The sequence below is a fragment of the Thalia democratica genome, chromosome 4 (assembly GCF_965202585.1).
Source record: "Thalia democratica chromosome 4, ktThaDemo2.hap1.1, whole genome shotgun sequence".
Classification (NCBI taxonomy): domain Eukaryota; kingdom Metazoa; phylum Chordata; class Thaliacea; order Salpida; family Salpidae; genus Thalia; species Thalia democratica.
Genome location: NC_139168.1, coordinates 43,738,442 through 43,810,530, shown reverse-complemented (window position 1 = coordinate 43,810,530; position 72,089 = coordinate 43,738,442). Strand labels below are relative to the sequence as shown.

General features: G+C 25.0%; 2 protein-coding genes across 2 annotated transcripts; one reads left to right on the top strand and one right to left on the bottom strand.

Moving 5' to 3' along the window:
* Window positions 1-4,374: 4,374 nt before the first annotated feature.
* Window positions 4,375-16,866, bottom strand: LOC145835047 (glutamate decarboxylase 1-like). Its single transcript, XM_082942582.1, has 14 exons — window positions 16,767-16,866; window positions 12,212-12,364; window positions 11,844-11,933; window positions 11,329-11,419; window positions 10,161-10,267; window positions 9,108-9,229; window positions 8,691-8,770; window positions 8,464-8,635; window positions 7,760-7,903; window positions 6,619-6,768; window positions 6,217-6,266; window positions 5,907-5,967; window positions 5,345-5,434; window positions 4,375-4,819 (listed from the first exon to the last, which is right to left on the bottom strand). Exons 1-14 carry the CDS (start codon window positions 16,840-16,842, stop codon window positions 4,616-4,618), a joined length of 1,590 nt encoding a protein of 529 aa, XP_082798708.1. The 5' UTR covers window positions 16,843-16,866; the 3' UTR covers window positions 4,375-4,615.
* Window positions 16,867-41,269: 24,403 nt separating this feature from the next.
* Window positions 41,270-66,124, top strand: LOC145834906 (general transcription and DNA repair factor IIH helicase subunit XPD-like). The gene is made up of 16 exons (XM_082942434.1): window positions 41,270-41,333; window positions 41,746-41,923; window positions 42,220-42,371; window positions 42,930-43,062; window positions 44,578-44,694; window positions 44,938-45,061; window positions 45,366-45,462; window positions 46,560-46,693; window positions 51,729-51,897; window positions 52,388-52,576; window positions 56,289-56,616; window positions 58,169-58,291; window positions 62,645-62,717; window positions 65,375-65,589; window positions 65,740-65,883; window positions 65,955-66,124. Exons 1-16 carry the CDS (start codon window positions 41,329-41,331, stop codon window positions 66,045-66,047), a joined length of 2,274 nt encoding a protein of 757 aa, XP_082798560.1. The 5' UTR covers window positions 41,270-41,328; the 3' UTR covers window positions 66,048-66,124.
* Window positions 66,125-72,089: the final 5,965 nt, after the last annotated feature.

Below are 72,089 nucleotides of genomic sequence, written 5' to 3'. Positions count from 1 at the left end.
TAAATGTATTTCTCCATACTTCTCCATTGAAAGTAAACATTAACATTTTTCTTTCTTTCATACGGGGAACTCCTAAAAACATAACAAACCTAACTTAATAGATTCTTTTAAACTTTAGTACAATATTCACATACATACTAAGTTGAAGCTGGATAGAAACTCTTACATATCAAATAAAAACACCAACAACTTTTCAAGATATTACGACCGTTTTAAAGAATCTTACATTATGGTGTTCTTAAAATTTAGAACTTGGATGGCTTGAACCTTTTTTTTCTATTACAAAAACAATTTTTAAAAATTTGTATACGGACGTAAATTGTCTTTGCTTTGCAGATATCAAAAACAACAAGTTTTTGTCGCAATACTACGGCCATTTTAAAGACTGTACTGTACCTTTTAAAAGCCTGAGATAGTTTTCTTAAAGCGTTTAAATAGGATAGCTTAAGACTTTTAATTATAATTAAAAAGTAGTAAAAATTAAAATAGCAAAAAAAAATTAATATACGGACGTAAATTTTTTACTATTTTACAAGTTTCCAAGACAACAATAGTTTGTCGCAACACTACGGCCGTTTTAGTGACTGGAATCTTACGAAAGTTCGTCATGACTCATGATGTTTTGAAACCGCAAAAATACGACAGTTTAAACTTTTAATATTATTATTTTTTATTAACAAATAAATAATAAATAAGCAATAAGATAATCAAAAAAAAGCAATTCATGGACTTAAAGTGCTTCTTATTCGTAACACTACGGCCATTTCAATGAATCTTACCAAAAAAAAATTTGTCAGAATTTTCTTAATACGTAGAAGTAGGACAGCTTGAAGTTTTTAATAATGTTTTTTTTTAAACTGTTACAAAAAAAACTAATATACGGACGTAAACTGTCTCTATATTGGAGCTATCCGAAAGAACAAGAAAGTCTTTGAGCTCAAAAAGTTTCTTATAGAAGGCGCAAACAAAAATAAAAACTGGCTCATCAAAAATTTATCTTTTCTTTATTTTTTAAACAGTTTTCTTTAAAATTTTTCAATTAGTTTCTTACTAATACATGAATCTTTTGTATATTTTTATCCTTTAAAAAATATTATATTTTACGAAATAGTGCCTATTTGTTGTGTTTTTATCTAAAACTTGTTGTAATTTTATTTTCCATTCTTCTGAGTTTTTATAACTATGTAAGAATATTTCCTGAAAATCTAAAATTTCTTATTAAAAGTGAAGGAAAAGATAGATTATTAGCATTTGTTTTAACTTCCAAGAAAATAGACGATAAAAAGTTTGCGGTTTATAATTTTCTTTCATCTTTTTACAACAATTACTGTATCTTTAAAGCTGAAAATAGTTTTTATAGTTAAAGATGGATTGTAATTCATTATTAAATTTTTAGTTTATAGTAGTCTGTGTAAATTTTTGTAAAAATATGTTAAGTCTATTTAAATTAATTTTTAATATTAATTTTTAATTTTTAATAGAACGACAGTTAAAATTTCTTATAGTTGCATGAGAAATGTTAAAACTTTAATACAATCGCACAACAAAACAGTAATTTCAAACTTTAAAAATAGACATATCAAAGCTAATACAAATAATAATTCTAGTAATAAAGTTAGTAATAACGTAGATATGTACAATATTTCTAATTATACTAATCTTATTAATAATAACAGTAATAATAAAAATAACAATCTTAATAACAGTAATAATAACAGTAATAATAATGATAATCCTAATAGTAAAAATTTTAATTATGGCAACAAAAATGTAAAACATATTAAAACTTTAAACATTAAAGATATAAGCTGTAATGATAACTTTAATATTAATGATAATGAAAATATCCATATCAATAGTACTAGTAATAGTGTAGATTATAATAATCAACGTATAACTAGAAGTATTTCTAAAATGATAAAAGAAAACTTAGAACAAGTAAGTGATAATAGCGCTAAAAGTATAAGCAAAATGCATAACAATAAAACTATAAATAAATATTCAAAACCAACTAACCCTAATAGTAATAAGTTAAGTAGTATGCCTAAAACATGTAATTGCCGTAAATTAAACAAAGATAACTGCTCATTAAAAGGTAATTGTTTAATTAAAAATGTAATTTATAAAGTTAAAGTTGAAAGTAAGGGCCCAGATAAAATTTATATCGGAAGTACAGCAGGTAGTTTCAAAGATAGATATGCAACCATAAACATACTTTTAAAAATATAAATAAAAAACAAAGCACGCGTTTATCGGATTATGTCTGGAGTTTTTTTCACAGGTACGGTAAAAGGCCAAACATGGAGTGGAGTATTGTTTCAAAGATCAAACATGCATCCAACGGAGTAAGTAGAATTTGCCCAACTTGCAATACAGAAAGAGCAGTAATTGCAGCAGAAGATAAAGACCTACTTCTGAATAAGCGGCAAGATTTATCGAATATTTGTCCCCACAACCGACGATTCTACTTTAAATAACTCTGTCTACTTATGTACTAATTTATTTCACAACTCTCACATTACACTTACATACACTTGCAAGCTTAATACTTTATGTTTTTAAGCTGTATAAATTATTGACCAATTTGTTAAATTTATTATGACGTAATATTTCTGCACAACTCAATTTAATTTTCATTTTAAAAACTTGCCTATTCCTAGAGCTTTTTGAGGTTAGTGCCTACTTTTATAAAATTTGAATTTTTTGTAGACAATTTTATAATTTTATGTTTTTATCCCAAACTTTGTTTTTAAACCATAAAGTTCATTTATAGTTACTACCTACATAAACACTATACATAATTTTACATGCTTTTTCTGCTTTTTTTCTAATGTGTGTTAATATTTTATAGACTCCGTAGATCTGTTCTTAAATTTATTTGAGAGCAGTGAAACGCCGTTAGTTGAAATAAAGTTTTAGCACAAGAACATCTGTGGTATTTATTCCGATAAGCTTAGCTTATCAGGATCTCCAGGATTTAACGCCTTTTAACGTTACATCTTATATATATATATATATTTATTTAAAAGCCCTTCAAGTGGGCTCAGTTGAAAGTGTTTATGTTTAAACATTAACCTTATTTTATATATATATATAAACGTAATATATATATATATTTTAGTTTTTTCCAATAAAAAAGCTATTCTTTTATATTAATTGGATCTGGTTTTTTTTGATTTAACATTTGGCAGTATCCAGCTGGACTCGGATCCTGGACTCAATAAGTAACTACTTTAAAGCCTGTATTGTTTTATGGACATTTATTTCAAATAAAATTAGTTGTTGGGTTATGATTCGAATCGGAATTAATCAGTAAAAATTTTATTTGAGTATAATTGATATGGATAGGAACATATTAGGTGGTAACTGTTAGGATAGAAAAAATCAGGATTATGTTGTAGAATTTTTCAAAGTGTCCACCTAAGCACAAAAGGTGTTCATATAAATTAATCTTATGTCAAAAAATTAAAAAAATTTTATGTTCCAACTTAATATTGTTTTATGGTTAATGCTGTTGTTTGACCTTTTTACCAAGTTCTTAAACAACTTTTACTAATAAGTATACAAAAATAATAAAAAAAAGTAGTTTTTGTATCAAAACTGTATTTACAGAATGATCTAGTTCACAATTTTTTTCTTTTATTGTCTACTGTGCACTGCAGTGTGCTGTGCAAAAGTCTAAAAAATGATCGTAATAACATAAAGATTATTAAAAAAATTGTTGAAATCAATAAACGTTTTTATAAGTGCTAAAAATATAAGAATATGTTTTGGCGAATGTAAGAAATTGCAAACATTTAGTAGAACAAACTAGTAGTGAATAAAAATTTACTTTTTTGATCTTTATATAAAATAACTAGGAAAAGAAAACTTTTAAAAGAATAAAGTTGATTTAAGATTGCTTATTCATTATAAATCTATAATAACTTCTATACAGTAAACTATTGACAACATTTTGTTAAAGTTAGAAAAAACAATAAACTGTTTGCCTTTTTTATAACTTATTTACTATTTACTAAAAACAAAAGTTTGCATAGTTGTTCGAGTTTTTTAAATGTTTAAATAAAAACTCAATAACGTGCCAAGTTCCAATAAAAGTGGAAGTTACAAAATAAAGCATTTAATGGACTATATAAACCTCTACACAGTTTATAAACTTAGGTGAGTTTAAATAGGTATATTAAATTTAACTTGATAAAGGTGTGTTTATCAATTAAAATCCGTTAAATGACTCCTTAAAGTTTCTTTATGATTTAAAATCAGATTACACAAAAGTTGCTATGAGCTTTTGAATGATTGAAGTAGTGTTTCAAGTAAGTAATTTTTATTACTTTATTAATAATTGAAAAAAAAACGTAGTTAACAAACTAAGTTACTGACTTTATTATGCGATAAAATGTATATGGTTGTTAAAATACAAACAGACAATTTAAAATATAAAAAAATTAAAGCTAAGTTATATGGTTTTAACACATTTAAAACACTGACTAATTATCGTAGTTCAACATTTAAGATCAAGTTAAAGAAGAGCTATCAAATATTATTTTAAATTCTTTCTATTAGTATATAACTAATAAATGTTCTTCCTAGAATTCTCGTAACTAAAAGTATCAGTCTATGTCGAAATCAGTAAACTGGACTTTATAGTTAATGACTCCCCTACTTCTTTTACAGAATTTATAACATAGTCAAGGTCTTGGTAATCTGCTGCTTGATTGCTTATAACCATACGGAAAAAGTTAGGGTGCTTGTCGTATGAAATATACGTAATAAGCACGTCTCCTCTTTTCATCAACTCGTTTTTGATAGCTGGTGCAACCTTAAAATTAAAGTTGTATGTGTTAGTCAAAAAAAATGTAGAAATTTTAGACACAAGAACTATCAGTTTAAAATTCTTCCATAAAAAAGCAAAGCAGCTTGAGCTTAAAGAGTATTTAAGTTAATTTAGAAGTATTCAGTAAAATTTAATTAACTCCTTGGGAGCTTCTAAACACTTTAATATTTATGTTAACATAATTGTAAGTAATTTAAGTGTGTTTTTAAACTAATACTTTAAAGTCTTTTCTAAGGTTATAGTTTTACAAAAGTCAAATTATTGCTGTATATTTGATTAGAAATTTTTATTTAAAGATGTATGAACGTTTGCACTATTCGTAAATATTGTTATTATGTATAGTTTTAGAAAAAACGTTTTAGAAAGAAGCTTTTTGATATCTTCCGTTAAAAATACTTGATCTTAAAAACAAAATAGATTAGATTTTCTTAATTAAGCTTCATATGAAATTATACTATTAAGTTTGTTTTTAAAATTAAATACGTATTTATTAACAAATGCCTTTTTTACTTTGTTTAGCAAACTCATTTTTTCTTGTGAACTTTTCAAACATCGCATCCAAGTTGGGATGTACCAAAAACATATTTGAGTACACAATGGCTGTTTTTATTTATTATTAGAAAAATTTAAACAATAGCAAACAATAAATTATAATTTTTAACTTATTTTGATATTTAACGTTTTGGTAAATGTAACAATTTCAAAAAATCATTGTTTAAGTTTTACTTAAAATTATTTTGCATTAAGACGAAGCTACACTGTTGGTAAATTCTTAACTTTTTATTAACTTAGATTTACTTGTATTTGAAAATAATACTTTTTGTACAAAGTGAATATCTACTTCAGAATATCTTTTTGAATATCTACTTCAGAACATATGTGGAATAGTTTCAAATGTTCTTCAATATTTTTAAAAAAATCGCTATTTATACTTAGTTTCTTAAAGTTTTATTTTGTAAACAACATTGGTTCGATGAAAACGCTACTTGGCTTTTAAAAAAACTATAATGCATAACCTTATACTTAAAGTTATATATATTCCTTTTTTAATATTAACAACATTTAAAACAACCTCTTCGTAAACAATTTTGAAACCATCATTTTCCATCGTTTTTAGTTTTTTGTAAAAATATCTAAAAAAGAATATTTGTTTAGGTTTTTTTTTTCATACAAAGTTTTTTAATAAAAAAATGATTTAAATTTTTTTTTAATAATAAAAATTGTAATGATAACCTTTAAGCTAAGTCATAACTCTTCGAGTAATAGTAAAATACTTTCAAATAGAAAAAATACCTGAACCAGCTAAGTAAATTAAAATATGGTAAATATTAAATACTTTTATACTAGTTATATATTTTTATAAAATCTCTGAAAATCAATACTTTGATAGCTCCATTAGTTTGTCCATTTGCATCTCGTAACCTCTATCACCCTGTTTAAATTAATTAAATTAGATTATAAAAACTTGAATAAAACTCCTGATTTAGTAATTGTTAAAAAAAACATCACATAAAAAATAATAGAAATTACAGAAAAATAAAGTTTTCTTAAGTAGTTTACAAAAGTTCTTATAATACGGTCATTTAATTTGTATCTGATTAGAAGTGCGTAGTCAGGTAATTAAAACAAACATATTTTAATTTAGAGTAACTCTGTGTAACTTTGTTTTGTAAAAAAATGTTATACGAGAACTTTTCAATTGAAAAAAAATTAAATATGAATTCATTTCGTTGTAATTTACAACTAAACTATTTACTATTTTAACTGCAGCTATAATCACTAACTTTTGCTTTCCAAGACAACCATAGCTTAAAGGCATCTACATGACGACCACACTGAATACTCTTATCTCCAACGTCAAATGAAGAATCATAACATTTGTCTGGCTGAAACACGTAGTTTGCTGACATTTTGTTGCATTCGTATAATAAACCCTAAGTAAACGTTGAAAAATATGAGTGTTTTTTGTTTATAACTCTTTTTTGAATGAAAATATTTTATGAAAAACTAATTATACTGATAAGAATTGTAAAATTAACCGTTACTTACGATTATATCTTCCACGCTAGGTTTTTTATTTTTTCAAGTACCAATATTTATGTTTATTTTATTGTTTTGTAATTAAAAAAAAACTGAGGGAATAAATAAAATGAATAAATTAGGCTAGCTAAAACATTAAGCTAAGGTTTTATTGTTATTTAAACACACGTAAGGTTTACTTTTTATGGTCAACTCACCCTTGATGACTAACTTACCAATAATTTAAAGTGTTTGAGCTTATTATATGAATATGTTTAAAAATTATTATAACGTTGTGGTATTTCTTTCGAGTTCATTCTATCTCGTCATTTTTATTCTGCTATATCATTTTCAAGTGGGCAATACAAAAGTTTAAAACTTTAAATTTCGTTAAAAACCAAAAAAATTTTTGAAATAGCTTAGTTTATTTCGTTTTATTAGATTTTTTATCGTTATCAGTAAAAACACAAAGTTAAGGTTACATTACATTGCAAAGCAAAAGTCTGCGATTTATATCTAACTAAATATATGTTTCTTTTAAACAACTAAAAAAAATGTTGTATCATTTACTATTAACTCTTAACTTAAAAATTACTTATTATTATTGCTTATTTTATCAGATTTTTTTTTTAATATTGTTTATATATTGATTACTAGAACTTTTTTTAAACAACTGCATACCGCGATGTAATTTTTTCTATGCAGTAAAAAAATAAATTATATAAAACTAGTGTTGTTAACTTCATTAACTTAAAAGAACTTTATTTTGTTTTAGATCGTATTTTGCAATGTGTGTAGAATTTACTGTTTTGAAGCTAACCTTCGATTGTTATAGATACTTAATTAATAAAGTATTAGCACAGTTTAATTTTCTAATCGACAGAAAATTAAAAATTCTTAGCATACTTTTTCTTTGGTAAGAATAACTGAGCACTGTAAAACGACTCCCATTAGTTTGTGAGGGTTCCACGTAACTGAGTCAGCAAGTTCAATGCTATGTAAAAGATGGCGATGTTTAGCAGAAAAGATGAGTCCTCCACCCCAGGCCGCCTGTAAGAATTTATAGTGATATTTTTAGCTATTTAGAAAACTATTTTTTAACATAATTAAAAAGCTTTCATACTGTTTCACAAAACTTTATTTGACATTAACCAATGGAAATAGAATGTATTTGACGTTTAAGTGTACAAATTCATTTAAAATTACAAAATAAACAAAAAATAGTACAAAGGGTTAAAATTATTTGAAACTAAATAGTTTGAAAACAAAAACTACACTTTTAAAATAAAAACTGAAGCCTATAAAAGTTGTTTTACTTTTTTAAAAACTATAAACATAATAGAACAACAGTTATATTAACTTTAATTTCAATGTTTTTTAGATTTATATAAACTTTTTTTTCGTTAATAAAAGATTTGATTACAGTTCTTAAATAAAAAAATTTTAAGACAAAATATTAAGTTTTGAAGCCTACCTTTTTTAATAAAAAATAAAAAGTAAATGTCATTGATAATCGTACTAGAAAGCTTTCAAACTATTTTTTTCATTGTAAATGACAGTTTGTATCAAAAAAATATTTTCAACAACTATGTATTAGAAAACTAAAGTACATCGACATGAAGCCAAATTCCATTTTCATCACAAATCTTTCTAATCTCCTTAATCGGATCAAAAGCACCTACTACCGTCGTTCCGGCTGTAGCAGTCACCATAAACGGAGTTGAACCAAACTTAATTGCGGTTTTAATTTTTTCTTTGAGATCTGACACGTCCATTTGACATCTGTATGATTTTACAAATGAATAAATTTTTTTGTACTTCATTAATAATAACAAACTTTTCGTCTACGTCTACATCAATTGCATTTTCCAAACCAATTCCAAGAATCGATGCTGCTTTTTTGGACGAGTAATGAGCCTAAAATTTATACTTAAAAATTAAAATCACAGTACTAAATCAAATAACTTTTCTACCAAAGAGGTCATTAGAAAGTTTAATTATTGATCAACTATTTTTATTTGATTAAAAATTTTAGCTATTTTTATCTAAAATTTATTTTTAGTTTTTTTTAATAGATTTAGTCCAAAAATACTTTTCTTTTTCTTTGTTTTACTAGTTATCGAATAAATGCTACACTTTTAGTCGAAAAATCGTATACATTTTTTATTACAGTTTGCAATTCATCTAAGACTTTTTTAAGAAGTAAAAAAAAACTTATTGTAATTATTTTATAAAATTTTTTATTAAAGCTAACGTGGCGAGATTGAAAACAGACCAATTTTTTTCCACAATACAAAATTCCTTTACTTTTGCAATTTTTACCACAAACTTTTTGACGAGCAAGCATCATAGCGTAAATGTTAGACATACTACCTCCTAGAATTAAATTTCAATGAAAATCTACAAAAATAGTCAAGTACTTAATTTATATTTTAAGCAAAGTTATTTTAACAAATATTTCTAAACTCTACGAAATAAAAAAGTTTTAATTGTCAAAAAAAAAACTACAAGAATAAAAAATATTAATCTACATGTTAAAAAAATTTTTAGATATTTTGTTTTTAAGTGTCACTGTTTTAGATCAATATTTATACTAAAGTTTGTCTATTTAATTATTTTTGTAGTTTCCAAAACTTCTAGTATTATTTTATAAATCTATCTTTTCATCTGTTACATTAGATTTTTTTGATTAAGATCATTTAAATTATTTTCGGCAATCGTTTGCAACTTTTTTTGAAAAACGTAAAAACTTATCTTTATTAAATAAGTTTCAGAGTAATTATTTAAGAATAAGTGACTATAATTTATAGCTTTGATAAAAAAAAGGAATTAAGATTAAAAAGAAGACTTTTGTTTCTTTATATTATTTAGTAGCGTTTACATTAGCCTTTATAAATTTTCAAACTTTTAAAAACTGCCAAAAATGTAGTTTTATGTTTAAAAACTGATTTGAGTTTTAGACAATTAATTACTTCTTTTTAACAAAAGAATAATACTCATAAATTGTCGGTATAAAAACAAAATATTAAGTTAAATTACTAAATTTACCAATTTAAAAACAAATATAAATTCTACAGAAGTTTTTATAACATAAACAAGACTTATGAAAAATAGTGCATACTTTGATTTTAACGAAAGTTTTCAAAAATACTACTGTAATATTTTTTAGCTCTTCTTAAAACGATGACAATATTTTTCATAATTTTAATACCATTTTTAAAACTATCCCGGCATTTCTTAAGCTTTAACGATATAGAAACAAGATATAAGAAGATCTATAAACAAGAAAAACCATAATTGTCACAACCTGGAGCAAAAATACCGTCTCCGCCTTCCCATCCGATCATGCTTCTCATTTTCTTCAATACTGTTGTTTCCATCAACGCAAATATTGGCGCAAATTCATAGTTTATCCTTTCATTTTTTTGGAAAATGTTATTAGTAACTAGAATATTTGTTTTTAATCATTTAACTCCGTTTAACAATCTTATAAGCTTATTTGTGTCTCGTTTTTCTTAGTATGTGCTTTTGAATTTATTTTGTAAATATAAAACTGCATAATTATAATTAGCTTATAAACCTGAACTTAATGTTTACCATTTTGAACAATGTACCAACGTTTTAGATTCAAAAAATTATGTAGGTTTATTTTATTTTAATACTAAATGCAGCTAAATTTTATTAAAAATTCAAATTTTTCCATTTAAAATGAATGATTTACAAAAAAGATAAAAATAAGTCTAAAAACTACTCTTAAACACGCCTGTAACCTTTTCTTTTTTTTTACTCTTCATCATTGACTCCAGAATATCTAGTGTAAGTTTTAAATTATGGCCTCGTGGCCTCCCTATGGCCCACTACTACTCATGTCCCTTCTTTGGCCCCTTTCCAACCCCCTGAATATCTGAAATGACATATGGCCCACTTTGGGAAACCCTTGTTGGTCTAAACAAAGTATTTCAGCATTATTGTAAAGGCTTTTGATTTTCGTACTTTTAAAAATTGAAAAAGTTTATATCTCATAAAAGATTTAGATTTGTTTATTTTTTTCATTTATAAACGCTTGACAAAAGTAGTGTATGAAGAAAGCGATCTTGTTTTTGAACCCTTAAATGAATTTGTTTGCAAACGGAGAAAGACTTCTAAAAGAATTAGAATTCTAGATACTTTGTTGTTTACTCAGAATCTTTTTTATAATGGTATGGATAAATAAACTGTTTTAAAGAAACTGTTATATCCGAAAACTTTTTGTAACAGTATTTTAAACCCTTCTTAAGAAGGGTTTTTATTTAAGTATGGTTTTGTTTTTTGATAATGTAACTTTTTGTATTAGTTTTCTTAGTTATATGTAAATATGACAACAAAAAATCATGCTCTTAATTATAAATAAATAATATTAAACTTTTACCAAATTAATATTAGTTTATTTGATTTTTTAAACACGTTTTTACAGAAAAACGTTGTTGTACGCTTACATATTATTGTTCGCTGTAGTTGACAACCATTCTCCTGCCATAGATACAATGTCTAGCCCACTACTTAATGTGTTGAAATGCCTTGGGTGTCCTGTTGGTGTAAAAAAAAATTCTATAGTTTTAAGTTTTGTGAGACAAGCTTCTTAATGCTATAGGAAGTTTATAAAAAAATGTATGTAAACTAAAAATAGTTCACTTTTAGTATTAAAAGATGCTTAAAAATCTATATTCATGTTTATAAAAAATATCGTATACTAAATCTTTAGATTTATTATATTTATTGAAAAAAAAATCGCTTAGAAAATTTAAATGTTATGTGGTTGATATAAGTGGATAAGTTTTCAATCGTGTTTTATTTTTAATTAACAACAACATTTTGAGGATGAAAAAAGAGATTCATAAAACCTGCAGATTGATAGCTAAAGTATCTACTACAAATCAATGTTTAAAATAATATAAGGTATATAGTTCGGATAGGTTTTTTTTTAATCTACAAAAGTTTTTATTTTAGCTACCTGTTTTTGTTACGAAGTTTAAGGTATTTTTGCAATCTTTCAAAATTTGATGAAGTGGTACAGCATCCCCAGTAAGGTTGATCAAAAAATCTGAAAATTTTTAGTTCATAGGTAAATATTTATGTTTTTGATATACTACTGTTTCTTAAAAAAATTGTAGGACTTTTATCAGAACTTTTTTTAAAGTAAAATTTCTACTATCTCTTAAAACTTCTACAAATATTTAATAAACTCAACATATAAATTTAAAATATCTTAATTGTTTTCTGTAAAATTTTGAGGAACTTTAATTTATGCTTTGTTGAAAAGTTTTCTTTTATTTAAGTCCTTTTTTGTTCGAAACACATTAAAAAAAACCAATTCAATACCTTTATTTTCCAGTAAATCAGTAGGGATTTTAAAATCAATGACCTTCTCATTTCTATCCAATTGCAGTTTTATATGATCGAAAAGTATTTCTAATAACTTTTGTAAAAAGTCTTTAGTTACTTTTCCTTCATCTGTAGCTAAAGGTAACAAATCTGTAAAAACATTTATACATGGTTTAACTACAAAATTAAAAAAACAAACAGTTTAACTCAAGAAAACTAGTAATTCTTTTTGATAGTTGCTTTTTCGTTTTACAATATACAATTTATAATTTCGCATAAAATTGTTCTTTTTTGTATAAAAAGCGCATAAAACTTTGGGTGAACCGGCAAACAAAGTTTTTCACTTAAACTACTGGAATTCTTTCAGGGTGTCTTAATCAATACTATATCTCCGGCATGTTTTTTTTAACGATTAAAATTAAAATACGCATGTTACAACCCGATAAAAAATACCAACAATGTTTAAATACTTAAAAAAAAATTTCAAACCAAGATAAAACAAAAGCTAAACTAAAAGTTTTTAAGCCGTGAAACGTTATGTTTAAAAATTGTTGAATTTCAGAAGATTATTATATATAGTTTTGTTTTGGTACTGGTTTGAACTAAAAAAGTTAAAATAAAAGTCACTCATTTCTATTATCTTAAATATTTTTGTTTTAAAAGTTTTGTTTTACAAACAACTTCTAATCAGCTAAGTGTAATTCAACTCTAATTTAAACATTTTAAATATATTTTTATGCTTTATGACTTAACAATTTTTAGCCAGGTATTTCAAAATTAATGTTTATAATTAAATTACCCGATATTAGTATCAGTTTTTAGCAAGTTTATTCTGATGAAGAGGTAAACGAAATTAATTAATAAACTTTTTTGAAAATGAGTGACTTATGTTTAAATTTTGTAATTATCGTGTATATTCTGAAATCTTCAATATTTATGACGCAATAACCAAAAGTACTTTTAACTAAGAATTTACCTTTTTGTTTTGTTAGAATTTTAGCATGCACGTTTAGTACAGTAACCTGCCGTTTAGGTACGCACTTAGTATACAGCGCAAAAGTTCGTACCCAACCGGCGGTGAGTGCCAAAAAAAATGTCTTTATTTACGTACGTAAAGTAACTACAATTATTTTCGATCGTGAAAACGTTATTTTGAAAGATTATACAATTATAATTTGTTTATAATGCTTCTAACACAGTAACCTCTCGCTTATTTACGCACATTGTGTCCACAGAAAAAATGCGTAAAAATACGAGAGGTACCAAATATACTTACCAAAATGACTGTTTTTTGATATTGCTTCTAGTTAAAAGCAGACTTGGGACTTTCCCACTTTTAACAATTTGTTTACTTTATTTATAAAAATGAAAACAAAAGATAAAACTATACATAAATTAAAAAAAAAAAAATTAAATTTGTATAAATAATGTTACTTGAATATTTTTTTACTAATTTTAATAATAAGTAGATTTTATCTTTATTTTTATGTGACTTATTTGATAGTTAACATTTGTATTATTTTTTACTTAGCAAATTAACGTCAAAGAAAATTAGTGATATGTTTATTAAAAAAACAATTGAGATTTGTGTTAATTGTAAGCTCTATATTTATTAAGTATCACTGCTACTTTTTGCTAGAAAGTATCATTAGATTTCTTTTTTAGGTGTTTATATATATTTAGGGCAAGAGTGCTGTATTATTTATTTGTGTTTTTAACTCTCATTATTTCATTATACTTTCATTATTTAACACAGTCATATTTCTTTCAGAACTTTAATTTAGTCTCTTATTGTTAACAAAATTTCTGATATAATGAGGTATAACTAAAAGTTTATCAATTAGTCAAGGAACATAAGTTTACGAAGTCTAAAGATATAAAAAGGTGAGTTAGCATTTAAAAACATATTTTAAATTGAAAATACACAATAAACCTAATTTGTGCAATATTAAAAAAAAAATTTTTTGAACTTTTTAGAATTCAAAAATGCGTAACAAAACGAGAGTGCGTAACGTCATGAGTGCGTAAAGATGCGAGAGGTTACTGTATATCTAAACGAAACTAGTTTAACAAAAGTTTAACAATTACTCAATTTAATTAAAACTATTTTTATTAAAAAAAAATCATAAAAATAATCTAGTTATAGGTCATATAAACGTCATAATTTTTTTATTTGAATACTTTTATTGAAGCTAAAAATTTAAAAAAAATTAGCTCTACCTAGTAGCTTTTAAGTATATACAGTGGTTTTTAAACTTAATCATCGTCTGGTAAACAAAATTCAAACACAAAAAAGCGTTTACTTAAAATATTAAAAATTAAAATTGTAATATTAAAATACTACAATAGGTATTTTAGTGTTTTATAAAAACATTGATTGAGTTTTGTTTTTTAATAATATAGGTTACACAAAATAATTTCAATTTAATCATTTATAACTAAAGCAGGGGTACAATTAAATGCTTTCGAAAATTGTTTAAAAATATAAAGTTGCAAATTTTTATAAATCTACACAACAGTACACACAAAAATATCCGTCAAGATAAAACGAATGTAATTTACTTAAAATGTTGTCTAATACGCTTAGTTTAAAATTTTTTATTTAAAAATGCTAGGGTTAAAAAGTTGTGGTATGATATTAAATAACAGTATACAATCTTTTTCAAAACGCTCAAATTATAAGTAATCACATTAGTTTTTCAAGATTTTGAAAGCAATCGAATTCTAAAAAGACCCAACTGCTGTGCATATGTTGAACAACTAATCTTAAGCTTTTGATATACACGTCTTATATTAATGGTCTGGGACAAGACATTAAAGTGTGTTTGTGTAGTTTGGCTTGATAACCAATCTTTTTTTGTACACCAAGTCCTAAGCCTTAGACCAAACTTTTTGAGCGCTTTTTTTGTCGTTTGATAGTTGAGTTAATTCTTATAGTTTTAAGAAACAGTTTAGTCTAAACTAGAAACATTTGTTTTTAACTCTATTTTTATGCGCATCAAGTATATGAAAATAAGCACCTGACCTATTTTTGTTAAGTACTCTTTTATTATAGATTTTTTATTTTGATCCATATAAACTAAATTAGATATTAATTATTCTTCTGTTAAAGCCATTTAGAAACATTTATACATTTTTAAAACTCTTATAATTACAAAATTTAAAGAAAACAAATATTAAAGCTCTAAAATTATTTTGTATAAATGATAATAAGTAAAAAAATAATAAATTAAAAAAAGTAGCAATTATATTTTACCGAAGTAATTAAGAAGAACAAAACAACATTGCATTTTATATTTTTTGTAAATGCATCTTAATCTATTTTATTTCTAGTAGAAGTATTTAGAGCTGTGTGTTTTATACATGACATAAGTTGCTATAAAACAATCAAATAAAAGTTTCAAAAAAAATATAACTGCTTACTTTAAAAATGAAATATTCAAAGTATAAAAGTAACAAGGATAATAATAAGCCAGTATATCTTAACAAAGAACTTAACTGTACAGTTTTTTTTTTAACTTTTACAAGTTTTATTAATAAATCAGTGTTTCTGTATTTAGTAGATTAAACAAAAGAAATTTTGAAAATTCTGTGCAGAGACTTTGAAAAGTAGTACAGTTTTTGAGTACTTTGAAAATATTTGTTTCCAGAATATTTTTTATGTTATTTTTAACAAGTTATAACGTATAAATTGTTATAACAATCAAAAAAAAATCATATAATAAATAAGTTTCCACAAAATTTTGATAAAAACCGATCTACTGTACTAGATTTTATATAATTTGGAAACATTTAGAGAAACAAATTCTGGAAGATTTGTTATAAATAAGTAAAAAATTTTAAGTTTTGTTATTTTATATTATTTCTTAAATTTTTGTAAAAATACTTATCTGATGTAGTTTGTAAGTGTTTTGTTAACTATTTCGTAAGCGTAACATAGTGCTTGCTTTTAAAAATTTGTTAACCTTATCAAAAATGCATGCTTAAAATAAAATTAGAAGCAGGTTATTGGTGAATTGATTCAATTCTTTAACTATATTCTTTAGGTTCATGTCACTTTATCTAAAATCCCTTGATAGTTTTGTACTCTGTAGATTAACCTTTTTTATAACAAAGGCTCTTACAATCAGTTACAAAATATATTTTTTATCTAATGACTTCTATCAAACTATATAAATTTATTTTAGTCACACTGTTTCGTTCGAAAAAGCTCTTTAGACTAATATAAAATTGTATCAAATGTAATAGCTATATTTAATTAAGAATTAATTTAATCTGAGATTTTGATTTTTAGCAAAACGGCGTAATTTAAGCAATGTTTAAAAGAAGTCGCTGCATTGTCATATCTACATATCTGATCAAGGATTGGTAACTTTGCCACATCTACCTTTGTTAAAGTAAAATTGTTTTATACGAAAATTGTTTGTGACAACAACAATTCTTAGTATAATGTAAAAAACTATAATATAACAATCTAAATTTAATGCTATAAGTTTTAAAGTTGATGTTTAAAAAAAGGAATAAAGCTTTTAAAATTTATTGTATGACGAACCCTTAATTGTTTTTTCTTCTGCACCCTGTATATTGATACTTCCATTCAAAATTTCTCCGTTTCTTTCGGAGTTCATTACTTTTTTTCTTATCAATTGAAACTGCTTATGTTAAAAGTACTACGTTATTATAATGTTGACACACCATAAACTTAAATAGATTTACTTTTATAAAGTTTTATGATATTAATTAAAGTTTTGTTACTTTTATTTATTAATTAAGTTTTAGTTCAAGCTATTCAAATACTTTCTATAAAGATGACGTAAAATTTTATTCCAGAAATAAATATCAAACATAATTTTTAAATTTTACACAAACATACTTCAACCTTTTTCGTTAATGCGTATTAAGTTAGGATGATACATTTAATATCATACACTAATTTACATTTAATAGAAGTCAAAATAAGTATTAATTTCAATCATGCTTAAAAAACTTTAAAAAAATTCCAATAGCTACAAACTGAAGAAAATTGTTGAAAAATATCTAAATAAAAGTAGAAAAACGTTGTTTGATTTGCATACGTACAGACTAAACAATAAAGTTTTTATCAGTTAATATTTATTTTTAAAATCTTTTTCGTTTTGATGCGATTGACTGAACAACAACAAACGCTCAGCTTGTGAAGCCGAATATACTTTGTTTTTGATGTTAGTGTTGAAAACTATTATATTATGTAAAAAGTGTTTAAACTATGTGTTTTTTCTCTAAATATTATAAGTACGTTACTAAACAAAAGTAAGGTTCTGGCAGAACTGCATATCATAAATTAACTTAAACCGTTGCTTTAACTTTTATTGTTTAAACAAACACTATTTGAGGATACTTTTTATTTTTTTACCCGAAAAAAAATATTTGAAAAATAGTTAAGAAATAACTATCTACAACAAAACTTACACAATAATTGATATGTAAGTAAATAAAATTATTTCAAATAGTTAATGTTGCGCAACTACATCTCAACTTCCTCTTAAATTTTCGCAACCCTGTGGCATTTATATAAGTTTTAATTTTTATAGTAGTAATTAAATTTACGTAAAAAAAACAATAAAATAATTTATTTAATAAGTGTTGGCCTATCTATACATATGAAGAATGGACTTTAAAATGTCTCGATATTGAAAAGATCAACATAAAAAAATTAAATCACAGCAGGCACCTAAACCGACTTTCGTTGGCAGCTCAGAACACTAGACCCAAATATAAAAATAAAAACAAAATAGTTGTTTAAGGTCAGTTTAAAATTGAACTGTCAGATAGCCTTAAACTAAACAGACAGGAGTTTCAAAATAATTAAAATTTTCAAACTAGATTTGTAATTATCGCACTTTAAGTAATAACATTCATATTTTTATTTGTATTGGTTTTCTTAACACAACTTAAGAAAATTTTGTTATTGGATAGTTAATATTGAAATAGAGCCTAGACTTTGTTAAATGAATTTTGTTTCACTTAGATATTTTCACTCTGAATTAGAAATAAAGTCCTAAATATTTATATTATAATATAAGTTTTTAAAAACAATTTGTTCTCTATCTTAATTATAAAAGTTTTTATTAGTAACATTTTTTAACGATTTGACTCTAAAATATTAATAATTTGTAAAAATAGAATGCAGTTACTAAAAAAAGCTAAACTTGAACCGACCATATACAAAATCAGTAATACCTACTGACCTTATTACTTTCATCATTAAAAAAGAAGCAAATTAACTGAATAATTAATTGCAAGCGGAAATTTAATTTTTTAATGAATTTCAAACCAACTGTTACATTTATTTGGACAGAACTGGATTTCAAAATGTAAAACCTATTTTGTTTTGATACAAAAGTTTTAGAATTTAAGTATAATTGAGGCCAGTTTTTATTTGAAAGTTCAAAAATTACTCAAAAATTTTGCACAGTTTTGCCTTGAAATTAAGAACTGATAAAACTACACTAAAATACCTATGTATAACGCTTTTACTTTTTATTTTCATGGCTAATAGTTACTAAAAGTAGAGAAAGTTTTTTATATAATAAATTTTTGGAATCTTTATACTTTTAATTTGAAGCTCATGTGTACTTTTACGACAATTTAAAGACACAATAAAAATAAAATAACTCATTACACCATCATAAATCTCAACTACGGATCGAATCAAGCTCGAAGACAAAAATATTTTTCAAACGGAGTATATTTTTTATAACCAAATGAAATTGAGCTTTTTAAGCAAAGCAGTTTTAAGTGCTATCATAGATATAATGTTATCAATGTTTAAGTGCTATCATAATGTAAGTTGAGCTTATTATACTAAATATTTTAAAGTGCTACCATAGTACGAATTTTAGTACATAACATTGCTTATAAATGTTTAATTTAAAAGAAAATTCAACTAATATCGTATAATGTTTATTATTTATTTTGTTTGCAAAAAAATGTTCTGTTAATCTGGCCCACTAACAGTAAAGTTTGCCCACCCTAAATGTAGGCTATTATTATTTATTTCTTAAGCTAACAGTTTTATTAAAAACAAACAGGGTCTTTTATTCAACACAAATATATTTCAACAAATTTTCATCAGTGTGATACAATCGTAACAAAATTAAGAAAGTTTTAAACTTATATAGTTTTATAATTGCATCAGAAACTAGCTATTTAAGCAAAATACAAAACCAAAAATTATTAAAATTCTATATAAACATAATTAAATATAACATGAGAACACTCTGAATTTTAGTACTCTCATGTTTTATTTAATTATGCTCATTTATAGTTTTCATTACTTTTTTGTTTTGTGTTTTTGAAATATATTTGTGTTGAATAAAATACCTTTATTTTTAATCAAGTACAATAGCAGACTAATGTTCAAAATTTTATCAAACACATTATTTATACAAAACTTTGAAAATAATTTATTGGTGTAAAAATAGCAGAACGTACAATTTTAACTTTCGAAGTATCACTAAAACAATTCTTAAATTACATCCGTTTAAACTTTATATCAAATATGCTGTTTAGTTAATACATTTAATTAATAATTTAGTTATCTAACTGTAAGATATACGTATTTAGTTTTTACAACTTTCCTTGTAAATAACTTAATTTTTGCAAATATGGTCATACATGTGAGAAAGTATAATTTGTAGTTTTGAGTTTTTCAGCTAAAACATTTTAAAGCTACTTACAACTATGTAACTTTGGTCTCAATCTCAAATAAGTTCATGCATTTACTTTTTTAAAAGGTAAGCTATTGATAATTTAATTCAAAAATTACAAATATTATTATAAAAAACTCAAAGTTTGTAAAAAGAAATTAAATAATATGAATAATTTTTGGACAATTTAGTGATATTTATTTGTATTTTTTAGATTTATCTTGAGGTTTTGTATTTTTCATTCTTTTGGCGTTATAATTCTTAAAAAAAAATATTATAAGTACTGATGTTATTCTTGGGATTTAACCTCTTCAAAATGACTTTAAACGTGGTTTTGTGTATATATACAAAATTTTATTAGTCTATGTCTGATATCTTATATTAATACTTATAGTAAAACAATTGTTTTCGATAATTTAAAGTTTTTCAGGAAGTTTTCTAAAGCTCACATAAAATATTGTTTGTATTAAAATTTAAAAAGAAAATATAGTTTATAATATGTTAAACAATATACAAAACTGCTCACTTTTTAGTTATAGTATTCAAATTAGTTTGTATGTTTTAAGGCTAATAATTATTTAAAGTCGTTGAAAACTTCATGAAAAAATAAGAAATAGTTAAATAGGTATTTACTAAAAAACTTATACAAAAAATCTATCTAAAATCTGAAAGGAAAATAAAATCTCTTTATTAGCGCTAGTTGTTGATATTTATCAATAATTTAGGACAATTTTTTAACGAAATAAGAAAAAGTTTTCAACAGATTATACTCTGAAAAATACCAAAGTAAGATATGTTAGCTAGTAGATATACTTAAACAGTCTATATACATTTTGTTAACTAATAAGTTAAAACTTTATATAGTATAGTTTTTTTTCATTGGCTATCTTACTTTCTGTAAATTCAAAGCATCGAAGTTATAAACAGTGGGTATTTTTTTACAAAACGTAACGAGTTTTACCATACTAATTTTTTTTTATTATAGCTAGTAACTTTATGTATTTAATAGGCTTGTTATAAACAAACTTAGCGTTAAGCTACTAAATTTAATGAAGCATCAAAAATATATTTTAGTATACAGTTTGATGCAAAATTTATTAAATAGATATTTATAGTTATTGCCTTGTTGCAATACCTTTTACATATTGACTTTTTACTCAACCCTGTTTAAAAATATAAAAATGTTTCTGTTACCAACATAACTCATATAAACAAAGCTTACTAATAATCTGCATAAGCCTTAACTTACACTGAAGATTTAAAACTAAATAAGCTGAAGTAATAAAGTAAAAAATTCCGGAGATAAAATTTTTTACTTAAGCATACATATATTAGCATGTTTTATAGTATTGTAAAAATAAAATTGTAAGTTTTTTCATAAAAAATTAAATGCAAAACAAATTATAGTTTTAATTTTGTAAAAAATTGTTTTTTTTTTAAAGAAACTTAATTTTTCTTGACGATAATTAATCAAATACAATTTACATTGTAAAACTTATTCGTATTACTCGAAAAACATGTATCATAGAACACTTGATCTTTTAATTTTTCAAACTATATTCTTTAAAAAAATTGTATGGTGTGTCAGCTGTTTAAACACATTCAATTTTAAATTAAATCTAATTTATTTTTAATAATTTTTTTATCAACTTTAAATAAATTGTTTTTTTCAGTTTTTACTTTTCCAACAAAACTTATCAAGAAAAACATTTAAGCTTATTTAAAATACGTTATATATCATCACGATAATCATGATTCCTGTGCTCTTCCTAAACCGTTATAACTAAATATAAAAGTTTAACTATAAAAAAATATTCTGAAAAATTAAAGTGTGTCTATAAAACAAAAACTTATATTTAGTAAAAACATTTGTAGACTTTCAGTTTGGAAATATTTTTGCCTAGCATTTTTAAAACTGTACAGGAGTTCTACTGATGAAACTAAAAGGGGTTTTAATGACAGCTGAAAACAACGTGGTTTCAAAAATCAATGATTGCTTCTTATTTAACTAAGTTAAAGATAACTCGTGCTTTTTTTATTATATTCATTTCTTTTTTGAGAGTATTGACAACGAAATGTTTGTTGTGTGGACTTCACACACTTAAAATAATTCGAACTTAAACTGAATAAATTAAACAGTTGTCTCTCCAAACGTTTGTTTTAATTTAACTATATTAGTTGAGGTAACCTTAATTTTTATACTTTACCCAATTCATATGATATTGTTAAGGCTAATGCGTTTATATAACGGTTTAAATATACTCTCTCATAAAAATTTTCAATGCAATTTCAATACAATTTCTTTCAATGCAAAGACATAAATTTAGTTACATAAATGCGCAGTGATTTGTCATAGTTGATTTAGTAATTTTGTAATACTGACATGTAAGAAAATAATCATAAAAATTTTAATATTAGTCGTTAAATAGAAAGTTATATACTAGTTCTTAAAAAATTAACTTTTTTTTATTACTTTTAATTAAAAAACAAATTCTAATTAACAAAAAGATTTTTATAGTTTGAATAGTTTTAATTATATGATAACAAATACTATTCAATAAACAAGATTAAAATTTAATTTGATAGTGTTTGCTTAAGGAATTATATACTTAATTAACTTATTGATATAAGATGCTTGTTTTTTTTTGTAGTGTGTTTTCATTTACGAAAAAATACAAAAGGCAAAAAATACATTTAGCTGTTAGAAATCTATTTTTAAATAGCTGTAGCTTAAGCTTTTAAATTTTACATGAGTGACCTCAAATTCCGCTATGTTAACTTAACTGGAATTTTATAAATAAACAAATGTTAAACTTAGTTAAGTTTCGTTTGGTTTTTTTTTTAATAAAAGTTGAAGTTAAAATCGACTTAACTAGTTTTTAGTTGAGTAAAAACACTTAAACAACATAAACACTTAAGAGCTAAAAGTAATTTTACATTTAAAAAAACTTATAAACACTTTATATAACATTATATATATAATTTATATAATATTATAAGTCATTCGATCTAATTTTACAAAAAAAGTTTATCGAAATTACTTAACATTTTTAGAACAAAAAACTAAATTTAATACCAACTTGAGTTTAAAACTTTGTGTAAACTTATAACTTTTTTTGTAGAATATTTCTTTTTTAATAGTAATACATTAGTAAAGTAACTAGCTTAAATTAACAATTTTAATATATATTATGTTCAAAATAAACATAATTCTTAATTTTATAATGCTGATTCAAAAACAGCTTTTTTAATGTACTTTCTTTTATAAAATTATACAAACTTTTTATAAGTCGTAAGTTTGTGTACTAACGCAATTTAAATAGTTTAAAATTTTTCTAAATTAAACTCATGAAAACAAAGTAAACAATTTTATCACGTGGTAAAAAAAAAGAATCTGTGTACTTAAAAAAATTTCTTTCTTTTTACTACTTGAGCAGTCAACTTAAATTTTTATTGAGGCTATAAGTAGATGAACTTTACTTTTATTAAGATTCTTAAATTACTTAAAAACAAATGTTTGACCTCTACGTTACCTCTACCAGATCCTAGGACCGGATATTTAGAACGTTTTTTGTCGTTCAATAAACTATAATAATAATAATAGTAATAATAATAATAATAATAATAATAATAATAACAATAATAATAATAATAATAATAATAACAATAATAATAATAATAATAATAATAATAATAATAATAATAATAATAATAATAATAATAATAATAATAATAATAATAATAATAATAATAATAATAATAATAATAATAATAATAATAATAATAATAATAATAATAATAATAATAATAATAATAATAATAATAATAATAATAATAATAATAATAATAATAATAATAATAATAATAATAATAATAATAATAATAATAATAATAATAATAATAATAATAATAATAATAATAATAATAATAATAATAATAATAGTAATAATAATAATAATAATAACAATAACAATAACAATAACAATAACAATAACAACAACAATAACAATAACAATAACAATAACAATAACAATAATAATAACAATAACAATAACAATAACAATAATAATAATAATAATAATAATAATAATAATAATAACAATAATAATAATAATAATAATAATAACAATAACAATAACAATAACAATAACAATAATAATAATAATAATAATAATAATAATAATAATAATAATAAAAATAATAATAATAATAATAATAATAATAATAATAATAATAATAATAATAATAATAATAATAATAATAATAATAATAATAATAATAATAATAATAATAATAATAATAATAATAATAATAATAATAATAATAATGATGTTAATAATGATAATAATAATATAAAATAAAGAATTTTATTTTAAATAAACTTTGAAGCCAAAATTTGCAGTAAAATTGAAAACTTAAAATTTGGAGCTAAATTTAGCTTTGCAAAAACATTGCAACTGACAAAAATAACTCATCCAAATGTATATGAACTATCTTAAAGGTTTTTTATATAATAAAACCTTTAAAACGCTCAAAAGTTGGTCTAAGGACCTTGTGTACAAAGGAAGCTTTCGATTATCGAATCGTATACCACATCCTTATAAAGTTTCCTACAAGCTATTAGATTTAATTTTTTATTATTTTAAATATTTAAATCTTTAGTAATAACACACTCAGTTAAACGAAATGAAAGAAAAAAAAGTAGACGAAAATTAACTGAATTTTGTGTATAAAAAAGTACTTAAAATCTTGTTTATCAAGATAAGAACTGCAAAATATATATAACTTTAAATAAATTTTTAAAAGGAGATAAAAAACAATAATAACAAACGTTAGAATACTTTAATTATAGGTTACAACCTCTTAAAATAAAATAAAGTGTAATACGCTGAAACATTTTTACGAAAGTTTTTTATAAGTATTTTGTGCTAAAAAGGAAACTTTTATTTTATTTAATAGTTTTACTTGAACAGTAAAAAATAGTTTTAGATTTAAATAGTTAAATAAACTATTGCAAATTTTTTTAAAGAATTTTAAATAAGTGATTTTTACAATAACTAAACTTTACTTTTATAAATGAAAACATGAAGATAAGTACTGTAAAATTTATGCTTTCAATAAATAAAAATAATAATAATTTTAACAATAATGATATTAACAACAATAAGTTTCCTTTTATTTTGAAATATACGTTTTTTTTTTGTTTTAAATTCTTTTCTAAGTCTAAAACTGTAATAATAGAAAGCAAACAACTTTGCAAACATAAAAAAGAAGATTTTTTTCTTTGATTTCTTCAAAAAATAAGATATTTATCAACTTAAGTTTGCTTGAAACAGTTATCTCAGCTTAATATTTAATTACTTTATTTTTCTGCTAGAGTATAAACATCTATAACTATTTTTTTACATTTGCATGCTAAAAAAAAAGTTTGTTAGTATTCTGAACTTAATTCAAAGTAGTAATCTTAAAGAATAATTTCAAAATTAACTAGATAGAAAATGCTAAAACCTAGACTAAACCAATGTTATCGTAACCAATCAAATCAACTTTCGAACAAAAAAAACAAAAGTATAAAAAAAAAAAAAAAATTTTGATATTAAATGACAAATACTACTAACTCCTTAAACAAAAGTAAATAGACTGGTAGGAATGATCACTAATGACCTTATAAATCACTATTCAAAAGATAACTTTTAAGTTCATCCTGGCCTTTTTCAAAATGACATATTTTTTAAACATAATGGTAGCTTAATCCATAACTTACTTCCTTGGTAGGATAACGATTTATGACCTAATTTTCTGTTGAATCTAGGTAGCAAAAAAATTGTATCTGAATACCTCGTATGATAATTATGGACATTTTTTAAACTTTTATAGTAATTTTTAAGTTATCTGGTAGCAAGTTATTGTTAAACTTGAACATAAACAGACCTAATTCATATAGATACAGACTTTCAATATCTAATATTTTTTCTGAGTTTTTAATTATCTTACACTATCATCATATCTCTTATAATGTATGCATCTAAGTACTCTGTTTATGAGAACATTGATATCATTTATACATTTCTTATTTGCTCTTCCCTAGCACAACAAGCTATACCTAACATTGCTCATAAGCAAAGAATTAAAAATAGAATATAATGCTTTTTCATTTAAGAAGTGTCTGCTTTTATATAATACACCCACTGTGTTTTATAATTTGTTGTTAAAGTTTCTATGTGTTCTGTCCTTTTTAAATTTTTGTCTAAAATAATTCCCAATTATTTATAGCTATCTGTGTTTGTTATAACTGTTTTTTTCTATTTTAACATTACGATCTATAGTTTTCCAAAAACTATTTTGACTGATGTTATAGACATGACCAGGAACATGTTTTGACTTGTTTCCTGTTTCCTGTGAACCCCCTGAAAAAAAGAAAGAAGAAAAAAATATTCTTAGAATATCACTAAAAACGTTAGTTATTGACTTTGTTTTGGTTATTTGATAAACTTTGAATAATGAATGTTGAGTTTATAACACTGAAAGATTATAAGTTTCCTTTACAAAAAATGATCGTTCTTGCCTAGCTGAAAGAGATTTCAAATAAAATTTTAATTGTGACGTAATAATAGGTAAAAGTCTTAAAGTAGCATTTTTTCAGGGAAACTTTTTTCTATGATGCTCTTAGTTCCCATTATAAATTGTTACTTAGTGTAGTTAACTTTTGATTAAGTATTGTTTTTCAACTAGTAAGTACAATTTCACTTAAAAAATGTTCAATATAATCACTAAAGTTTTATTTTACTTAATTGATTGTATATAATAATGTTGAGTGAAGCTTTTATACCTTAAAAAGTTCAATTTAGAGAGTCTTAAAAATCATTTTTAGACCAATACACCCACCTGGCAATTTATTCTTTTATCATTTAATGGTATTTTAATATTTTTATTTAAGTAATTTTATTTTTGTATATCTGTTGGACACAAAGTTGATTCTTGATTTTTTGAAGTTATCAAATCAGAAAGATTTCAAAACCATTATTAGAATCACTGCACCATCAAGCAAAAATTTAATTATAATTTAAAGATATTTTAATTTAATTTTATAAGTCTAAACATTTTTGAAGTGAAATTTCAACTTTTATAGATTAAATTACTTAAAAAAAATATTTTTATTACAAATAAATATATAAATGTATATCGCTTAAATAAAGAAAAACTTATAAGAACTTCTTCTGTACTAACATCTAAATCAAAATTTGTAAGTTCATAACTTTTTTCTAGTTCTTGAAGTTAAAATTAATCTAAGTTTAATACAGTAAAACAAAGAAAACTAATAATTTTTTCTTTTAATACTTATATATATATTTTTTCTAAGCAGAAAAAAGCATTTTAAACACAGAATTTTTCGGCTAAATATTGCGTACTTAACTGGCAGTGCATACACAAGAAATACGTACTTAAGCGGCAAATTAAGAACAATAAAATTGTTAACCCCCTTTGAAAAAAGTTTAGACACGCCCCTGGAAGTGACCTAAATTACTTAAATTAAATTAAAGACTTAAACTAAAAACTTGAATAACGACTTAAAGATAAGCTATTATTCCACAGGATAGGGCTCTACTGAAAACGAGCAAAAACATAAATATAATTTTATTTTTTAACACTGTGTTTCATGCACTTAAGAAAATATCACATTTAACAAACTCACTTGACTTTTAAGGTCAAATTACTTTTAATTAAGACTCTTTATTTACCTAAAATCTAACATCTAACCTCTATCTTAATTTGCATAAAAGAAAGTTGATTATTTTAAATATTTTTTAAAGCGTTCTATACTTTGAATTTATAGCTAAATTAACTTAGATTTAAATTTGAGGTTCTAAATTGAACAAAACTAGTTCTCAACATATTTGGAAATACGGAGACAAATTAACTTATCAAAAACAATGCAACTAACATAAGTATCTTGTCAAAATGTAGTTAGTTTGAAAACTTTTATGAACTGTTTTAATGTTTTTCATAAGTTTATACTTATATAAATTCATGTAATTTTTCTCTTTGTTTACACTTATTATAGATAAATATTAAATTATTTGTTTAAAATTATTACTTTAATAACAGTTTACATATATTATAAAATATTTATAATATAAAAAAACAACTAATTTTCGAATCGTTTACTTAGTTTCAATGTTTAGCACATATCTTCAGAACGAAATAAAGTACAAAGCAAAATTTTTTAAACAATCACACAAAAAAACATATCGTGACGTTTCAAGAAAATTGAATAATTTTAGTTAGCCTTTTTTAAAAACAAATTGTGTACAAGTCAACTTAATTTTTGTTTTGTTTGTTCTTGTTTTTGGTTTTCTTTTATTGTTAATTTTGTTATTAATTAGTGGTTTTTGTTCTTTTAAAATACATATTTTGATGGAGGCAGGGTTGTTGACTTATATTAAAAAATATATATACTATAAACTTACAAAATCAGATATACTTCCAAAAATACATACTTTAAAATCAGATTTTAAAGTTCAACTGAACTACATCTGAAGTTTAAAGAATATTTAAACACATGACAAATCGACAAAAAAATAACTTATTTTAACACAAAATTTTGTATTTCTTAACAATCGAATTAACTTACATACTTAATATTTATTTTTCTTATCTAAAAAGTTCCTGCAAAAATATGTATAACTCTAAAATTTTATTAATCGTCTAAGAGTTATCACTAATAGTTTTGGCGTGAGGATGTAACAAAAATTTAAGTATGTTATATTAAAAGAAAATTAGATTTTTATAAATCCAGTAGAGAAAATGACACACAAGCTAGGTTTTTGAATAAATAGTCTTGTATATCTAATATCAGGGATATTATGTCATTAATTATCCAAAAAACTTAAAGTTTTTAAAAGTTATGCTAATATAACATTACAAACAGTCACTTGTTAAGTTATTTCACCAACTATAGTATTTTAATTAGTTATAATTTCGAAATTTGAAGCACTCTTCTATTTTTGCCTTTTCTGGTTTGTTATAGATGTTTTCCGCTAAATTTTGTACTGCTTAATGGATTTATTCGGTCTTACTAGATCTAATCAAAGCTTTTTTTGTGTGTGCTTTTATTGTCAGACTGTAAAATCAGGTATCAATAACAGGGGTGTGTCTAGACATTTTTCAAAGAGGGTTCACAATTTTTTTTTATTCTTAATTTGCCGTTTAAGTACGCATTTCTTAGGTATGCACTTCCAGTTAAACACGCAATATTTAGCCGAAAAACTCTGTGCATAAAATGCTTTTTCTGCTTAGAAACATAAAAAAACATATAAGTAGTAGAGAAATATTATATTTTTTCATATATTATATTGTATAAAATTTAGATAAATTAAAACTAAAAGAACCAGAACAAAGTCATGAATTTACAAATTGTATATCAAAATTCAAATCCGTTATTTAAAACAAATATATTACATACAGTTTATTTAATTCACGAAAATAACGAAAATTGTATTATGACTAATATAAGTAATTAAAGACTAAACTTGCAGGTGGTCTTAGTATATTATAATTATTGGCTTAAACTTTGCAAAAAAAACTTAATAAATCTGTTGTATAATAAAAAACTCAATAAACCTTTAAAAGTTGTCGAAAATAAAACTGCAAGTCAGTTAAATAAAATAAATGAGAACATAATTTTTACGAGCATTATCATTAGTTTTCATATTTAGTTTGGAACAGAATTAATAAAAAACACAGCTAGAATAAATGTTTACTGCATGGCAAAGCTATTGCAATAAAAAAGATATTTTAAGGTATAATAAGCTTTTAAAATGTTTTAACCATAATAAAAAGGTGTTTCACAATTTATTATTGAAAAGTATTTGAAAAAAAAGAAAATAATTAAAATTAATGAAAACTTCACAAATATTTACTTTTCCTAAGAGTGCCAACGCAGCTAAGCTCCCAATGGGCTTATCTGTACATTCATTTCTTTTTGTTGCATCAGTTAAGTTGGAAAGAGTGTCAAATCTAATTTGCATAAAAAATTATTTTGTAATTGTAAAATGAGTATATTCTTTAATTTACACAGAGAAACATAAATAAACGTATTCTTTAAAATATCTTACTTTTTTCTGTGAATAATTATTTTTATAAACTACAAAATTTTTAATTTACTGTATTATCTGTATAAATATGAAAACCTTAAACAAAAAGTCTTACAATTAAACTTATTATATTAACCTAATTGTTTTCATACAGTAAATTGCATGTTTCAAAATTAAAATAAAATACCTACTTAAATAGTTAAAACCTCAGCAATAAAACCAACTGACCCATTTTTTTGACCAAATACTATGACCTTTAAAAAGAAGACATGGGAAGCAAAAAAGTATTTTTTTTCTGATAGGGCAAGCTGTCAACCAGCTTTTTCTGTCATACCAACTGTTGTTGAATTTTCTTACCTTGAGTTTATCTGTTTTTCTTACTAGATTAAATTATTCAACTTTATTTTTATATTTTATATTCAAAAAAAATTTGTTCCTGATTTAACTGACTATTCCATTCTAAAATTGTTACATTAGCAGTAGATAGATTCTACCTAACTGTGCAAACTATATATAAAAGTTACTTATATCAGAGTTTATTCATTTATAGGTGGAGTTCTTACAATATAGTTTTTTTCTATTTTCAAACTTTTTACATTTATACATGTATTAAAAATAAATATTTTTTTTCTAAGTAATTTAATTTATAAAATTTTAAATTGCACTAAAAAAAAGTTTAGACTTATACAATTAAAATTAAAATATCTTAAATTATAATTAAATGTTTGCCTGGTGGTGCAGGAATTCTAATGATAGTTTTGAAATCTCTCTGAGTTAAAAATTTCAAAAAATCAAGAATCAACTTTGAGGCCAACAGATATACAAAAACAAAAAAACTTAAATAAAGATATTAAATGATAAAAGATTAAATTTCCAAGTAGTGTAGTGGTCTAAAATATTTTTATACTCTATGAATTGAACTTTTTAAGGTTTAAACCCAGTTGGTTTGGTTGACACAAACAAAAAAAATGTTTAAGTACAAAAGCTTCACACAACATTGTTATATACAATCAACTAAGTAAAATAAAACTTTAGTGATTATATTGGACTTTTTTGAAGTAAAATTTTACTTACTAGTTGAAAAACAATACTTAATCAAAAGTTAACTACACTAAGTAAGAATTTATGATGGGAACTAAGAGCACCTTAGTAAAAAGTTCCCCAGAAAAAAAAAAGCTACTTTAAGACTTTTACTTACAATTACGTCACAATTAAAATTTTATTTGAAATCTTTTCCAGCTGGGCAAAAAAGAGCATTTATTCTTACGGAAACTTATAATCTTTCACTGTTCTAAACTCAACATTCATTATTCAAAGTTTATCAAATAACCAAAACAAAGTCAATAAACAACGTTTTTAGTGATATTCTAAAAATTTTACTTTCTTTTATTTTTTTCAGGGGGTTCACAGGAAACAGGAAACCAGTCAAAACACGCCCCTAATCAACGATATTAAGTGTTCTGTATACGACTAGGTGTTTTTTAAATAATAAATCAATATTTTATTCTGTGATTTACTCTTTATAATTTCCACTAGACACGGTTTGGTATGTCAGCGTAAAATGAATAAAACTTAAACTTATGAAGTCAATATGTTTTTTAAATAAGGCAGTAAAATATACTTAATAACAAAGTTACAATGTAAAAATGCAAGTAGAAAAAACATAACAACATAATATTAAATGTTGTAAGTATGTTTAAATTTGAGTTTAGTTGTGTATGTTTAAACTTCAAAATAATTTTTCTCTAGTTAAATTTTTGTGTTTTTTAATAAAACGTTGTATTAATTATGATTATGTGTGCCTTATGATGACGATACTAGGTAGCAAAATATAACATGGACTGTTGATACTGGTCGTGAAATTTAGTATAATGACAACTAAGACTATGAGAAAACATTTTGACTTTGCCTACGACAAACAAAATCACCAAAAGTTGATGACTAATAGAATAAAAACAATATTTTACAATAATTCCTCATTAAAACTGAAAATGTTTAAAAATACATTCAGTTCTGATGATTCAGTTGCGTAAAATAACATGACTGACTGGGTTGCCAAACGTTTTTAACAAATTTTCTTCAGTTTTAAAATTTCCTCTAGGTTTTTAAAAGTACACATTTTGGGTTTATTTTTAGTTTAAAATTAATTTAAGGTAAAAACTGTGTTAAATACTTAACAACATTGAAAAAATATCTTAAAGCTTCTTTGAAAGTTTTTTTCTTTAAATTGATAGTGACTTAACACTTTACCTCAACTATAGTTTTTTTGTTTAAAATCTAAATTTTCCTACTTAATTTCTATAAGTTGTTTAAAGTTCCTAGACTTTTTTGGCTAAAAAGTCAAATTTTTGAATTGGTCTTGAATATTTTTTTTAGTCCTTGTAACTTCAAGAATCTTACTAAAATAGAGTTATATCAAAATATTTAATGATCGCTTTAAATTTATTTTTTTTGTAAGGATATTTGTACGGATTTTCATCAAACTACCTATCGTTTTAGTCTTAGTCTCCTTTAAATTAAAACCTATATGGTGATTAGACTTTTTTAGAGGGATTTCTTACTAAAATAAAATTTAAAATTTGCTTGTGGATTAACTAGAACTAGACATGTCTATAATTTTAGATTAAAGTCTTTTCAGCCTCAAAAATATTTTTAAAAAGTTTTTAAATCGTGATCATTGCATTGAAACACTGTGTAGAATAAAAACTCACAGTTCGAAAATGTCTAATTAATTTAAAACTTTTATAAGTATATTTTTTTAAATGTGTCTTGAGTACTAGTCTTTTAACTTTTTGTTGTAATGCGCATATCATACAAAATAACTAAAGTGCAGTGTTAGAACCAATTCAAAAACAGATAAATCGTTATATTAAGTCGTTTTATTCAGCTTTGTTATCAAAACTTTTTACTTTATAAAAAATGTTGTAAAAGTTTATTAAGCTTAGGTATAAACAACTAATATTTAGGAGCTATACTATCAATGGAGAAAAAAGAACTGAAAAATGCTTGTATTCACTTTAATGTTATTGTATATGTCAGCAACTCAAAAAATCAAAAATACAATTTTTAATCAGTTAAGAATCTTCACACATAATACATTTAAACTATTTTGGTGGCTCAATATTTAATCTAACACATTTCATGTGAAATCATTTTCTTCATTTTGTAACTTCACACAGAATATAAAAATGTTTCAAGTTTAAATAGTGTAACAATTAGCTTATTTAATTATTTTGAATAACTAACCCATGAAAGATGTTTCTTTTTTGTAGTTCGTATGTTTTCTTCTCAACATGAAAAACAGTAATCCAAGGGTGAACCGTCATTTGGTTGACCTAAGTTTTACATGTATTTGGTTATTATTTGATAACACTTAACATGTTTAAAAAGATTTTCTGATAATGAAACCGTATTTCAACCTCCTAATAAAAGAATTTTATTTGCAAATGATTTTTTTTGATATTCAGTGCTTCTTTTACTTGATAAATTCAGAATTATCTCATCATCATTTAAATTTTCTACAAGCTTTTATGCAAACTGAAATAGAAAATTGTAATTCAAATTTTGTAATTTTATTCCAATCACTTCATACATAACCAAATATTCATAGTTTTTTTTTGACTTTGTTGCAAATATCGTGGTTAATTTTTTTATATTGTAAATTTACAGAAACTTTCAGTTCTTTAATTCTTTCCTTAACGTCCTCGTTGAGCTTTTCTTGCTACGCGTAGTAGATTGTGATGCTTTTGATTTTGTTTACAAACTAAAAAAAGAAAAATAAGTCGTATGAAATCAATTCTACAATAAATGTCAACTAACTTTGGTTGCACCGGGCCATTAAAGTCTACCCGCAGTCTGTTTTTAGTTTTAGTCAGTAATAAACTGCGCTTTCATTTGAAAAAATGCAAGCTAGAGAAAGGTGCTCAAAATTCAAATGATAAAAATATTCTAAAAATTAGCTACACACAAGAGTTTCAGCACTTTTGTTAAGTTTATACTAATTTTAGTAATTTTTATGGTAATGTTTATTGTGAATGTGACTTTTATAATGCTGTAAGTTACTTGTAAGTGTTATACTGTGAAGTATTAATATAAGTAAATAACTAAAGTATGGTTATTTCATTTTTTTATTTCAAATATATACCTTATTATAATACTTTAATAATTAAAAAATTAGTTATATAAGTTTTTTATCAACATTATTTGAAAATCAATATTATTCTTTGAATAGATATTGACTTTAACTATGATAACTTTAGAAGTAGAACTTAATTTATAATAGATGTATTTTTTAAACTTCTTACTTCCGTTGCAGCGCCTGAACAAAAAGATGCAAAATTTTCATTTTGATAAGTTTTTTGCTGTTTTTACATACAAATTTAATAATGCTGATCCAGACATTATGTCAAAGTCATTAAAACAGCAAACACTTGCCGCTATAAAAAAATATTTTTATAAAATTTGCACAAGAAAAGTTATATTAAACTGTTTTTTGTTTAAATTGAATAAGAATTGCCAACGTGGTTGATTTTCTAAGAAACGTGTCCACTTTAACAAAGAAAAACAGGTGAAAAATAGCTTGAATTTCAGTTAAAAAAAAAACTGTCGGGTTTTATTTTTGATAAAATTGGAAAATCTCGGCTATACAAAGCACAAGGAATCGTCTAAGATGTTTTTTGTTTAAATTTAGTAAGAACTGCGAACGTGATTATTCTTCAAATTTCTAGACTAAAAGTTTTAAAACCATGCTTTATAGGGTATTTTTTTCACTTTTGAGCTTGACTGATTTTTAAAATTATTCAAAGTTTAAAAACCATGCTTTTTATGGTTGTTTTTTCACTTTAGAGGCTAAGACTGCAGTGTTCAGGGGGTATCATTTTGTCTTCAACACCCTCATCAGCCTCTTTTTTGTTGTCTTCAGATATCAGTGAAACAATCGTTGGGTAGGAGTCAAATATGCACAAAGACACTTATGCACAAAAAATTTTTTGCATTGGTTGGAATTTTTTAAATTAAAAAAAAAAAATGTTTTTTAAAAATAAATTTTTTGATTAATTTAAATTTTTTAGGTTATGGTTAACTTTAGGTGAGCACCAATATCAAACTGAAAATATAATACATTCGATGTCTTAAATAACCATAATTTTAGGCTACAAATAACTATACTTTGTTTTAAACAAGCTATAAAAATACATAGAAAGAATTAAATTTATATAGTATGAAATAAAATATTTAATCATTTTGATTTTACAATATCATAATCAATATAAGTTATTGTATTGATATAACCATTTTATATTGTAAAACAAAAGCAATAAAATATTTAAGTTTATTAGTATATGATATATAACTTTAATTTATTCATGTATTTATAAAAGATAATTTTTTAGCCTAAAATTATGATTAAATAAACATCAAATGTGTTATAATTTCAGCTTGATATTGGTGCTTACCTAAAGTTAACCTTAACCGTTTTTTATTTATTTTACCAGGGTTCCAACTTCCCTATAAATCCCTAGATAAAATTGAAAAATATGTTAAAATCCCAGAAATTTAAAGCCAAAACAGTGACACCATGTGGTGAAAATAAAGTAAAAAACTTTTTTTATTAATATTTTTTTCAAATCTTAATCTTAACAATCTCAGTACAAAGCTGTGACTCCATGGCGGACACTCATGTATGTGTACAAGCATGTGACACTAGCGGATAATTTTTTTTCATATTTATATTAAATACAATTTATCTAAAGTTTGCTAATTTGACAAAAATTTGAGCTCAAAAATTCTCAAACTTTTGTAAATTTTTTATTATTACTGCTTATAAACAGTTAGTGACATATTTTACTTTATGTACCTTAAAAATATGTTTGTAACAATTAAAATTCATTGTTTTTTTTTTATATTTTCTCTATAAATTTGTCATATTTTATGAAATTCCCTTAAATTTTTTCATTAATTTATTGGGAACTCTGTTTTATTTTTACTATAACTGTATTCCCTAACTCTTACCCTTGCTTGGTAATTTATTTACTTTATTTTTTGTTTTTTTTATTGATTTACTTTTTAGTTTTTTTGTTTTTTCTGTTTAATCACTCTCATGCAAAAAAACCCTTTGTGCAAAAGTGACCCCTCATGCAAAAGTTTCTTTGTGCAAACTTGACCTGCTCCCACAATTCTTTGCCCGTCCATGTATTCATACCCAGGACCATCGCAACTCATCTAGTTATGGACATCATTGTCTGAAAATAACTTGCTATTTGCAGTTTCTTCCTAAGGGTCATTGTTTTGCATGGATGACTTTAGTAATAGCTACAGTTTCTTCCATGAATTTCTTATTGCAGAAAGTGTTACCATATCCTAAGCGGATGTAATGGTATTAACAATTTTTACCATGTTGATTCTTTTTAAAAGTCTCGTTTGCTGAAGGTTGATTGCAATACAAGGTCTCTCAGAATTAGTGATGTACCGGACCCACAATTTCGAGTCCAGCCGGACCCGGATCCGGACTTTTTTTTTCAAATTAGAATCTGGCCTGAAATGGATCCAGACTTTTTTTTTCAAATTAGAATCCGGCCGGATCCGGATATTAGACAAAAATGGCAATATCCGGCCGGACCCGCACCCGGATAGTGAGTCCGGTACATCACTAGTATAAACAACCTGAGTCAGAATGAGGTTTTTAAAAACTGAAAAAAAAAGAACTTTTATCTAATGATAAGTAGAACAGCTAGCCACAAGGTTTAAAAATTTAGGTGTTATTTACAATTAAAAATCTGAAATCAAGTTCTTGAACAAAATACACTAGAAAATTACAAAACATTGAAAACTGGATCAGCTCAAACCCATTTAAAATCTAAAAGAAAACTAGCCTGAGTTTTTATAAAAAACTAAACTAGCCTGAGGCAGTCCGAGAATTTCTAAAATTCCCAAAAATTTTCAAACTAGCAGGGTTGCCACTGTTCACGTCATTAAAACTATCTAGAGTGAGTATAAACAAGCCTGAGTCAGAATGAGGTTTTTTAAAACTGAAGAAATTACTTTAATCTAATAATCAGTAGAACAGCTAGCAAAGCTTGACAATTTGGTAGTAAAGTTGTGGACTGATTGTGGTACACTTAACTTATTAGTACTACCCATCATATTTAAATCCTACCTTATTTAATTATTATCTAACAAATACTAAATTCTAACTGAGACTACTTTCTATCATCAGACACAACAGTTTTGAGTGATAAATATTTTAAATAAAACACAACAAGAAATACTAGCATATACAAAATTATTAATTACTTTGGTAACACTTTAAAAACTGGAAGTTCTTTATATCTATATCAAAAGACTTAAAACATAAAACTATAAATTAAATAAAACTTTTAGTAAACAGGATACTGTAAAATTTTTAAAAAACTATTAAACTATAAACCTGGCATAAATATTTAAACAATTAAACACCAGTTGAAATATTCACTTTTAAAACAAAACACTACTTACAATAACCATTCACAAAAAAGTTCAAGATATTTTGTTGCATCAAGCTCCACACCAAACTAACTAACTACTTACATATAAACTGCCTGTCATGTTCTGATGTTTTGTTGCATCAGTATTTAGTTTGAAACATTTTGTCATATGATTCTCATTGGCTCGTACATTCAACCGTATTAACTCTAAATATTCTCTGAGCTCAACTTTAAACAATTCATTCCAAAGTTTTCAATTTTACAACATATGTAAGTTGCATTTCTGAAATGTTTATTTCATAGTTTAAATGTAAACAAATGTAAATTAGTCACGTGTACAAAATGAGCCAATCACGGTAGGTGTTTAGTTTTAACTGACCAAAATGACTTTTATTAATTTACACAGGGTTTGATTTTGAAAAAATACTTTTCAGTATGCTCTTTTTTACTAACTAGATCCGGGTCCGGCCAGATCTCTGTTAGGATCCGGCCGGACCCGGACTGTTTTTTAAAATTAGAATCCGGCTAGAACCGGATCCGGACTTTTTTTTCAAATTAGAATCTGGCCGGATCCGGATATCAGACAAAAATGGCAATATCTGGCCGGACCCGGATAGTGAGTCCGGTACATCACTACTCAGAATCGACTTTCTGTAGGCTTTTTTTAAAGATTCAAGAATAACTTTATCCATTGGCTGTAAGAGTGGAGTTACATTTGGAGGCAGAAACTTTTGTAGTCTTTTTGCCATCAGCCAGTATGAATTTCTCCTCATTTGGATGTGCAAGGCAATTATCGAGTAACAAAAATGTCTTCACCATTTGTCCAAGTTCTCTCAGTCTTAGTTTTATTACAGAAACAAAACAATTAAAAAACCAATTTTGGAAAATATCACAACTGATCTAAGCATTTGCTTGATTTTTGTAGACAACTGTCAGCGCCTCCTTGTTGAGATTACAAAAACAACGCGGATTTTTAGCCTTACCAATCAACAATAAAGGTAACTTTATTGTTCCACTGGCATTTGGTTTTTTTGTTCTTTCCGGCCGGTAGTGTACTTGTGCTAAGGTATATCCTTGCAACACTCTAAAGTACCATTAGAAGTACTTTCACTATACCGGTTTTGTTACTATTATAAATTTGATATTTGTAGAAGTCTTTGGTTATGCCTGAAAATTTATTAACAAATTGATTAGCAGATGAGCTATCTGAAATTATTTTCTCACCATATATTTAAAGATTCTGCAATGCTGAAGCCAAACTTGCTGCAAAATCTCCATTGAATTTTTATTGTAATCTTAAAAGTTAAAAGTACACAAAAACATTGGTTTGAGCTGAATTAAATAAATTTACTTCTTGACAAAAACCAGCTGGATAAGCAAGGAAGTATTTTATTAGTATTGGACTTACTGTGAAAATTTGAAGAAAGGTGGTTAAAAAATGAAGGAGAAGATATATTTTTAGTGAAAAAGTCATTTTTTTGCATTTTTAGTTTGTGCCTCCTATAAGGAACCTATTGAGGTCACCAATTAAGATCACTTGAAAGTTACTTTAAATTTTTTTAGGCGGTAAAAAGTGTCTGATAGCTTAAATTTAATTCTACAAAATAAGATAAACTTGTAAAAAGTCTCAACAAACTTTACAATAAACAGCAAAACACTATCTTTAGCCCTAAAATACCATATTTTCTTAAATAAAGTTAATATTTAATTTAAGTAAAATGTTCTCCAAATACTTAGTATCGTTTTTATTTGATCCTAGTTTCCTTTTTTTTGATAGCTTTAAAAGAAATATTAATAGCATTTTTTAGAGTATGTTGGAAAAACATGTGAATTTATGTTTAATTTCTAAACTTTTCGTTTATATTTTTTCTCAACCTATATGCTTCTCAACCTATATTTTTCTTCAAGTTCTTTTAAATATTTACATTTGAAAAATAAATCCTACACCACTACAATTTAAACTCACAATTTTCTGATTATTGTTGATGACTAAAACTGACGTAATATAGTAAGATGATATTTATTTTAGTAACATTAATAATATCTCTTTTTTTTTATACTGTTACAAATAATAGTAAGACTAAATTAAACAACATAATACAGTAATATTCTTATTTAGCAGCAATTGTTTTCATGTGTATTGAAGCTTTTTTAGATATTTTCAATTAAAAATTCAAAGGTAGAGTTTTTGAATAAATTAAGACATTTATAATGTTTCTTAAACTTTATAAGAAAAGTTTCAGAAGATCAGTTAAAAAAAAAAATAGACAAAACTTTGTTAAAGTTATAAGCTAGTTAAGTTTTGGATACAGTTAGATACTATTTTGATGCACATTAGTTTTATAAAAGCAAAATTAAAATACAATTGGAGAAAAATATAATAATATTAACTAGTAAACTGCTATTAAAAGTAAGATGAACAGTAGCTTAAATCAGTAGTTCCCTACTTTAAAAGTTTAAACACAGTGGATGATTAAAGAAAAAATTATATGCACACTAGAATCATACACAAAGAGAAATGCAACTTTGAATGTTATGAATAAATAATCAAAAGCTTTTTTAATAGAGAATCAAATTTTTGCAAAGATCTAAAGTCAACAGGGCTTATGTATATATAAAAATGTACACATTTTTTTCATCTAATTTTAACTTAAACTATGTTTATTTGTACTAAAAAGTTATGCAAAAAAATCATTAAACAGCTTCTTTATTTATTTAAGTATTTTTTTTTTCTTTTTTGAGATTTGGTTGTGTTTCTTTTTTTCTTTATTAATTGTTTACACTATTGCTTCTTTTCAATTTTATTAGAAAGCTAAACTACTTGAAATCTTTTTATGTATTATCAGAGTTGTACAAACACTTATTAAAACTATCAAAAAACATTTATTTTTGAACAATCATTGTTTTATATGTGTTAATAAATTTATCAAAAAAAACAGAATTTATAAATAAAAAGGTTTTTTACTTTCACTAAACAATAAAATGTACTGCAGATATTTTGTTTTGATGTAATTAAGACAAGACTTTTTTTGAGTTTAAGCTGCTCCTTTAGTTCAAACTTTTAGGATATAATAAAAGTGCAAACTCAAGCCACAAACTTTTTTGTCTTAGAAAAGACATTAAAACGTATCCGTGGTGTGCCACTTGATAACCGAAAGGTTTTTCGTGCATTAGGTCCTAGGACCAAGTATTTCGAGCATTTTTTTAAACATTTAATAAACTATGCTTGTAACCAAATAGTATTTAAATTTCTATAAAAGAACAGCTCCCTTAAAGTTTTAGTTTGAAACATATTAATTGTGTTCTCAAACTTAAATTGTCATCTAGAAAAATGCTGACAAGTCCATTTTAATGCAATATTTTATTAATGTTTGTACAGATAGATGCTTTTTTCATAATCACTGAAAATGATGATAAATAAAAATAAAGTTTCATTAATTTATGTTTACCTTATGTAAATCAATTTAAGATTAATTCAATTATTCAATTTTAAGATGATGATAATAAAAAACTTTTTCAAATTATAAAAGTGCAATTAATACTGGTCAGCATTTTTAATGATTTTTGCAAAATTTTCGAACAATTTTTTAAATATTCTAATTGATATTTGACAATGTGATACTTACTGTTTTCTTAATAAATACTATTTGTTTTCTATATGTATTGGATTAAAAATTAAATAAATAACGTTTTATACAATATTACAATGTTTCCATATATAAACTCAAAAGAACAAATTTTGATAGTTTTTTTTTTCTAGTGTATGTCTACTTTTATAGTTTACCTTCTAAATAGTTTAACCTAATTATTTACAGTATATGAAATTATAGGAAAACAACATAATTTAGTAAAAACAATCAACCTCCCTAAAAATGAAGTAAGTTGAATTTGACGATACATATAGCTGTATTACTAAGACTTAAGATTATATTTTATAGAATTATGTTCTTGTTAGGGCTTGTTCATAAATTAAAAACTTAATAATTAATCCAGGTTTTCCCTAAGTGCGCATGATTGCAGGGAGCGTTAATTAGTAAGATTGTGAAAAAATTGATAAGGAATTAACTAGCAAAAGAGAGATAATTATAAAATGGCTGCAAAAGTTTTTTAAGTTTTGGCTAATGGGGCGTTTATAAAAATGAGTTTGGATAACCCTGAGTCAAACAGACATTTTTTACTAGTTTAAGTACTAAATGAAGTTTTTGTAAAAAAATAAATTTTAACTGTTTTAAAATATTTCTTTTTCTTTTATTACATGATTCTTAAGTAAAGTGTAATATTTTTTTCAGAAAGTATGTTGATGAGTTGCTTGTATACTTTCCATATGAATACATTTACCCAGAACAACTAGAATACATGAGGCAGTTTAAACATGCACTAGATAATAAAGGTCATGGTGTGTTAGAAATGCCTTCAGGGACAGGCAAAACAACTACAATACTCAGTCTTGTTGTGGCTTACCATTTGGTTTGTTGTGAAGACATATAGATTTAAAGTTATTTGTTTTTATTTTGTTTAAATAAAAGATTTTACCTTGTTTCAAACAAATTTTGATTTTATTAAAAAGTGTTTGAAAACTGTCTAACAAAGTACTACTTATTTATTATGTATATACAATTTAAATGACAAAGACTTGTAACAATTTAAAACTCTTAAACTTACATTTGTCGTATTTTTCTTATAAAGAAAGTGTACGGGTATCTTAACTAAGACATGTTTAATTTAATTATATAAATACATTATTTGTGTTTAATATTCTACAGAAATATCCAAATAAAATAAGCAAAATAGTATACTGTTCAAGAACTGTTCCAGAGATAGAAAAGTGTATTGAGGAAATGAGAAGACTATATGAATATTATGAACAAGAAGATGGCAAACCTCCAAAGTTACTTGTTTTAGCCTTGAGTTCAAGGTTCATAACTTGTTTAATTTAATTTATATGTGTGTTTTTTAGTAAAGTTGTTTATGTTTAAAATAATGCGTAGTTCAAAAATACTTGATAATAAAAGTTTAGCTGCACTAATACTCGGGTAAAATACAGTTTTGAAACTAAAAAAAATCTTTTATAAGAATGTTTAAACCTTGAGTATTATGTATTGAAAACCACAAGTCTTACTTAATTAATAGTTTAGTACCTAAAGTTTATTTATAAGGTTTTTATGGTCCTAATTAAGATTAGTTGAAGGTAGTATGTAGTACACCATAGTTAAAAAGATATACTTTATTTTCAATTTTTGTCTCCACCATATGCTGTTTAAATTTATTCAAGTTATAAGTTATTTATTTGGTCAAAGTTCTTTAAGTTTACATAGTTAAAAAAATCTTAATGTGTTATTACACATATTTTTTGTTAACAGGTTTTAAACTTTGCTTCGTTTTAGCAAAAAAATTAGTAAAAATTTAAAGTTTAAATCAACTGTAATTACTTGCAGTAGTAAATAATTACTTAAGTAGTTCATATCAATAACAGAAAAAACTTGTGTATCAATCCATATGTTTACCAAAACGCCCAGTCAGGAAGAGAAATTGATGCAAGATGTCACTCACTTACTGCTTCGCATGTTAAAAATACTTCTGGAAGCAAAACCTGTACCTTTTTCGAAGTTTGTTTTTTAAAACAATTCAAGTTTTAAGTTTGTAAATATTTTTATGAAGAAAATAAACCTGATGATTTAAAATGATTTTGATGTAACTATCTAGGTTCACAAAAGTGATGAAAAGTTAAAACATTGTGTATTTTTATTTAAAACAATAGTATATTAGCTTGATTGAAAATTTAGTTTTATCAATCTTGCATTTATCTACTAAAACTATTATGTTCTGAAAGTTTTCAGTGTATATTTTATTAACTTCATTAAACTTCTCAGAATTGTAGTTTTTTTTTTAAATATTTTTATGCTGAAATTTATTGTTTTCTAATATTTAAAGTTTCTTATAAACTCTATCCTTAGCTAAGAATGTCAGAAACCTTAAGTTTTTTGGCAAGACAATGTTTTTAGTCACAAGAAAGTCGAGGCTTTGACTCTGATAGACTTTTGTTAATGTTTTCTTTGACTGTATTACAAAACAAGCGTGCCAGCTGTCTTACCAAGTAGACAATATATTAAACGTTGTACTGCAATCAGACAAGGCTGATGTCACTGATTATACCAGAAAACAATTACTTTATGGTGAATTATGCTAAACCGTTTGTAGATTGAAGACTGCAAGCTTTATTGGTTGCAACTGACAAAAGAGTTTCGATAAAAATAAAACCCTGGTTTGAGTCTACTAAAAGTTTATGGTCTGATGATAAGGTAAATCAAAACTTTATGTTAACTTCAGCTTTTCTCACTGCACAAGAAAGTCAAGGCTTTGGTTCTGGTAGATCTTCGCCGATGTTTTTTTAATCAAATAGATTGATAAAAAAACAATACGGACCAAAATTGTGCTGAATCGAATTAGGGATTGACTAGTTTAAATATTAAAAAAATATATTTGTATATCTCTATAGAAAAAAAGCAACCAGTTAGTCTAACATTTTATCGAAAATTTTTTCGAAGAATAAAAGTAATAAGATTTTTACAGCTTTTAAAAATCTATATGCTGTTTTTATAAAAATATAGGAGTTTCTAACTTTCAAAACAAGTTTAATTTTTAAAGCTCATATTTAGCTATTTGTGGGTTTTTACAGCTTATAGGTGTGAAATATAATTATCTTTTTATAAAAATAAATTATAACAGCTTTATATGGTTAATAGCAACTTAAACTGTATAAAATCTAAAAATGCTTATTCAAAAATTAAATGAATCAGCATGAATGGAAATTTATCTTTTAACTTTATTAGAGTCTACTAAATCTAAAATTTTATTTTTTATAAATTTATAAGATCCAGGTGTATTGTATTTCACAGTTTTTGAATAAATACTAGGTTAAGGACCAAAAAAGTACAAAGAAACATTATATTCATTATCATTCGTTTTTCTGCAAAAATACTGAAAATTTTTGACTAAATTAAACAAAATTTTAAAGTATTTTTTCAAACTAGGAAAAACGAAATCAAATATTTTCATGTATCTTAATGTATGCTTATAAAAGTCTACTGCTTTTATAAACTAACTTTTGTTAACTATTATAGGATTTTGAAAAAGTTGGTAGAGAAACCCCAATGCCAGAAGGAGTTTATAATTTATCTGACTTAAAAGAGTATGGAAAAACAACTAAATTTTGTCCTTACTTTCTAGCAAGATATGCGGTAAGTTACAATTTCAAAAATAAGTTCGTTATAATTAACTTTTATAGACTATGATTTGATCTAAAAGCTTAGAACTTCCAAGTTATTCCTTTTTTAAACTATAAATATGACCCTTAGTTGTTTCAACTTAGTTAATTATTATCAATTTAAATCATTTGCCATAGTAGCTGTTAAGAATACTTTTCAGTAAACATTTCAAATTAGACTCCTTAGGTTTTGTATAATTTTTTGTATCACATGCAGATATCTCATGCAAATTTAGTAGTATACAGTTACCATTATATGCTAGACCCTAAAATTGCTGATCTTGTTTCTAAAGAAATTGCACAAGATACAGTGGTTATTTTTGATGAAGCTCACAATATTGGTTTGTATATTTTTCTATAGCTAATGCTTGTATATCGACTTACTGATTTTATTTCCATATTTTCATTTATTTATGATTGATTATTTGAACAGAAAATCATTAGTATAAGCTATTTTCACACAATTAGTACACACAACTCTCTTTACAATACTAATAACAAAAAAATATTTTTAGATGCCTAGCTAAGTTAAAAATATAAAAAATAGTTATAAGTTCTAATTGCTAATTTTATACGCTAGTATATAAACTTTTTTCTTTTTTAAACTAATTTTATACAATTTTGTAAAAAAAAATTCTACCACAGATAACGTTTGCATTGATGCCATGTCTGTTAACATAAATCGAAAGAAAGCGGACAATAGCAGCGAGTGCATAAATAAATTAGAATCAAAGCTTAGCAAGTTAATATTTTTGTTTTAATATCACAATGATATATATTTAGTTACAATGTTCTAACATTGAAAATTCTGATCAAGAGTTACTACACTTTTTTGTAGTTAAAAAGTTTTTTCCACATCAAATATTTTGTACCTGTTATTGTCATTATTTTAAGGGCATAGGGGGGCGGTCCACCTTGATTTTTACAAGTTGATCTTATCATAAAGAGTTTTATCTGAGCTATTAGACATTTTGAACCACTTGAAAAAACTTAAAGTAATTTTTGAGATATGAGCGATCAAAGTTGGTGACCTCAATAGGTTCCTAATGGAAGGCACAAACTAAAAACGCGAAAAAAGACCATTTCACTAAAAGTCTATCTCCTCCTTCATTTTTTAAGCAATCTTCTTCTTCAATCTTCTTTAAGAAAACTTCCACAGAAAGTGTATTATTAAATTTTAAAAACATGAATTCAGGAATTTTTTAATTGTGAAAAATAAAATTTTTATTAAAAAATCATTTATTTTTTTGTTTATTTTTATCTAAAATTTTTATTTTTTAATATTTAAAAAATTTTAACATTCAAAGTCTTTTAAACTAAAAAAGGAACGTTTCCTAAAAGTTTGAGGTCTCTAGCTCAAAAATGAAGGAGAAAATAGATTTTTAGTGATTTTTTAAATTTCCGAGAAAATTGACCCCAAAAAATTTGCGGTCTATAAATTTGTATCGAAAATATTTTAAAGAAATTACAATATCTCAAATATTAAATAAGATTTTTAAATTCTATAAAAACTGGCTTGTTGTTTGTACTTCAAGCTTTCATATAAGATACAATTTTATTTTTAGTAAAAAAAATGTCAGACCCCCCTATGCCCTTAACTTTCTTCGTTTTTAATGTCAATGCTAAAAAATATACGACTTGTTATTAATTTTTATCAAAACTATCTTTGCTTATACTTTAAAATTTTAGTCATACTTCAATATGCAACTATAAATCACTACTTCAAAAATAAGTGAAAACTTAAACGCTTTAATTTCTGATTACATGTGGAATCATTCTATAAATTGTAAAATTTAATTTCTTGAAATTGAGTTTTTCTCATTTAAGATAAACGTTCAGTGTGAAAGAAACTAACAAAAAAGAATTGATTGAAGAATACAACAGATTGAAAGCTGGTCTTGAAGACAAAAGGATAAACAGAGAAACTGACGTGGTTATGAGTAACCCTGTAATACCAGATCAAATACTAAAGGGTTTGCTTTATATTTCTTTTCTTGAAATGAAGTTAATTTAATCATTTATAAATAGTTAGTTAAACTTTGTAGTTTCTCATGTATAAAGCTAAAGTTTTCCTTAAAAAATGTTGTTATTTTATGTGAATGAATTTTTATTAAAAAGTGATTCTTAGGTGAATTTATGAAACTAAATTTTTCTAGTATTTATTTTAATTCAGTCATATTTAAAAAATTATTAATTTACCTACAAGATACTCTTTACTACTTGTTAAAACTTAAAGTAACTTTTGAGATACAAGTGATCAACGTTAAAGCGTTTCTTTATGGGATGCGCAAACTAAAAGTGCAAAAATATACAATTACACAAAAAGTCTATCTCCTTATTTATTTTTTGATCAATTATTTTAAAACTTTCCCAGATTAGTCTTTAATAAATTTAAATAACTTCTAGGAAACATATTTTGTAGAAGGTTTTTGTAAAAAAAATATATAAAACAAACAAAGAGAATCGATTTTTTATAAATTTTGTTCATAACTATTTATTTTATGTTTTTTTTTCTAAAATCTGCTTCCTACAAATTTCTTGTAACATCAAAAAGAAAATTTCCTGAACATTTTAAGTCAAGTGCTTAAAAAATGAAAGAGGAGATAGACATTTATTGAATTTTATTTAATTCTGAGAAATTTGGCCTTAAAAATTCTAGATTCCACACGGTTGTATAGGATTTTTTTTTTACTAAACTGGTTATATCTCAATTTTTTTTATTTTACAAATTGTCTTATAGTATAAACTCTAAGCTTTCAAATAAGAGCCAATGTTAATTTTTTTTTAAAAAATGTTGGATCCCCACGCTATGCCTTTAACTAGTTTTGTAAATATATAGTTTTTTTTTTTCTTCAAAACTATTAAATATAAAAGATAGCAACATAAAATGTTGTTAAACAAAAAAAAATGTTTTAGTAACTTAAATTAATATATAAACTACCATTGAATATAAAAGTTGTTAAATGTAGAACAATTTTAAACAGTTCTCTTTCTTTTTTAAACTAACACATAATTCTGTGTGTTAACGGGTTAATACTTTTCAACGGAGCTCTGTAAAAAATATACTGTAAGGAAAGGATAGATGCTAAAGTAGATGAATACATGTGTTCATAAAAATCAGAATAATTACTATAAATTATAGTAGATTAATGGTTGATAATAGATACAATATATAATGTTAAATCCGACTGTTATAAAACTATATAATAATATATGTAATTATTAAATCTAAATTATGATAAAGTAAAGTATAGTACATAAAATAAGAAATCAAAATATAAAGCACTCAGATGAAAGTTGTAGAAATACTGATTCATAAGACTATACTGTCGTTAAACATTCAAAAAATATCTAATAATTACGTCACCATATTAAGATTTAATACGTTAAGATTTAAAAAAATCATTTACCTTGCATTGCAATATAGATAACTTATTTTTAATGTTTGGAAAAAGTAGGCACTTTAATTAAAAAAAGACCTATTACGTCGAACAAATCGGTGAGAGGATTTTTTACTGTAGGTTTATACTTGTCATATAACCACCCTGTTATATTACATTTTCACATAAACACTATACTTATATTCGTAATTTATTATATATTTAACTATTATTTAAATGTATTAATTTATTAATTAATCTGTTAATTCAGTAATTAATTTTTGTTGTTTTACTTCTTTTTCTTTACAATAGATTACTTATTATGTAATTGTTTTTTTTTAATCAAAGTGCCTGACTGCTTTTTTTCAAACATTAAGAATAAATTATCTATCTTGCTAATCTAAGGTAAATGATATTTTTAAATCTTAACGTATTAAAGCATAATATGGTGACGTATTATTAGATATTTTTTTGAATGTCAAACGACAGTTTAGTCTTATGAATCAGTATTTCTACAACTTTCATGTGAGTGCTTTATATTTTGATTTGTTATTTTATTCAGAATTTTTCTTTGCTTTGTCATAATTTAGACTTAATAATTACAAATATTATATATTTTTATAACAGTCGGATCATTATATGTTATATCTATTATTCACCATAAATCTACAATAGTTTATATTCTTATTTTTAATAAACACATATATACACCTACTTTAGCTTCTATCTTTTCCTTACAGTATTTATTTTTCAACAGAGCTCCGTTGAAATGTGTAAGGACATGGGGGGGGTAAACACTTTTTTCACAATTTGATCTTATTTTATATAGTTTTTACTAAGGTACAAGATGCTTTTTACAAATTTGAAAAATTTAAAACAGTTTTTGAGATACAGCCGGTCAAAGTCGGAATCAATAATAGATTCTTTTTGGGAGGCGCAAACTAAAACGGCAAATAACTAGAAATCACTAAAAATCTATCTCCCCTATGTTTTTTGAGATAACTACCTCAAATTTTCAGGAAATGTTCCTTGCAATATTTAAAAAATTCTGTCAAAACAGAATTTAAAAAAAATAGAAAAATAAAAACTTTCTAACAAAACAAAAAAAAAACTGTTTTTTTTTTATTTATTGTATAAAATTTTTATTTTTTAATTTTAAAAAAATTCTTTACTACAGAATTTTCTTAATATTGCAATGAATATTTCCTTGAAGTTTGAGGTAGTTATCTCAAAAAACGTAGGAGAAGATAGGTTTCTAGTGAAATAGTCTATTTTGGCCGTTTTTGTCCTCCCATATTGATGCCTCCAACTTTGACCGGATATATCTCAAAAATTGTTTTGAATTTTTCAAATCTGTAAAAAGTATCTTATAGCTTAGTAAAAACTATATAAAATAAGATCAAACTGTGAATACAGTGTTTAACCCCCCTATGCCCTTAACTTGTTAACAAACAAAAGCATATCTTAGTTTAATAAAGAAAAAGTACTGTTTAAATTTGTTATTATTATATGTTCCAGTGAACTTGTTTCGCTAGGGTCTTTATTAACAGGGTTCGTGCGCGTCAGGCTAAATCAGGCTAAGTCAGGCTAAATCAGTTTTTTTGAAAAAAGTTGGAAAACGTCAGGCTAAATCAGTTTTTTATTTTAAAAACTTGAGAATCTCAGTTTTTCTCAGTTCAAATGCTTAAAAATTTTTGATTAAAAAAATTGAGATGTGAATTTATTTCTAAATAAAGATTTAGTTATTAAATCCAAGATCAGTCAGTGTTTGTAAAGATAAATGCTTAAAACCTTTTGTTGAATCTCTGAAAAAAATTTAAGAATATTTAATATTTGTTTTGGGTAGATTATATACGTCATAATTATGAAAATTTATAAAAAAATACAGTTTAAACATTACAGTTTAGTTCAACAACTTAGCTGTTTGTTTGAATTTGTTTACATCAGCTATGTTTTTCAGAGCTTAGTTGATTAAACTGTTTTAATTTCTAATTCAAAGGCTTTATACCAAATACTTTTCAGATTAAAACTCTTAGCAGTTTATTCATATATTTTACTGTTTGTCTAAAATTATTAAAGATATGCACAATACTAAAACTTAGTTTTAAGATATAAGTACTAAATTTTGTGGGAGTACAAATTTTAGGAACAATCATTTTTCTATACAAGAACAAAATATTTAAGGTTAATTTTTTTAATTTAAGTGTAAGCTTTTTAAATCTGATATGACATCAACAATCACTATATTTATTTAAAGTTTAGGATTTATAATTATGTATCAATTTTAAGTACTAGCTAAAATACTATAAAAATATTTGTTTACTTATTTTAATACTCTTGTAAGCATTTCATTTTAAATTTTAATAAAACACGACAATGCACGTTGTTTTATTATAAATCTTCTGTTTATAATGTTTTTACTTAGTGCTTAATTAAATTGAAAAATTGTGTTAAGTAATATATATTAAATTTTTACACTAGTAATAGATTAGATATAGCACGTATTTTAAAACTTATCACTGAATTTGTTATGTTAGGGGCATAGGGGATGGGGTCAATCACCTTTTTCACAATTTAGTCTTATTTTATTGAGTTGTAACTAAGCTATGAGTTGCTTTTAGCAGATTTTTAAAGCTCAAAATATTTTTGAGATAAAGTTGGTTGAAGTCGGAAACTACAATAGTACTAATCAAGACCCCAAATACCTAAAATGACTTCTAAAGGGGATTTTCCTTACTTTGAAAAAATGTCAGGCTAAATTGGTCTCAGTCAGGCTAAATGAAAAAAAATTCGCGCACGAACCCTGTTATTATCAAACAATTAACTTTGAATTTTGAATAGTTATAATGTAGAACCAAATTTTTTTAATGCAAAATACACAGCATGCAAAGTTATCCGAGTAAGAAGTTAGGCGATATGCTACTTTATTAATCAAAATATTTTGTTCAAATATTATTTATTGCATCAGTTAGTAATAATTTTAAATTAAGTATACAAGTAACTAACTGCCAAGTTGTGTTGCACTTTAGTACAAACTTTAGCAGTCCAAGTTTTATGCTTACTAAAATAGAAATATTGTTAAATTTAACAAATTAAGATTTATTTTATTAAATTCTCATTTATATTCTTAAATTATTATTTAAAACTTATTTTAACTTCATTTATACATTTATTATTTTTATATATAAAAATGTGATAAAAAAATTATTAATGTGAAATGATTAACTTTTTTTTATGTACAAAATGTTTAAAATAGTCACAGTTTCCAAATGTGAACGTAAACTTAGTATATAACAAAAATAAGGACAGAGAGCAAAACCTTTGGCAAATATGCCTATATGATGACAGAAGAACTCAAATTTATTAGTATGAAAACAGTTTTTAATTTAGTAATATTTTATACACATTGATACATTTATGCAATACCAAAAATCTAGTATAGTTTTGGCAAGCTTTAAAGAAATAAGCACTAATCAAAGTTCATCATAAAAACAATGTAATTTTTTTCTAATAGTTGCCTGTTAACTGCAATGGAAAGAAAGTAATATTATGTTTTAAGTTTAAACACAAGTTCTTTTTAAAAAACAACTTATTTACAAACAGTCAAACCTTTTTTTCTTTTAAACAGAAGCAATTCCTGGTACAATTCGTAAAGCTGATTTTTTTATCAAGTTTCTACGTAGATTTGTGGATTACTTCAAAATGCGAATCCGTGTTCACTCGCCCATCTCTGAATCGCCTTTGCACTTTATTCATAATCTAAAAGATCACACTGGTATTGACAGAAAGCCACTTAGGTTCTTGTTGATTCATGCTATTATTACCAGCAGTTATGTTATTACAAAGTATGAATAATAAAATAAATTGGAAATTTTAGATTTTGAGATAAATAATTTACAAGGCCTAGTTTTTTATAATTTGAGTATAAGAAACAATACAACTTTTGCTCAATTTTTTTTAATGAACTTATTTTTGTTAAATTATTATTTTGTTGTTTACATATAACAAGAATCTAACAATGCTCATCAAAATTTCCAAAGTTATTCTCAATAAGTTACTTTTAATATGGTTTAGTTAACTTTTTTGAAGAAAGTATAAACTTGATTATAACAAATAAGAAAAGTTTAAGCGAACGTAAACTATGTTATATATATACCATTACCTTAATGAATTAAGATGCTTCACAAGCATCTTTTTACTTAAAAAATATTACCAGTAGACACATATTTATAATTAAATGTTGATCTAAATTATTATTTTCCTGTAACAGTTAACTTTAACTTTAAGATTTTGCTCCGAGAGGTTGAAGTCTTTGCTGAGGACATTGAAAATAACAGATATGTCAGAGTTTTCTTCGCTGCTGTTAATAGCAAACTTTGCAACTTTAGTCAGCACCTACAATGATGGATTTAATATATTGATTGAACCTTATGATGATCAATCACCTAACGTTTATAACCCTACTTTAACACTTAGGTTATTTTAATTTGTTTTTAGTATTTCTTGAGATTTTTATATAATATTTTGTATGATTAAAATTGAGGTTTTTAAATGTATCACTTCTAGTTTTTTATGTTTTCTTACTCTTAATATATGTTTATTCTAATTTATGTGCATTATAAGATATAGAAAGCAGCAATACTTGTTTTTCAGTGATATTTTTAATTTTATTTAGAATGTTATTTTTTTAATAAATTGTAATCTAATCTTATTACATTCAACTAACTGTATTAGAAAGTTCCGTCCTATATATACATTATTTATTCAATAAAGTCGAAGTCAAAAAAACCAGAACATACGTTTCATTTAAACAAAGATTGTTTTTAATCTTCAGCTGGTACGGTTAGAAATAAATAGCACTTTGCTAAACAATGATATAAAAGTTATTAAAAAAAAAAAAAAAAACACTATGACGTAATTATTAAATATTGTACAGTACAAATATTCAGTGCAAAAATTAATCTTCCACCCAAACAAACAACTAAAATTCACAAAGCCACAACTAAGTGACTATGAAATACTTTAAAATTTATTGTGCTTTAAGAGGAGCTTTTTAAAATGTCGACAACACGATATAAATCCCTTCCCTATACTAAAGCAACCTTCTTTTTTTAACGTATACACAACGGCCATTAATTCTTTAAAGCACAGCTTACGAACAGGGTTATTACCATCTGCTATTGGCTGTGCTTATTTTATTACCTCTCAAGAAATTTTGAAATCGATGTTTTTGAGCTTTACGCCGCAAACATACTTTAAAAGCTCTCAAAGCTGAATTTATATCGTCTTGTTGACATATGAAAAAGTTTCTCTTAAAAAACAATAAATTTTTAAGTATTTCATAGCAGGGTTGCCACAAGGTCAGAAAATTCAGGAAAAACTAAGAAAAATGACAAAAGTTAAATAAGTGGGGGTTTTTGAAAAAAAGTCAGATTTTGTCAGTTCAAATTTACAAAATTTCTTATTTTCAAAGCCTTCAAGTGGTAAAAAATTAATTAAAAATTCTTTAAAATCAGACTAAAATTGCAAAATTTTCCTAAAATCTTCAAAATTACTTAATTTTCAATGCCTTCATCTGATAAAAATAATTAAAATATATTTTATAAAACTGCAAAATTTTTCTTTTAAAATATTGAACAACTACCCTACTTGAACAAGCAGTTTTTTTAATGCTTTTTAGTATTGATGATCTGTGGCAAGGACACTTCCATAGTGAAACTGTGATATTTACACAAAAGTTTTCTTGCATTTCTTTAGTTATGTGATATCTCTCATGCAGCCTTTTTTGACATTTAACCAGAGTACCCAGCATGTTGTTGCCTTTATGCATGAGGACATTTCGTGCTTGGTAATTGAATTGCTGTGCATCATTATGAAAGACGTTATAGTTACGAACCTCAGCCTTTACCTGTTATTCAAGGTTGAATTGAATGATCAAGCTTCCCTAAAATCTGCCCTTGATCTTGGTTGTGCTGCAACCAATTTGCTTGCAAATTTGAGGAAAAAAGACCTAGTTGAGGAACAAAAGGTCTTAAATTTAATGAAAGAATGTAGAGTATTTGTTATAAAAGTGGTTGAAAATCTCCGGAGCAGAATGGCTATTGGAAGTACATTCGTAAAAAATATGTGATGCCTAAATCCGCATAGCCTTGAACAATTAGGAATCACAATTGTTGTTAAAAGTTTTGCCAACACTGTGCACTCCTTATCTAAGTAAAAAATGTGCTCCAACTCTGAAGGTGATGCTAGCATTGAACAGTTGAGAACTTTGGTAAATTGTCCAAAAAAAGCATTAAAGTTCAAGAGCTTCAAACAAAGTGAAGATCGTTTGGACCAAATATATTTTGATACATTGAAGTTTCATGCCAAATATTCTGTTTAAAAATTATTGCAACCATTATTTGTGTTGCACAATGACCAGGCTAAGGTAGAGGGTTTAGTATTAACAAAGCTCTGCTTGAAAACAGTATAAAAGGAGAAATTATTACATCCAGAAGAAGAATTAAATATTATATGTATGCATACAAACTAGAACTGTATTAAATTAGTAAGTACAAGTATTTTGCTGACAGAGTTGTTTATTGCAAATACATCAATCATACACAGATGGTTCAATTGATGTAATGGAAGTTAGATGATTGAATTCGTCAAAAAATGTTGTTATAACCTGTATAAAAATATGATTGTAAGCTTTATATAGTTTCAAGTGTTTGATTATGTATTTTAGAATAAGATTAAATTAAGAGTTTAGATTTAGAAAAGTCGGGAAAATTTTAGTAAAAAGTCAGGAATTTTTTTTCAGCTTGATCTGTGGCAACCCTGTTCATAGTAACTTAGTTTTTGTTTTGTTAATTTTAGTTGTATATTCAGATGGAAGATTAATTATTGCACTGAATATTTGTACTGTACACTATTTAATAATTACGTCATAATGTTTTTTGATTTTTTGTATAACTTTTGTATCATTGCTTAGCAAAGTTCTATTTATTTCAAACCGTACTAGCTGAAGATTAAAAACAATCTTTGTTTAAATGAAACGTATGATCTGTTTTTTTTGAAAGCGACTTTTCTAAATAAATTATTAAAAAGCCCTTCAAGTAAGCTCTGTAAAAAGTTTTTAAGTTTATTTAACCACATTATTTTCTATATTTATATATATTTTTTTTTGAATATATAACAATAGATTTATACGATCGTTTCGTATATGAGATATATTGTCCCATATATTCCTTAGTAAAGCTAAAGTTTATTAAAAGTGTCTAAGAGAAATTTAGAATTTATGTTTATAAATATTATGACGTAGGAATAAAGGAATTTTTTGTGCAGCAAGTTAAAATGCAATGATTCTAGTTTTGTTACTGGTTTAAGAGTTTTTGCATTTTGAAAAGTTTGGAAAGGTTGTATTAAAAAGATGTTTTAAACTGCTCGTGCTCGCAGCTTAATTTTACTTTGACTAAATATTTAGTTAGTTTTAATTTTGCTAAAAAAATATTTTTAGTAATTAATGTATATTTTTTAGTTATCTGGTTTAGTGTTATGGTCTGTCTGATTTATCAATTTCGATTTTTTCTAAGTTGCAATTTAGTATTAAATTTTGATTTTGTCCGGTATAGTATTTCTCATTTACTGTGGAAAGTTGGGGTAATATATCTCATATACGAAACGTTCGTATAAATCTATTGTTTGTTATATACCCAATTAAATATTTAGCTCCAATTTAACTTGTCGAGCGCTATTGACCAAAACTTAAAAAAAACTATAAATATATATATATATAACTATTATATTGAATGATATAATTTTAAATTATTATCATCTATAAGTCTAGAAATAAATTATACTAAAGTTTAGTTTTTGTTCATTACTTAGTTGTTATATGTTTGTTTTATTTTTTAAACACTAAAAATTATATAGATTTCGGCTTAATAATCACATCCATTACTAAACACTTTAACTGTATACTTGTATTTTTAAGACTCTTTTATCATAAGAAGTTCTAGATCAAAACTAATTCCAAAGCACTATCATTTCACTAGACTTGATGTTTTAATTAAAATTGTTCTAAAAATAGGGTTGCAAAAAAATATGAAATCCTGGAATTTGACAATTTAGACAAAAATACCTTACAGATTTTTTAACTTAAAAATATGTTTGAATTTGTGACATAATTTAGTACTTTTATAAACAGTTGCATGGACGCATCTATAGCCATTCGTCCTGTGTTTCAGAGGTTTCAGTCCGTCATAATAACATCCGGGACACTTTCTCCTGTCAGCATTTACCCTCAAATTTTGGGTTTTGAACCATCAGTCATGGTGTCACTACCGATGACACTTGCCCGGATTAGTCTGCTTCCTATTATTGTATCCCGTGGCAACGATCAATTGACTATGTCATCAAGATTCGAATCGAGAGATGATGAGGGAGTGATCAGAAATTATGGAAATCTTCTTGTTGAAATGTCAGCCGTAGTACCTGATGGTCTTGTCTGCTTTTTCGTTTCTTACAAGTACATGGTAAGGTTTTGTGAATTAATACTGCCGGTAATTTAAAATGTTTTTTTTTTTAATTGATTAGTTCCTTGCTGCTTAGTCAGAAAAATTTTCCGGATCATGTTGCAGGTTTAATTTTATTTTTTTATTAAGTAGTAATACATTGTTTTAATACTTCATAGTTTCCAAAAGTGGGCGATATCGCCTACTTTAGGCGTTTTTGGCTATCAGGAGGTAATAACTAGTATGCAGGCAACAAAATAAACACATAAACAAATAAGGCAGCAAAATAAACAAAGACGATATCCAGTGGCGTCGCGTGGTCTTTTTGTTAGGGGGCTGCAGATTGGCATTGTCAAATTAAAAAATCCCCTAGTTCGAAACATTTAGATAAAAATCATAAAGGTAATATGAAGAAATAGCAAATTTTTCAGAAAAAAAAGTTGAACATATTTGTTTATTTAAATAAAAAATAAAATATAAAAGAAACACATATCTCATACCTTTGCATATCATCACCCTTTCTTAACAACTATAACTACTTTATTTTCATTTATGTCCATGTAAATTTCTGTATTTGCACAATTATAAGTTTACTAACTTAATTTTATGACTTGTCTAACTAGTAATAAAAAACAAAAAAAATCGTGCAAGTAACTTAAATAACGAGGTTTCCCCTTCTCGAGTTTTCCCTGCTCGAGTTGTTCCTGCTCGAGTTTTCCCTGCTCAAGTTGTTCCCTGCTCGCGTTGCCCTTGCTCAAGTTGTCTCTACTCGAGTTTACCATGCTCGTGTTGCGGTTGCTCGAACTCAACTTGTCTTATTGTTCTCGCGTTGTGGTGAAATTTCAACAACGATCATGATTTAATTCACAAGGTGATGAAAGTTCATGCAGCTCCAGAATCTAGCTTTTCAACAAATTTTTGTATCGAAAACTTGTAAACATTTAAGATGCAGCTGACACAGATTGAGATTGCAGCTCTAATTTTACGAACATTTGGAACATCAAATATACAAATTTGAGAAAACTAATTTAGCAGGGAAATTAACCACGTTCATGTACACATTTGGCTGTATATTTTATACAACTTCATGATCTCATAACTTTCTTAGTTTTTAAGCTAATATAAAAATTTAAATAATTTAAAGCTCACTTTTTCAGCTTTTAAATAAAGTTACTTTGACGTAGTTTGGGGTTGTACAGCTGAAGCAGGGGCCATTTAAAGCAGTGTGTTTAAAGGCTTGAACTCTGAAATCAAAAAAAATATCAGCATAATTTTTCAATTTTTTAGTTGGATCTACAGCTCCACTCCACGCGACGCCCCTTGCGATATCTAATAAAGGGGGCGACTGTTTTAAATTTATGCCCATTGGGAGGTTCGAAAAAAGGTACAGGAACCCTGATATACATGGTTGACAAGAAAGTCAGGAACTTTTTTTTACTGTGGTCAGGAAAACTTTCTTGACTAAGAAATAAATGTTGCTTTAATTATTCTTAAATATAACTTAGGTTTTATCATAGTTTATTTTATATGCTAGGATAATGTTTTTTGCTTATATAAAGTATATATATTTTAGTCAAATGTGCTTCAAAAATGGTCATCTCAAGGAATAATTGATAACTTGACTCAAAATAAGTTGGTATTTATTGAAAGTCAGATTGCAGAAGAAACTAACATTGCATTGGATAGCTACAAAAAAGTAATATTTACTTGTTTTGTTTTGAGTTTTTAGTTATCTAAATACTATGCTCATGGTTGTTAAAATCTTAAATTAATCATTTACCACCATTTGTTTTATAATTAAGCTTTTATCATTATAAACTTGTTAAACTTGAATATATTTAAAATTAAAGCAATTTTTGAAAATCATTAATAATTTTAAGAACCAACCAAGCAAACAATAACGTTTTACAAAAAATGGTTATAAAATGTTGTTTAACAACTAAAAAGTTTCATAATTTTTAAAGAAAGTGGTCCTCAATTTTGTGTGAAATTTCACTATAATCAATGTAGTTTTTAACTAATTACAAGTTATAGCTTGTATAGCTTGCAAAATTTTCTTTTTTATAAAGTTTGATTCGCATTTTCTACTTTTTTTATGTAAATTCATTGGCTTTAACAGTAGTTAAAAATAAACAAATTTACATTAAGGATTCAGTGAATAGAATCTTAAAAAAATGATTTACATTCTTTAATATTTTAATATTTTACTTTCAATTCATCTGATACAAGTTATAGTAAAAGTTAAGGTAATTTAAATGTAAAATTAAAACTTTTTTTAATTATTATTAGTTTGTCGTGTAAACAGTAAAAAAAAATCTCTCAGTTTTTACACAACAAACTAATAATAACTACATAACTAAAAATTCATGACACCATCAAAATTTTGGACTTCCGATTTAAGTAAGGTTTACATAACAATAATGTATCTAAATCAGGGGTCGGCAGGCAATTGGTGCTCGCGGGCCAAATTTCAAGTTTCAAAATTTTCGCGGGCCGCAGTTATAGGTTTAGTGACACTAATAAAAAACTTTTACTTTTGTTCAGTTACTTTAAATGACTTTTAGCGCACATAGAATGCCTATTTAAATTATACATATTTAATGGAATAAAAATTTACATTGACTAATATACTTTAGTCTTAGGTAAACTATGTACTATCTTAAATAGTTAAAAAGTTAATTTTTTTTAACTTATAACCTAACTCTCTATAAAAACCAAGCTTGAAAAACAGTTATAAATCATTTTTATAATTTTTTTATATAATCAATCACTTTTTCATGTTTTAAAAAGAGTTAACTGATGAAAATAATTTTTGCGTTTTAAATAGTTTGCACTCGCTAAAAAAATCAGTAACTAGTTATCTATATAAAACTAATACCTTTTTGTATTGAAAAAAACTAAAACATTTTTTAAAACATAATTAATGCTTGAATACTTAAATAAATTATATTATTAGTAATTAATTAGTCTTTTACATGGTTGCCACTTTAAAATCAAAAATCAAGTCACATCAAACTTGGTTAAGTTTATTAAAAGTTGAAAAAGTCAAAAACTTGCTTTGAAAAAACAAAAGCTCAAATACCTAACAAGTACATAATATGTAAAAAGACTAGTAAAAAATTACAATTAATAAACTACACTACAGTCTTAAAAAGTATTCTGAGAAATGAAGATTTAACACAACTGAGTTTTTTAAAATGTCTTAAACAGGTTTAACATAGTGTGAGTTATACAAATTCTCAAACTAGCCTGTTTGTTTGGCAACCCTGGTTTAAATAAAATTCACGAAATAAAGAAATAGCAAAGTTTATTAACAGTTAAATAAATATATACAGAAAAAAATATTATAAGTCAGCTTGAATGGACAGTTAAGTTTCTTAAATATTTTTAACAAAAGTATAAACATGTATTTAGCCATTAATGAAATAGAAAAATTATCTTTTATTGAGCATTATAGCAATTATATATTGCTATATCTGCAATAAAAATATTACTTTAAAAAAAGAATTAATGTGAAATATAAGACGAACTATAAGAATTACAGAACGTTAGTTTGCAGTTGTTGCGAGAAACAAAAAAAAATTGCTTAAGTCAGTTTCAACATAGCACATGGTTTTCTTCAGTAACTTCAGACTGATCAGAAAAATTTGTCAAAGCAAGTTATAGAGTAGCAAAAGTAATTACTAAAAAGGATACACCGTTTAGAATTGAAACTTTTTTTTAAGAATTAGTGTTGGCGGTAGTAAAAGTTTTTTGTTTATTTCATGAATGAAAACAAAAAAATTGTGTTTAGGAAATGTCTGAAGATTATAAAGCCACATAAATCAAATTAGGGTTTTAATCGATCTGTTAGGATGACAGCATTGATACACCAAATACTGCTCAACTGAGAATATTTATTAGAGGTGTTTTTACTAACTAGAGTATTATTTTAAAAAGTTGTTTAAAAATGAGCATCTCTGTATATTGGTGTTCATAGGAATTAATTTAAAGTGCACAGAAAATTTATAAAAAACCAGAATGTGCCAAACGCGAAATTAAATAAACTTTGTTTCTTATTATTATGTTATTTAAAATGTTTTTGTGTTCACCGAAATATAACATATAGTGATAAAATATCTATAAGAGAAACTTAAGTATAAATTACATTTTACAAAAAATACATAAACTGTAAGGAAATGAAATTTTAGTTAATTACTGTGCATAACTTTTGTAAACAAATCAAAACATTTGCATTTAGTTTATTTACTAAATAGGTATTGTATAATAACTTACTGAGTCCAAGTACTTTTAATAGTTTTTTTTTTAGATCATAAGTTGCTATTGTAAGAAGAAAGTTATTATGAAACTGAGAAAAAAACACTGATAGAATACTAATCTGTCATTTTCAAATTTTTAAGTCAAAGCAGTAAAGACTTTTAATTGTTTCAAAATGTTTTATAGAGACTTAAAACGAAATTAGTCAAATTAAATCAAATTACGAAAAAATTTAGCTTGTATTTTCTCAGCGGGCCACATTTACATGCTCACGGGCCGCAGACTTATCCTTCGCGGGCCGCAGATTTATCCTTCGTTGGCTGCAGTTTGCCGACCCCTGATCTAAATAAAAGTTTAAATATTACTCTTAGATTATACTATTAACTAATTTTTTTTTGATTTGCATTAAGATTTTTCATTAACTTTGTAACATACTGTTTACTACATTTTTTTTAATACTGGAAAGTTTTGAAGTGGTATAAAAAATTAAATATTTGGAACATTGTTAGAGGTTTATTTAAATTACCTTTGTTGTTACTATAACTTGTATCAGATAAATAAAAATATTAAATTTTTGTTTAATTTAACAAGTGAAATGATGAGCCTAAACTATAATATCCATCAATAAAAAGACAAAATCTTTATATAGTTTCAACCTCCATTGATTTATTAAACTTTAATTTTGTAAGCTAAATTTTTAGAAAGTTAATTAAAATCTTTGTTTATTCCCAGTATTTTTGTTGCAAGGCTAAACATGTTTGATCATAAATATAATAAAGATTAAAAGGTTTTCTAAACTAACAAGCTGTCTACATGTAGTTCTACAAGCATACCTGATTTTAAAATGCATTCAAAATTGAAACAGACAATTGTTATAATTTATAGTAGTTGACTCGGATCAAGTAAAAATAATATAAAGTTAGTTTGAACAAATAAAATTAATGACCTCAGATTTGTTTTAGAAAACAATTAAATATTTTCGTATAAAGTGTTAAACAAAAGAACTTAGTTCAGTTTTATATAATTGATTAAAAGGAATAGAGAAGAATTTTTAAAATTGAATAGTAACGAATAAAAAAGAAAGTGCAGTCAAAATACCATCATCAATTTGAGATTTTCTCACCCATCTCAGTGCTTTGCCACATTCTTCGCAGATAATTTCTAATTTAAAAATTCGTTCTTCCTTTAAGAATAGTTTTATATTATCTATTGAACCAGCTAACAGAAGAAAAATTGTGCTTTCATTTAATTTTTGAGACATACTTTCATGTATCAGCATACACAAGCTACTTTGCTTCAGAATAAATTAAATTATAGAGAATTAAATGTATCGTATGATTACTATGTCTTAAAGACAACATTTAAAATGTTTAAAATTATAATTACTTAAACGTTTAAGCTTAAACGGTTGATATAGAGTTTGTTACTTATATAAAGTAAAAAAATGACCCTAAAAATTTGAACAAATGAAAAATATGACACCAGAAAAATTTGGATCAAGTAAATAAGTGACCTCAGTTTTTAAAAAATGAAAATAATGACTCCAGGCCTTTTTTTTAATTGATCCGATTGATCTTTCATTTAACGCTAAAAATAATAAAAAATTGACCTTGTTTTCTTGTTTAAAATTTTTTAGACCTGTGTAGTACTAAATTAAAGTAAAAGCTGTTTATTTAATTAATATATGTTGATGCCTTTTTATAATACCTATAAATTAATGTTTTTGTTTTTTTTCAATTTATATTTTCAAGAATTTTGAAAAACATTTTTATTTGTAATAATAAAATAACAGGCTTGCGACAATGGTCGAGGGGCAGTTTTACTTGCTATTGCCAGAGGAAAAGTTTCTGAAGGTGTTGATTTCTGTAAGTTAACTTATTAATAACTTATAATTAAGGCCATAGGGGGGTTACCATGTTTTTTACAAGTTAATCTTATTTTATAGTGTTTTTTCTAAGCTTGAAGATGCTTTTATCGTTTCAAAAAATTCAAATTATTTTTTGAGATAAGACTAGTCAAAGTTGGGCCGCATAATAGGTTTCCTATGGAAAGGGAAAACTAAAACAGCGAAAAAAGACTATTTTATTTAATATATATATCCTCCTACATTTTTTAAGCAATCTTCAGGGTTGCCACACACTCAGGGAACTCAGGGAATCTCAGGGAATTTTCAAACTGTAGAAAATCTCAGGGAAACTCAAGGAATTTTGGCATTTTTCTTTTAACTCAGGGAAACTCAGGGAAGTTTTGATTTTTTCTCTAAATTTCAGGGAAGTTTTTGAAAATCTCAGGGAAATTTTTTTCTAGATCTAGAATGAGGTTTAGTTAATCCAGTTTCAATATTTTGTTCAAAAGTAGTAATTTTTATTATTTAAGTGGTTATTCAGAATTTTACAAGAAGTTAGTATACAAGTTAATGAATATTGTTTTTACTACTTCTTTCATGGAAGCCCATTCAAATGGAAAAAAGCTACTTGAACTAAATAATGAGCATTTTCAAAATAAAAGTTTTCACAAAAAAGATGTAGAGTTAGGATGTGCTGCTTCTACTTTAATTCAAGATTTGCTAAATCAAGGTAAAGTTTCTAACATTTTGTTCAAGTCATTTCACAATGAATGTAAACTTTTTATATTTGCTATAATAAAAAAAAATAAAAACAAGAATGACTGTTGGTTTGAATTTTTTAAGAAGGGCTGCTGTTTTAAATCCGGCATGTCTAATTGGAATGGGTAAAGACCGTTGTGTCAGAAACTTTACAAGGTTGGTCCAACAACTTGTCAGCATGAAGATACTAAAAGCAAAAGAGGGTGATGACATCATTAATCAATACATTGATTTGTTAAGTTCTTCTAACACTCAAATACTTTTTGAAAATTTTCTTGAAAAAAGTCACAGTTTAGACACCTTTTATTTTGACACACTTTTATTTTTGCTAAAAATGTTCCAAATAAAGCTTTTAAGTTTTATTTACTGCATTCAGAACAGTTGCTAGGAAAGACATACAAGTCATAATGAAGTTATTATGTATGCATTTAAGTGAGTTCTTCATGTGAAATTATTATTATAGTATAATTAAATTTTGTCAATTAAAATGTCAAACAAATTAAACTTTATTCTTATATGTAGAAAGTTAACTAACAAGTTTACACAAAGTTGTGCAAAAATTTAGTTTATAATTTTTAATTGGTTTAAACCTTTTAAGATTGAGTTTTTGAAAACAGTTTTTTTCATAAATTTAATGCAGAAGCATACACATACAACCTTCCTTTTATTATTAAAGAAGAAAAATGAGAATGAGGTATTAATAATTTGTGTTAGAAGAGAATTTTTTTTTTTTAAATTTTGAAAAATACTCAGGGAAACTCAGGGAAATTTAAGGTTACTCAGGGAAATTTTTGGTCACTCAGGGAAGATTTTTTGGCTCAAAGAGTGGCAACCCTGATTCTTCTTTAAACTTTCACAGTCTAATCTTTATAAAATAACAAAAAACGTTACTTTGGAATTAAAAAAAAATTCTAAAAATATTTTTTTTTTGAAAAAAAAAAATTCTTTTAATTTTTGTAATAAAATTTTTATTTTTTTACATTATTAAAATTCTAAAGTAACGTTTTTTCATTTTAATATAAGGAACATTTCCTGAAAATTTGAAGAAGATTGCTTAAAAAATGAAGGAGGAGATAGATTTTTAGTGAATTTTTATATTTCCAAGAAAATTGACCCCGAAAAATTTGCGGTCCATACGTTTGCATCAGAAACTTTGTATTAAAGTTACAATATCTCAAAAGTTAAATGATATTTTTGAATTCTTTCATATAAAAGCCAAATTTAATTTTTGTAAAAAAAATGTCATATCCCCACCCTCCCCCCTATGGCCTTAAGTTTAAACAATTTGTTTCCTTTTAGTATAGCATAAAAAAATGGCCTTTTTTTAAGAAGTTGATGCTAAATGTTATTATAAGAACAAAAATTTATGTAAAAATTACTTGTTTTAGTACCTACAATATTTCTGTTTGGTTCAATAATTTATTTTACAGTTTATACATAAACAAGGTAAACTACCAATAAATTCAAAAGTTTTTTTTACTTATAAATTTGCTATTGTTAAGGTAAATACAACTTAAACGTTTTTCATTCTTTAATTTATATCCTTCACTTTGACACTGTTTTTTTTTTACTTTTGTAGAAGTATACTTTTTTTTACCACAAAAGTGTATAGGCTGAATTTTTATTGTTTATATTTTCTCTGTTTCTTTAAAATACTTTTTGTTTTTATGATAGTACTAGCTTCACATTTTTTAATTTATTTCTTGTTAAGAATGACAAAATTGAACTAAAAAATGATTTTCTAAACAATTGCTATTTTATTGCTTTACATAAGACTTGAAACAAAAAATATTTTAATAAGTGTTTTAAAACAAAATTTACCATTAAAGTGCTAAATTGAAGCTACAATCTTAAAAAGCTTAATTATAAATAAAAACATTTTAATGGATTAGTTTTGCTTAACTTTTATCTAAACAGGTGGTCACTACGGTAGGGCTGTCATAATGATGGGGATACCTTATGTTTACACGAGGAGCAGGTCACTACTCGCCAGACTGGAGTATCTGAGAGACAAGTGCCAGATCAAAGACAGCGACTTCTTGACTTTTGACGCGCTCAGGCATGCTGCCCAGTGCGTTGGTCGCGTCATTAGAGGAAAGACGGATTACGGTGTTATGTTGTTTGCAGATAAGGTTTACCATTTGACTATTAAATGAAGCTATTTACACGATATTCATTTATTATTAAACATTGCATCAGAAAAGTAACCTAGTGTAAATTATAATTATTTTGAAATTTTTAAACGTTTTTTCCTAAAAGGTCTAGATAACATTTTATTGCAGAGGTTTGCACGTAGTGATAAAAAGGATAAGTTACCAAAATGGATTAACGAAAAAATATTAGACTCATATTGCAATTTGTCTACTGATGATGCTATTAGCCTTGTTAAAAATTTTCTCAGACTGATGGCTCAACCATTAAATATTGTAAGTTTTTATGTTTTTGTTAACAGTCTAAGTAAGATTTTATAAACATTCTAAAAGATTTTTTTTAACAGAACGACCAATTAGGAATATCTCTTTTAACTAAAGAACAGGCTGATAGTGAAGAGTATAGGAAAATTGACACATCGCACCAGAGTAGAAATTAGTAAAAAAATATTGTGATATATAGTCATGAACTTATTGTTTTTTAGTCAATTGATTAGCACTTTGAATAAATTCCACAAACTAATTATTGTAGTTATTTTTAGCAACATAGAGTAATGAGCTAACCAGGGTTCGTGCGCGTCAGGCTAAATCAGGCTAAGTCAGGCTAAATCAGTTTTTTTGAAAAAAGTTGGAAAACGTCAGGCTAAATCAGTTTTTTATTTTAAAAACTTGAGAATCCCAGTTTTTCTCATTTCAAATGCTTGAAAATTTTTGATTAAAAAAATTTAGAAATCTTTTTAAGATCAAATTGAGATATAAATTTATTTCTAAATAAAGATTTAGTTATTAAAGACAAAATAAGTCAGTATTTGTAAAAATATATTCTTAAAACCTTTTGTTGAATCTCTAAAAAAATTTTAAGAATCTTCATTATTTTGTTTTTAGTAGATTATATACGTCATAATTATGAAAATTTATAAAAAAATACAGTTTAAACATTACAGTTTAGTTCAACAACTTAGCTGTTTGTTTGAATTTGTTTACATCAGCTATGTTTTTCAGAGCTTAGTTGATTAAACTGTTTTAATTTCTAATTCAAAGGCTTTTTACCAAATACTTTTTAAGTTAAAACTCTTAGCAGTTTATTCATATATTTTACTGTTTGTTTAAAGTTATTAGAGATATTCACAACACTAAAACTTAGCTTTAAGATATAAGTACTAAGTTTTGTGGGAGTACAAATTTTAGGTATAATTCATTTTTCTATACAAGAACAAAATATTTAAGGTTTTTTTTAGTTTAAGTATAAGCCTTTTAAATCTGATATGACATCAACAATCACTATATTTATTTAGAGTTTAGGATTTATAATTATGTATCAATTTTAAGTACTAGCCAAAATGCTATAACAATTTTTTTTTTACTTATTTTTAATACTCTTGTAAGCATTTCATTTTAAACTTTAATAAAACATGACAATACACGTTGTTTTATCATAAATCTTCTGTTAATAATGTTTTTACTTAGTGCTTAATTAAATTGAAAAATTGTGTTAAGTAATATATATTAAATTTTTACACTAGTAATAGATTAGATATAACACGTATTTTAAAACTTATCACTGAATTTGTTATGTTAAGGGCATGGGGGTCAATCACCTATTTCACAATTTAGTCTTATTTTATTGAGTTGTAACTAAGCTATATGTTGCTTTCAGCAGATTTTTAAAGCTCAAAATGTTTGAGATAAAGCTGGTTGAAATCGAAGACTACAATAGTACTAATCAAGACCCCCTCAATACCTAAAATGACTTCTAAAGGGGATTTTCCTTACTTTTAAAAAATGTCAGGCTAAATTGGTCTCAGTCAGGCTAAATGAAAAAAATTTTGCGCACGAACCCTGGCTAACATTGAATACGTTGTAACACTTAATTTTAATAAAAACTGATAAATAAAGCAGTTAGTTATTAACAATCCACATCAAGTGTTTCTCAAAGTGTGCACTCGTGAACATAATACGCATATAAACTATTTTACTAAGTAGTTTGTAACTTGAAAAAATGCTTAAAAAATAATTTGTTAACAAACGATTAAATTTATATTTTTGATTAGTTAATAATAAATATAGATAAAAAAATTATCTATGTTTTTTTAAAAGCTCTGATAACTCGATAAACTATTAAAAAAATACATAACTTATTTTTAAAATAAATTAGCTTAAATATTGTAACAGAAAAAGATTATAAGCTCCTCTTATTTTTACATGCTATCGTTTCGCACGTTTTTGAAATACTTGTTAATGTTAACACGTTAGTATGTTATGAAACTTGTAAAAATACTTATTTATGTAATATGAAACTTGTATATATATTACTACACGGGTTAATAAATTCGTTCATCATTTTTTTTATCTGTTTAGTTTTCTTTTTACTGATTTGTAAAATCATACTTGTAGAAATTTAAAATATTTTCAGGACCATCAGTAGCTTTAATCGATGTTTTGTATGGTTTATTTACGGCATCTTTGACTTTAGATTTTACTATACTGATCAGAACTTAAGTTATACCTTAAAAAAATAGACTTGTGAAAAATTGCATGAAGTCTTATAAAATTGTTTGAAATAAGATAACTATTGAAAATAAAACAATTTAAAAACACTACTTATTTCTTAAATTAAATGAACTTTGAGAGTGAATACACATAAGAAAATAAAATATTTAGTTTATACTACGTTAGTTAAAAATAAAATTGTTTCTTAATGCCGGAGTCCAACATTGTACAATATAATATAATGCAAGTTTTAACTTTCATAAGTATTTAAATTAGTTTTTGCATTTATTAGTTTGTTAAGCTTCATAATTATAAGTAGTTGGTCACAATATAATTCTACATTTTAAAATATCTAAAATTACTAAATACCGACACTTCAAAAGATTTAATGGATTAAGAAGCTTGCTAAACACACAAAGTATAATTAAAACTTTAATTTGATTAGTTTATACAATTGTCTGCTCGGGGGGCCTGGCAGCCCCGACGGAACAGATACTGCCTTTGAGTCACTTGAGATCATCTCAATATACTCTTACAATATTAGAGTATTAGACAATATTAAAATGTCAATATATGATGAATATGAATATCATTAATGGGAATCAATAACAAATACTAATAATAATATGAACATTTAACAGGATCTAATAATTCTAAATAGTTATATATTAATACAGAAAACTTAAACTAGCCCTAATATACTAAATAAATGTCTAATATATTATAAACAACTACTTTTTACTAAATTTTATTATTAAACAAATTAGAAATGTAAGCTTGCAATTAAAGAAAATCAAGAAAGATAGCAGTCAACAATAGGTTACAACAAGTTCTCTGAAGCCATATCATGTTACTCTCAAAACATATCATGTAACTCTCAAGCCCTATCATTAAACTCTGAAGACATAAAACCTGCCTTCAAAAACAACAAATTATATCTATGTCTTAATTATTACGTCATATCTTTTAATTTTAGCGTTCTTAGAAATATATAACTATTTAGTACTTTTTCGAATAATAGCCTAACATTACACAATATTATAATTATTTAAATTAAAACATAACTAAAATAAGAACGCAAGTCTCAAGTGCATTTTACAAAAACGAATCCTAGCCTTATCAGCCTATTTAGCTATTTAAATAATTGTTCAATGATAAATTTTTAAAATTTTATTACAATACAATGTTTCACTCGTTTAAAAAAACGAGATCTTCAGTTGTTTAAAATCTGTAAAAATTTATGTGATAACAACTTGTTATCACATAAATTTTTACAGATTTTAAACAACTGAAGATCTCGTTTTTTTTAAACGAGTGAAACATTGTATTGTAATAAAATTTTAAAAATTTATCATTGAATCATTCTCCTTTTTAAGTCGAGAACTTTGATTGCAACCTTTAAAGCAAAAAGTACGCAATTTAAATAATTGTAAGTATTTTTTGTTTTTAAAGTGAAATAAATTTTAAGAACATTTAAATATTTTTTTAATAGTCAATTACCATTTTTTATGTTGCTTACTTTTATTATTAAGCAGAGCCTAAATGGAAGTTTTCTAATTTATTTCTGCCTGCGAAGGACTTCTCTTAGTATATATGGTATCTTAATTAAAAAAGCTACCGAGCTTTGTCTATAGTTTTCTTATAACTTATTTATAATTTCAAATAAATAACTTTTATAAGTACTCTTCCCCTTCAATTCACACTTTGAAGTGCCTAAGGTACGTACTCAAAGGGTGCTTACTGTATTAAGTTCTATTTTATTTTTTTTACTCAATTTAATCTTAATTACTATTAACTACAAAGTATTGATCGTCTTTATCATAAGCTACATGCAAAAGTTACACTTCGTGCTAAAGTGCCACTACTTGCTAAATTGACTCTCCGTGCTAAAGTGTTGCTGTGCTATTCTGACACTTACCCATAATTTTTAGTCTACAAAGGTATTCATATACTTCATGTCTTGGTATACTTAAGTTATTGATACTAGTAGTCATAATTAAATACTTACTTGTTTAGTTATTTGATGCTACTTTCCACAAGACAGACAGTTTGAGTAATGTATCTATTATAGAAAATAACCACAAAACACTATTATAAAAACTCTATTTAAAAAAAAAAATATTTTTATATTTATAATACAAAACAACAACTGATATTCGATTTTTTCGCTATATTTTTTACGCATTTAGCGTTTCATCAGAACAATAATAACGTTAACAGCAACATTTTTTAAACAATTACAAAAAAATATTACATGACCTGTCAAAAAAAATTGAATAGCTTCTGTAAAAACAACTTCTGTACAAATTACCTTTTTTCTTGTCTGTTCTTATTTGTAGTTTTCTTTTGTTGCTATTTTTGTGGTTGTTTAGTACTTTTTGTTCTTTTAAAATACATATTTTGGTTGTAAAGACAGGGTTGCTGTCTTTTCTTTTATTTAGCGATGACTCTTTTTTTAATTTGTTAAGTTTTTGTATTTTTTTATACTGCAAAAATTACATGATTTGTTCTTTTTCGGTTTTATTTTAGTGCTGAAGATTATTTCCTATTTTAAATTATAGTCTTTGCTTGCGTCTTTTAGTTCCCATATGTACTATGATAAATCAGTGTTATGTCTTTTTGTTCTATTATTAAAGCTTGCCTTACGATTACTGTATCTATTTTCGAATGTTGTGATTGTTAAACCCACGTAAAATTTTGTTATTTTATTTGTTTTTATTGTAGCCCGGTAAATTATATTGTGTTGTAGGCAGTTTGTAATGTGTTTGTTTATTAAATTTAAGAATTCCTTGCCTATTTTAGTGCCTACAGTGAGGGAAAAAGGTAGAATGAAATAAATAATCTTATTTTTCGTTGCTTTTATGTTGTTTTATTTGCTTTTTGGTGTGTTAAATTGAATTTTCCGTTGGCGGATTTGAAGGCTGATTTTTAATTGTGTTTTATACGGTTAAATGATTCTTGGTTACTTGGTAAACTGTTTAGTCTTTCGTTTATAGTTATAGGTAATTGTTTTAATATTTGCATAGGGTGGTTTGATTGGTTACTCACATATACGATATCTGAATTCGGTTTTCTAAATGGGATGTATGTTTTCTTGGTTAGGTAATATATTATTGTCTCTATGTCTAGAAAATCTGTTTGAATTAGGCCTGCGTCTATCGTTATTTTGAAACCCCATTTATTAAGTTACTTCTATAAAATCTTGATAAAAAATTAAATTCAAACTAAAAATACTTTAAAACTTTAACTAATGTTAATTATATGAAATTTAAATATAAATCATAAAGACTTAAAATAAATAAAGTATTACTTAAACAAAATTGTTAATAGTTGTTTGATGTTGCTCCGCTTGGTTTGAAACATAACCTCTGTTATGTAATAAATTACATTTTGAAACATTACTGTTTTTTTTTAATTTAAAAGCATTTTTATATTAGATATCTGAACTTTGCTTATTGTATTGCCAAAGAGAGTTAGTTACAGATTAATATTGTTTATAAGCTGTAAAGAAGTGTGTTAGAACTGGGGTTAAGTTTAACATATTTTAGTATAGTTCAGCGTAAAATTATAACTTTTAATCTTTCAACGTTGCAACAAGAGTGACATATTTTAACTAAAATGAGATAATAAAAGTTTTTCTCTTAAAAGTTTAAGTAGCTTATTAAGCATAAATAATTTTAATGAAACTTATCTAAATTAAGGATGAACATTTTTCTAGTCGGAGGGTCAGAATTACTAGAAAAGTTCTTTCGCGGGCTGGACTCAATGAAAAAATCCTCGCGTAATTTTGAAAGTTTATACTCTTTATGTTAAAAAGTTCCTTGAAATATCAACTTTTTCTGAAATACAAATTAGTAAATACTTATACATATATATATATATATATGTTGGTCAAGCTAAAAAACATTTTGTAGGTCAGATATACTACTTTGAGGGTCGGATTAAGGCTGTGCTTTGCAATCTAAATAAAATTACGTTTTATATTACTCTAA

Coding starts and splice junctions, on each gene's coding strand:
- LOC145834906 (XM_082942434.1), top strand. Junction 45,463..46,559: donor TTAGAATCAAAGCTTAGCAA/GTTAATATTTTT, acceptor ATAAACGTTCAG/TGTGAAAGAAACTAACAAAA. Junction 46,694..51,728: donor ACCAGATCAAATACTAAAGG/GTTTGCTTTATA, acceptor TCTTTTAAACAG/AAGCAATTCCTGGTACAATT.
- LOC145835047 (XM_082942582.1), bottom strand. CDS start 16,842: ATGAACTCCGAAAGAAACGGAGAAATTTTGAATGGAAGTATCAATATA. Junction 8,771..9,107: donor TCTGTTTTCAATCTCGCCAC/GTTAGCTTTAAT, acceptor TATAAATTTTAG/GCTCATTACTCGTCCAAAAA. Junction 7,904..8,463: donor GAATTTGGCTTCATGTCGAT/GTACTTTAGTTT, acceptor AAATTCTTACAG/GCGGCCTGGGGTGGAGGACT.